The 72,089-nt window shown below is 27.5% G+C and overlaps 3 protein-coding genes and 2 pseudogenes across 8 annotated transcripts in view; 2 read left to right on the top strand and 3 right to left on the bottom strand.

Annotated features, from left to right (window-relative positions):
• LOC111292844 (structural maintenance of chromosomes protein 4-like) overlaps nt 1-3,406 on the bottom strand; it is a 7,250-nt pseudogene extending 3,844 nt beyond the window's left edge. Inside the window, exons 1-10 of the transcript XR_016345476.1 lie at nt 3,153-3,406; nt 2,737-2,913; nt 2,522-2,652; nt 2,154-2,232; nt 1,902-2,059; nt 1,740-1,815; nt 1,421-1,549; nt 1,209-1,353; nt 892-1,022; nt 64-216 (exon numbers count right to left, since the gene is read on the bottom strand). The product of XR_016345476.1 is annotated as a structural maintenance of chromosomes protein 4-like (transcript). The remainder of the gene's footprint in view (nt 1-63; nt 217-891; nt 1,023-1,208; nt 1,354-1,420; nt 1,550-1,739; nt 1,816-1,901; nt 2,060-2,153; nt 2,233-2,521; nt 2,653-2,736; nt 2,914-3,152) is intronic.
• Nucleotides 3,407-17,699: 14,293 nt separating this feature from the next.
• LOC111292393 (uncharacterized) lies at nt 17,700-20,675 on the top strand. Of its 4 annotated transcripts, XR_016345854.1 has the most exons (8): nt 17,700-17,925; nt 18,019-18,104; nt 18,317-18,618; nt 19,059-19,130; nt 19,237-19,313; nt 19,413-20,008; nt 20,126-20,203; nt 20,300-20,508. XR_016345854.1 is itself a non-coding variant. In XM_089766973.1 (4 exons), the coding sequence occupies exons 1-4, from the start codon at nt 18,460-18,462 to the stop codon at nt 19,606-19,608; spliced, it is 504 nt and encodes a 167-aa protein (XP_089623099.1). In that variant the 5' UTR covers nt 18,203-18,459; the 3' UTR covers nt 19,609-20,675. The 4 variants fall into 4 exon arrangements, 2 of the variants coding, with proteins under 2 accessions (XP_089623099.1, XP_089623101.1); XR_016345853.1 differs by lacking the exons at nt 17,700-17,925; nt 18,019-18,104 and having other exon boundaries at nt 18,251-18,618; nt 20,300-20,675; XM_089766973.1 differs by lacking the exons at nt 17,700-17,925; nt 18,019-18,104 and having other exon boundaries at nt 18,203-18,618; nt 19,413-20,675.
• Nucleotides 20,676-22,110: 1,435 nt separating this feature from the next.
• On the bottom strand, nt 22,111-23,240 carry LOC111292617 (gibberellin-regulated protein 4-like). Its single transcript, XM_022885074.2, has 4 exons — nt 23,044-23,240; nt 22,871-22,912; nt 22,720-22,753; nt 22,111-22,495 (listed from the first exon to the last, which is right to left on the bottom strand). Exons 1-4 carry the CDS (start codon nt 23,104-23,106, stop codon nt 22,314-22,316), a joined length of 321 nt encoding a protein of 106 aa, XP_022740809.2. The 5' UTR covers nt 23,107-23,240; the 3' UTR covers nt 22,111-22,313.
• A 25,717-nt stretch (nt 23,241-48,957) lies between these two features.
• LOC111292306 (zinc-finger homeodomain protein 8-like) lies at nt 48,958-50,453 on the top strand. The gene has a single exon (XM_022884603.2). The coding sequence runs from the start codon at nt 49,232-49,234 to the stop codon at nt 50,234-50,236; it is 1,005 nt and encodes a 334-aa protein (XP_022740338.2). The 5' UTR covers nt 48,958-49,231; the 3' UTR covers nt 50,237-50,453.
• Nucleotides 50,454-59,841: 9,388 nt separating this feature from the next.
• LOC111292097 (mini zinc finger protein 2 pseudogene) lies at nt 59,842-60,726 on the bottom strand (annotated as a pseudogene). The gene is made up of 2 exons (XR_016345855.1): nt 60,546-60,726; nt 59,842-60,446 (listed from the first exon to the last, which is right to left on the bottom strand). The product of XR_016345855.1 is annotated as a mini zinc finger protein 2 pseudogene (transcript).
• Nucleotides 60,727-72,089: the final 11,363 nt, after the last annotated feature.

Consider the following 72,089-nt stretch of genomic DNA (forward strand, 5'->3'; position numbering starts at 1 on the left):
GAAGAAGAAAATTAGCTTAAAAAAGAAGCCCTAAGATCAACCAATTATCATGGAAGCATGAACCTGTTCAAGTTTACGTGCTTCCAACGCTTCAAGCTTATTCTTTTCCAGATCACTTCGCTGATCTTCAATAGCTGCTGTTATTGTTTCCGTTTTCCCCAATATGTTGTCCATCTCCTTTTCAGCATCCTTAAAAGCTGTATGACCAGCTTCATGCTGAAAGAGTCAACACTCAAATTAAGCCAACTATTTTGTGTCTTCCTCTAAGAAAGATTACCACAATAAACTCCCTAAGAGCAATAGTCAAGAAATAAATGAAAATATAATGTGCCAAGAGTTGTTTAATTGCTAGCCCATTCATGAAAAATCAAGGTGTCCCAAATTATCCATCGTGGCTGACATCTGTCTTTGCAACAAACGAAATCAACCTGCAGTCTTTGGCAGTTCCGGGGTTGTATTAAAGAAAATTCTAAACAAAAAAAATTGTCATGATGGCTGCTTAGAAATATTCACTTTACTTCTACTGGTAATTGTGTGGCTTCAATTCACACCTACTGTGATAGCATTATATACTAGACAGGGATAAGTGAGAGAACTACGTCACCCTAACTTGCTGCTTTGGATTTCAAGTGATGCATGTTTGGGCACACTGATAAAACCCTTAACAAACAGCTGCCTAATGGTGCAAGCTTATTATGACTGATTCTTATGGAGGAAAACAGTTTGATGATATAAAAGAAGATACTAAATATGACTTCTGTTCCAACCTAATTGGGAGAAAAGAGAAAGAAAATTATATCAGTCACTTAAAATTAAGGGGACAAAGATAAGCTAGAAGCTGTCATAGCTTCATCAAGCTAATTAGAAAGCAAATGCAATATATAGCCACACCATTTGAGTTAGAAGGTTGCTTTCAGTGTGAGCAACTTCAAGTTTTCCCTTACGCACAATCAACTCTTTTTCCCAAGGTTCTAATTCAGCACGAACCTTTGAAAGCTCAGAGCGATATTTCTCAGCTTCAACTGCTCATTAAGCAATCAAAATAACAGTTAATCAGATAGCAAATGACCATGAAAGCAAAAGACACAAGTAAAACCTGATTTCTGGTTAAATAAGATTGCTTCATTTCAAAGAAGGCAGAATGTCCACTTTATTTACGCAGACAAATAAAAATTTTAAAAAATAAAAGTCCAAAGAGGTCATATTACCTTTAGAGTTCTCTTTCATTTCTTCTAGGACTTTCTCCTCATCCAGCAAAAGCTTTTGAAGCTTTGGAATGTTATCCTCAAGTTTTGGAATTAGATTTTTTGAGTTCTCACACTCCTTTGTCGTGTCCTCAATTTTTAATGTATCCTGGAATGTGAGACAAAGTGAGACGTATGCATGAGCTTAATTTAAGTACATCAGGTCTTTCAAATACCTTTTCAAGTTTATCTTCAAGTTTCTTCAGCTTCTGTTTCATATGCTTCAGATCTTCCCTGTATTTAACATCTTGCCTTTCAAACTCCTTAAAGTCTTCCTTACAGTTTCTCAAATCATTCTCAAGTTCCTAATTATATAAAATAAAAACTATTCAGCTCATTATTCCCAAAGAAACTTCAGAATGATAAAGCCAAACATAATGATCACATAGACTGCCTAACCCCTTTGTACTCAAAATACCATCTGATAAGCAAGAATATCTTAAAATATTTCCATAAGCATATCTCTGTGAGGCTCTACACCAATCAAATGCAAACCTCTTTTCTTCTCAGATGAGTGTTGTGCACAGACTCAAGCTCATTCAACCTTTTACTGCTTTCCTGAATGTTTTCCCTGAAATAGGACATCATAACCTTAAATCTTAATTATGTATTTAAGTATATGCATGAGAATTGAATGCATATGTTGACTAGAACAACCTTTTATTCTTCAAATTTTCTTCTAAGTTCGATACATTTTCTTGTAGTTCAACCATTTTCATGTTGGTATCTTCATAAGCCAGTTTTGCAGCTTTCCCTTGCCATTTCAAAAAAGAAAGCTCTTTCAGCATGTACGCTTCTGCCTCATTCTTAACATCCTATTGCACATAAAATATAACAGATTAAGTACACATAAACATAATAGAGATGACATCAATCTAAAAAAAGAGGGAAATAGCATCATAAACAAACCTCCAAGCTCTCTCTTTCTTTCTCCACTAATTTAACCATTTGCACGACACCTGATCGTTTGTCATTGAGAGTTTCAAGCCTAGCAGCACAAAAGAAAACAACATACAATGGTGGTAGACATATGACAATTCTAGAAAGACAGTAGACTACTAATATTTCATTCATTATGGTGGACAGTCTTGATAGCTAGGTATAAGATGATCAAACATCAGGTTAAAAGGTCTTAAATTCTAGTGTGAAAGACAGCAGACACATACTGAAAATAATGATTTCCTCATGCATACAGTTTCCAAGTTCGAATGGAATAAGGTGGAGGAGACAAAAAAAAAAGATAAATCTCGATTAAAGTTTGCAGGAAAAATACTCACTCCTTAGATGATTCATCAATCTTTTCAACATATTTGTTAGTTCCTATTATGTCCTCAAGATATTCGAGGAAACCTTCATCATGAGGCCCTTGTGCTTTTGGCTTCATCAGAGAAATTTGCTCAACCTCACCCTGATAACAACCAGTAAAAAATGAAGACAAGCAGAAAAAGAACTTGAAATTTCTAAATACAAGCACCTTGTGACTATATTGAACCTGAAGAATAAGAAATCGATTGTTGTCAAGATCAACTCCTTTCCCTTTCAATTTCTTTGCAACCTCAGTAAAGTTACTAGCACGGTTATTGATGTAATATTTGGAAGAGTTATCGCGAAATGCAACCCGGGAAATAACAAAATCACTTCCTGGAACAGCTTCATATGTACCATCATCCTGCATTCAGTAGAGAGTTAGTTCAAAAGTACCACCAACTCAAAATTTTTTAAAGCTCCATTTTGTTATTGAGAAATATAATGGTGAAATTCAATTAGCTAACACTTAAAGATTTTGCAATTAAAGAGCAGAGAAAATGCAGCATCGAGCTTCTCAAACCCTCTGTTATTATCTGTTCAGTCAGCTAAGTTAAAAACTTATAACCAAAATCAAGAAAAACTCAGATGCAAAAGACTCACCAGATCAATAATCTCTTGAAAATGAACAGAAACACCAGCACTGTCAAGATTCTGATGATTAGTGGAATGGTGAACAAGCTCTGAAACTTTATTAAGCCGCATTTGCACAATTCGATCAGCAAAATAAAGCAAGAACAAATAAAGAGAAAGAAACTCCCTCAAAAAGAACTATCTATCATATTGTTTGAAGTATTACTGTAACTACATAGAAGCAAAAAAGAAGATAGACACCCAAATGATAGAATAGTAAAATTGTGTTAAAAATTACCTGCTTTGCTCTCTTCCCAAATACAAAAAGCATGGCATCTATCACATTGCTCTTACCACTTCCATTTGGCCCAACCACCGCAGAAAAACTCTAAAATTTCATCCAAACAAGAGTTGAAACAAAAAGAAAAAGCAATAAGATTAGACTTTACAATCACTAAAATGTTTTAATTTCCTAAAAACGAAAAAGAAAATAATTGAGGAAATTTAAAAAAAAAAGAAACTTATCTTTTTTTTGCTTACTTAGTCGCTACAAAGTACACTACAAGGTACAAACTTAAGGAAAAAGACTAAGACACCAAACGCCAACACTAATTATTATAAAAAAAAAAAAAAAACTAATTTGTGTTAAATTTTAACTTAACATATCCATTTGCAACTTCCCACTCAATTTCCACCACCTTCTTGCCAACCAAAATAATAATAATAATAATAATAATAATAATAATAACAAAAAAAGAAAAAACTATCTCATGTTCAATGCCCGGAATTATCATATTAATTTGTGATTTTTTTCTCATTTTCCATTATTTTCTCGGCAACCAAACAGCAGTTAAACTAATAGTAAGAAAAAACATGAAAAGCTTTACTTTCTACATTAAAAAAACTATTCTAAATTTTTAAAATTATCATATCAATGTACAATTTTCCTTCTCAATTCCCAGTACTTTCTCGGCAACCAAACGTAAACAGATAAAATGATAACAAAAAGGAAAAAACTAATTCAAGTGAAATTCGCGCAATTTGGAATTTCCTTCTTAATTCTCCATTTTCTCAGAAACCAAACCCAAAACAATGAAATTAATCTTTAAAAAAAGCTAATTCAAGTTAAGCCGTGCAATTATCACTTCAATTATGCAATTTTCCTTCTCTATCTCTAACACTTTCTCGGAAACCAAACAGAAACTATGAAATCAATAATAAAAATTAAAAAAAAAAACTCTAACCTTGTGAAAAGGACCGACGTGTTGTTCACCAGCATAAGACTTGAAGTTTCTCATCACCATCTTGTCAATGACCAACCTCGGGCCTCGAGATCCCACACGAGCCTGGTCGGGCTCGCGAGTCGCAAACTCATCCGACGACTCCACCCCCATCCTGAAATGAATGGCTGCTGAGTCAACTCGCTGTACTTGACTCGGTTTGAATCGAAAGTTCTCACTTGTTAGAGAGAATTTGAAGAAATAAAAGGAAAAGAAGAAATGATTAAAAATATTTTTGCCAAATTTTAAAGGAGTGTTTTGGCGGGAACTTGAAATGAAAATCATAAATGGGCCTTAATATGGGCCATTAATGGGCTTCATATTTTTACACATATACTTTGCAAAACAGCCCTTTTCAGTTTTAATTTATTTTAATATTTAAATTTAATTATTGAAATTAAAAATTCATTACTCTTTCATTGATTTTAATTTCCTTTTTATCTTTAAATTAAAATATCAAATAAAAAAGATTCATACATTTTTAAATTGTCAAATGAAAAAAAAAAATTTGATGAGTATTTGACAATAATGATATTAAATTTAATGTTATATTACTTGTTATACTATAATCATTGTCTCAAAAGTAAATTTTGTTGACATAAATTTTAATTTCGAATCAAAACTTTTTTTTAACATTACATTCGTTCTAAATATCAAAAAAATTTATTTATATAAATAAAATTTATCTATATTTAAACCTTATATTATTGAGTTTGTGGTGTTTTGATTTTTATATAACTCGCTTCAATTATTAACGAAAATAGGATATAAATAAAATTTTAAAAGGTTATGCATAATTTAATCTAAAAAATTTACATATGAAATTGTAGGGAAAATGAATATTAAAGCAAGTTCTAACCAATCCTTGATAAACTTGAAATTTTCTATTAATGCAAGTTCTAACCAATCTTTCAAAAAACATAAGAAGAAAAAAAAGTAGCATGCATAGTTGCATATTAAATTACTATTATTATTAGCTAACTAGAAAAGGAGTTATATATAATATTACACAAAAAAAAAAAAAAAAAAAAACTCTAGATGGAGGCTACTCTCTCAAATTAAAGATCCAATTATTGCTCCTTCAAGGAAAGTTATTAATTAATTCATACTTTATATAAATAATTGTTTAAAAAAAATCTTCTTCATTGCTACAAAATAATAATAATTTTAATTTTTTTTATTTAAGGATGAGTATTGCACTTTCATCCAAATCTAAGTTAAATTATTCTATAAATTCTTAAACTTGTGAAAATGCAAATTTTATCTTCATATATTAATTTCATTATTAAAATACCTCAACTTGTCTAAATTTTGAATCTTAATATAATCATAAACGGTATTAAATTTTTCTGTTAAATTATATGACTTGGCAATTAGTTAAATGATGTGGCAAAATTTTTGGCTTGTATTTTGGTGACCTGGATTAAAAAACCCACGTCACAAATCAAACCCTGATTTTAATCTCCCGAATCACTCGAAAAGCGAAAACCCAAACCATGAATTTCAATCATTTTCCAATTAAAAAAAAATAATGTAAAAAAATTATTAGACTGAGTTTTGTCTCTGGGTTCTTTGAAAAGAAATAGGTGAAGAAGAATGTGGCCTGGCTTTTCATTTCTTTCCCTTTCTTGGTTAATATTTTTGTGTGGGGTAAAAGTAATTCTATTAGTAATATATATAAATGATTAAAAAACATTTTAAAATTTTAAAACATAGGCAGCGATCAATGCAACTCTGGGAGGGAAACTAATCTGATAAGTGGACGGAACGACAAGAGGTAGAGGAAGAGACTTTTGGTGATTTGGTCGGCGGCAAGAAGCTGCACCCACAGTGAAAAGTTTTGATTTTGGTTTTTAGAGGTAGGCTTTTCTAGACCTTTTATAGACAAAAGAATATGATTACTGGGAAGAGGAAGAGATGAAGAATAAGTAGGTGGTTTTGGAAGGATTTCGGCCTCATCTAGCGGTGGATACCCATGGAAGATGGTGGCTAGCAAGATGTTCCGCCATCGGAATCTGGGTTTAAGGTTGGCTGTGTTTGAATTTTATCAACAAAATGTTGAAAATATTGGCTGAAATCTTATAATAAATTTGTTTGAAATTCATCTCATATTATTTTATATGGATAAAAAGATTTGCAAAAAATAAATTATAAGAGAAAAAAAATTTAATGGATTATTAGTATATCTATAAAGATGTGAAATTTTCGTAAAATTAGATATAAAAATATATATATTAATTAAATGATTTTATTGGATAAATATTTTATAACATTAGAAGAAATTGAGAGAATTTTTATGTGTATGTTTGAATGGATTAAGATAATGTTTGGATAAATATTTATAAAAAAAAATGAAAATAAAGTTTTTTAAAGGAAATGAAAATATATATGTATTCTTTATTTTGATAATTAAAAATTAATAAAAGGAAAAAAAGAAAATAAATTTTAACACCTATTATTTAGATAAAAAGTGAAAAAAAAAAGATTCATTATAATAATTTTTTTTAATTATAATCTTTTATTATCTATAATTTTAGAATATTCATGATCATGATATATTTGTTATCTTATATGACTTCACAATTATTACTATATTAATAGTTTTTAATTAAGTAAAACACAAAAATATTTTACAAACATGTATTGATGAATTTTTTTACCATTGTTAAAATTTCAACACACTATTACTTTAGTAATGTATTCATATAAAAACTATTAAATTTAAAAAATACAATCACATAAAAATATTACATCTCATAAACCTAAAAAATATGTCTATTCATGTTCAATTTTTTATCAAAATCAAATAACCAAAAAGTTATAAAAAAATTTTATATTGGAAGAGAGATGTGAAACTTACTTAAAAAAGGAAATGGCTTTGAAAAATTATAATAATATTGTGATGTGATTAGTTTTTTTAGTGGATTTTTAATATTAATAAAAAGACAGATATAATAATCTTTTTATTAAAATAAAATTTTTTTAACTTTTCTTTATTTAGTTTTTTCTCCAAATTGGAGTATTAAAAAAATAAAGATTACAAAGAAAACCAAAGATTATTGAGTTTTCACCATTTTCTTTTTTTTAAATTAAAAGTTTATTCAAACAAAAGGAAAGTTTTTTTGTTTTCTTTACTTTACTTTATTTTCCTTTCATTTCCTTCCTTTCCCTACAATTCAAACATAGTGTTAAGGAAAATGAGAAGATCATGCACATGGATATATATAATTATTTATATTAAAAATACTTTATAAAATTAAAAAAAATGAGAGAGTTTATAGATATTAATTATAAATAAGATTGATTTGATGATGTTTTTACAATTCTTTATAAATAGTAGTTTTTTTTTTCATTTGTAAACATCAGTAGATTGAACTAAATCACATTAAATTATTATCTCATATATGATTAATTAATTATTTGATTTTGCTTTTGTTAATTGATTATTTAATTGGATTGAATCTTTTGTGTATAACAACTAATATCAAAACTATATGATCCTAACATATATATATATATATATATTGATTTTAGAGAGATAAATAATTTAAAAAAAAAAAAAGAAAATGAAGTGAAAAAAATATACTAATAATAATTTTAGATAAAACATTCTTTATAACGGTGGCAATCTCTGGTTCATGTGGATTAACATCATCAAAGTTTCACATAAATACTAATGATGCCACATGTACATGCCACAAAGAATTTAACAAAAAAATTCAACTCTATTATCAACTCTACTAAATTTCAAATCATGAAAATTAAAAACAGAGTCAGTATTAAAATCATTGTACGGGGTTAAATTCACATTTTGACTTAAATAAAAAGATAGATAATATAATTTGATTCCAAATTTATGATTAATGTTTGTTTAAATCTTTTTAATTTTTTATTTATTTTTATATTTAATTTTAAATTATTAAAAATCAACAATCAATTAAATAGTTAAGAAGATCTTTTCTCTATTTTTAAATTAGTTACTTAACTCAATTTGTTTAATAATCACTTTAAAAAATGATATTTAATAAGTATGAAATTCAAATTCCAATGCTAATGAGGTGTTTAGCTCAAAGGAATTCATGCATTTTTTCTTGAAATTTTACTGGCGGATATTTAATTCTAATATTTGATTCAAAGTAATTAAATTTTAGAAAAAAGAGACAGATTTCCAATGATACTTAAATTTTCAGAATCAAAAACACATGTCTTCCTGTGGTATTTTAAGATTCTGGAAAAAAAAAGTTACGTTATTTTCAAATTTGAACTAAATAAAAAATTATGAAATAATCATTACCGTTTTAAAAAATATGTCTAGAAGATACTGTAAGTCAATTGTAAGTTTCTGCTGCTAAAAATTTTTTTTATTATAATTAATGGCGTTTGATATGAAAAATACTTTAAATAATCTCTAATATTTTTTATTGATGATATTTTATAATTAAAAACAATAGTCAAATAAAATATTTATCTTCTTTTACTATTAAAAGCATCATTTTGTTGTTTGTGTATTTATTATTACTAAAAGCTAATAAAAAGTTGCCATCATATATATTAAAGAAATTATGATAATTATTCAAAAATTAATATATATCAATTATTTCAATCAAATGAGTGAATCTGAATACATGATACATTGAAAATGGAAGAAAACCCTGGTATTATACTTTTTTTATAATCACATTTTCTTCCTAAGTCCAAAATTTCGCAAACCAAACATTTCTTAATGATTTTTTTTTTTTACTTTTAAACTGCAACCTCTTTTATAAAAAAAATTATTATATATTTCAATGAATTACATTTACCAATTATTATTTCATATACAATTGGCAGAGGTTTTAGATTCTAAAAATGAAATTAAAATATTATCAAATACCTTTTTATTATATTAATTTTTAAAAATATATCCTAATAAAAATTTTCTGACCAATGTATTAAATAATTGCCCCTTATGTTTACATAAATACTTCAAGTAACAAATATATGTAAATGAAAGATTTTAAGTAGATAGGGAAAATTTGTAACTTGAATGAAGATATTCCACTTCTTCATGTTATAATGGTTTTGGGATCGTCAAACGTAAAGAATTTTAAAATTGAGAAAAAAATAAGAGAGCCGCCACCAATCTTTTTTAGGGTGTGATTGGTTACTCGAAAGATTATTTTTTTAATAAAACTATAAAGCGAGTTTAAAGTTTATCAAAAAGATAAATTTTAGTCTATGAAAATCAGGTTGGGTTCGGGAGTCGATGATGATGAAAAAGGATTAGCACCCCCACAATACTCATAAATTGGTACCAATTAATTATGCACTATTTTTAATGTTCGATGAAATAATTTTAGTTTGAAATTTAATAACAATCCCTTTCGTTTTAAAAAATAAAATTTTGATAAAACTCTTTTATTTAGGAATATTAAGAAAATCTTTAAGTTAAAGAATTATCTTAAAATTTTTCAACATCTAGGTAAAATTTAAAATAACTCTTTTCGCTTAAGATTTAACACAACAATCCTTAAAATGAAATAACACTCTTTATAAAATATAATTATTGATGACTCTCCAACATCTAGGCAGAGTATTAAGAATTATTTCTTTCAAAATGTTATTTTTGTTTTATTTTATAATATCATAATTTTTTAAAAAAAATGTATTGTCCCTTTTTTTAATGATAAACATTTTATCATCAAATAGTAAATAAAAATTAAAGACAGAAGAATGCAAACGATTGTCCATGATAATATGCTAATGTATGTATGCCAATGAATGTTATGTAAAATGAAATGCAATTTTAAAGTTGGGCTCTTAAGTATAATGATATCACCCCGACTCTCCAACAACTATATAGAGCTTAGGTACGACTGTTTGTATTTAAGATCCCATTTTATTATTATACCTTTTTATTTATTAATCACACTATTAATGTGAATTAGGGATTCGTATGAACAACTTAATGAAATAAAGCTTCATAAATATCCCATCATCTAAGTGGCATTCGAAAACAAATCATTTCATTTGAGATTTTCACACATATCCCTAAAGTTTCAAAATAGATTTAGGGTATAGGTTTAGGTTGAGGGTTTTAAGGCTTGCACACCTTATTCGAAGTTGCATACCAAATTTGAGATTTTAGGATTTAAACTTTAAGGTTTTGGATTTTAGGGTTTAGGATTTTTTATTTTAGGGTTATGGTTTCAAGTTTAGATTTTAAGGTTTAGTTTGTTGAATTTAGGCTCTGAGGTTTGGCGTTTTGTTTTTAGGATTTGAGGTTTGAGATTTTGGCTTTAGGGTTTAAAGGATTTAGGGTTTCAATTTAGGGTTTAAAAGTTCTAGGGTTTGGTTTTAAGGGTTTTGATCTTAGGGTTAGGCTTTTGATTTTTGAATTTTAAGAAAAAGCGAACATCTCTAAAAATCTCCAACATCTAGGCGGACTTTTGGAGCAAATTCGATTTTTATGATTTTCAAGAAAATAAATTTTTATTATGAAGAGTTAATATTAATTTTTTTAGTGTTAATCTTATTTAATATTTTTAATAATAATTTTCCAACATCTAGGTAAAATTATCATTAGTTAAAGCATGATTATATTCCTTCTAACATTCAGGCCGAAAATTTTTTTTTTTATATTATTCTATCATTTTATGCATATTTTATTATTTTTTATTTAATATTTGGATTATTAAAAAAACATTAAAAGGAATTAAAAGTTTTAAAAATTATTTGAATTTTTATTATTGTTATTGTCATTTATTATTATTATTGTTAATTATTATTATAAAACAAAAAGTATTTATTTTAATAAACTCTAAAAGTTTTAAAGCATGCATAAATAACAATAATAATAATGTTAAAAATGATATAAATAAATAATATATAAAAATTTAACAATTTAAAAAAAAAAATTTTTACCTAAATCGGACCGGTAAACAGTTGGTCTGGTCGGTTCCATTTGTGGAGGTTCAGACCAGCTCAAACTGATTCACTACGGTTCTTTCAGACTGGCTGAAGGCTGGCTAAGATGGGTTGATAGGTTGATTTGCTTGAATCTTGAGTCGAGTAATGGGCACACACGGATCCTTCTGCTTTACACGACGTCATTTTGTTTCTTTGTTTCCTTATAAAAAGCCCCCCGTTTTTTTAGCTCATTTCTTCCCCCCATCCGAAAAAAAAAGTCCTTAGCCTCTAAAAATCCTCTCGAACTTTGCCAAAAATCGGTGTCGTGCTGTCGCATCGGCTGTCACCTAAAGTCACCGTTCATGATCGTCGATGGTCATCGGTGAACGAAAAATGTTAGAAAACCTCTATAAATTCTCCTCGACATCCTTTTTTTTGAATCCGATCTCATTTTTACGGGAAACAGCTTCGATAGTAGCAAATCGAGCTTTGAGGTTTTTGGATTCTCTTTTTTCTTTTTTTCATTCTTTTTTTTTAAACTTGAACTAATGATCTCTTTTTCTTTATTGTAGGATGGTTTTGACATTGAGGTTCCTTCATACGAAGAGAATTATGTTGTTGGTTTTTTATTTATTTAAACTGTTCTGGTGTTTTTTGGGTTTTTTTTATTTTTTGGTGGATGGAGTGTTTAAGTTCCTTTATTACTGCTCTCAAGCTTTTTTCTCATTTTGCAAATCAAAGTTCCTATTTTGTTCTTTTCTTAGTTCAGCTTTTAGCTTTTCATTTTCTTTTTGGCACCTCGCTACCTTTTCAAAAGCTCCTGAAAGTTTTTCTTTCTATTCATATAGTTCTTTGATGAGTGCAAAGATCACTTTTTTGTTTTCTTGAGCTCTATTCTTCTAATACTCCACCATCTCTCTTAATTTTTCTATATCTTTCTTGGATCCCTTCAAAGATCTACTATCCAATCTTAATTTTTTATTTTCTTGATGCAGATTTTATAGATTTTCTTTTAATATCTTTCATTCTTTGGTCAACTTCTGTACTGCATCATCTTTTATCATCAAATCATATCTCAATTGGCTGACTTGATCCATCATAGCCATCTTTTTTTTCTCTAACTTTTTTCTTTCAATCTCAAACTCTTATTGAGTGATCTTAAAAGTCGACAATATCGATACTGAAATAAAAGTCGATAACTTTTTTGAAACATCGACTGGTAGATGCCTAATTTTATTAACCCTTTTCATTCTTCACGTAAGGTAACCTTCTGTAACATTATTTGTAAATCTAGCTAGGCTCATTCGATTAACCTACTTCCATGCTTTGATGATTTCACGGACCCTTTTCATATAATCGAGTGCCCCATAATCAAATTCGAATGAACTCAGTCTATGAGTCATAGGGATGAACTGTCGTGAGTCATATTGTCTTTGAACCATAGGAGGTGCATAACTCACTACCCCTCATATTTTTAACAAGGGTACCCATGACTTATCTTTACAACTATACAAGATGGCCATAGAAAGCATCTATGGTGCTCTTCATGTTATATCTTCACTAGTGAGTTCCAGAAAGAATGACATCCACTGACTTTTTATCTAATCTCTTCTCAATTCCTGGCAACAAACTCTTTTATGAAAACGAAATGAACGGAGAATGGCTGAAATGATATCTTTTCTTTTCTCTAAAATTGACTTCTAAGCCAAACAAAAAGTAACTAAGCACACCTTATAAATCACCCCTCACCCTTTTTTCAACAAAAATTAAGTGATCTAACAGTTTTTACTAAAAATAGTTGGTGAAGGGTTTATACCTTTATCCAATTGCTCAAAAAAGTTAACCATTGATACTTCTATATGTCCTAAAACCTTAGGGAATATCATCAATCTATAAACGGCCAAAGCAAACACATCCAACTCCTGATCAGTATCAATATGTTTTTTTATATACTCAAACAGAAAAATTGATGGAATAGTCTCAACCTTGTTTTTTTCTTTTTGTGCTTGTCCATCTCCTCAACTCCTACTTACATGATTTTGGCTAACTTCTTTTTATATCCAGTGATTTTTTGTTTCTTCTAATAGATCTTGTCTTGATTGACGACTCTATCTAAAGTAAAGATGAATATTCTTCAATTGTAAAGGCTAAATCTTCTTGGTTAAACACAAAGCATCGGTAAGATAGATCTCAAAATTGCACTGCTGCTCTAATCAGTTGTTCATCAATCTTTACCGACATGAGTAATGCCATATCCTCATAGTTCTTGGAAAAGAATTCCTTTCTTTTTGTTCCCTATTGTTTCCAAATAGCCTCCAATTTTGATGTTTCATTTTGATTGAGATCCACATGCACTATCTGCGGTAACGATGGATATGACCATCTACTAAACAATCTTCTTATTTCTCCTAAGTACTTTCTAATTAGCTTTTAACTTCTAAGTAGCTTTTACACATAGATGATACCTCTGTAGGCTTTATGAAAGTTTTTTTTACAGAATATTAACCCCAAACAATACCCTCTTAAGAAATATGATACCTATATGATGCATGCAGCAAAATTGAAGACAACAAAAGAATTAAACAAGTCAATAAGGTAAATAAAATAAATAAATAAATAAATGAGTAAATAAAAAAATAAGTATAATATATGACATAATAGAATACACATAGTGTCTTAATTTTAGGTAATTTTCTCATAAAATAGACAGTATGGCTCTATCCTAAGGTTGGGCCTTACGACTCACTATATGTCGATTTAAGATTTACGTGTATAAAGGTTTCCAGACATTTCTCACATCATCGTCCATCATAGACTAGTAAGGCTCCCCGATCTCACCCCTTATAGGCTACTAACAAAAAGGGTTCAATCTGAGTGGAAGTGTTTCACTAGCAAATATGAAGGTTATTACCTCACAAGAGCGTAGCTATTTCACTTCCTCCTAAAAGGAATAGAGCCCGAGTCTATAGCTCATGCATGCGAATGAATATACAAAATACGTGCAAAGTGATGTATTAATCAACATAACATAAATAAATCATAACACAAAACCCAAATAAAGTAATAACTAACATACAAATTATTTTATTCATTAACTTCTATGTTTTTGAAAAATAAAATAAAAGAATTAAATTAAATATCAAATAAAACCAATTAAATCTAACCATTTTCAATAGCGCATAATTAAAATTTTGGCCTAACTCTCAACTAATTTCCAGTAGAGTCGTCAAGCTATCGTAACAGTTTTAGGACCGTCAGACGTAAAGAATTTTAAAATTGAGAAAAAAAATGAGGGAGTCGCTACCAATCTTTTTTAAGGTGTGATTGGTAAAGATTATCTTTTTAATAAAACTATAAAATGGGTTTAAAGTTTATCAAAAAGATAAATTTCAGTCTATGAAAATTAGGTTGGGTCCAGCAGTCGGTTACACGTGAGGAATGATTAGCACTCACATAACGTCCATAAATTGGTACCAATTAATTATGCGCTATTTTTAATTTGGGTGAAATAGCTTTATTTTGAAATTTAATAACAATCCCTTTCGTCTTAAAAAATAAAATTTTGATAAAACTCTTTATTTAGGAATATTGAAAAAATCTTTAAGTTAAAGAATTATCTTAAAATTCTCCAATATCTAGGCAAAATTTAAAATAACTCTTTTCGCTTAAGATTTATCACAACAATCCTTAAAATGAAATAACACTTTTTATAGAATATAATTATTGATGACTCTCTAACATCTAAGCAAAGTACTAAGAATTATTTCCTTCGGAATGTTATTTTTGTTTTATTTTATAATATCACGAAAAAAAAAAATTTTAAATGCATTGTCCCTTTTTTATGATAAACATTTTATCATCAAATAGTAAATGAAAATTGAAGACAAAAGAATGCAAACAATTGCCAACAATAACATGCTAATGTATATATGCTAATGAATGTTATGTAAGATGAAATGCAATTTTAAAGTTAGGCTCTTAAGTATAATGAGACAATCTTGACTCTTCAACATCTAGACAGAGTTTAAGTGTGACTGTTTATATTTAAAATTCTATTTTATTGTTATACCTTTTTATTTATTAATCCCACTATTAATGTGAATTAGGGACTCGTATGAACAACTTAATGAAATAAAGTTTTCTAAATACCCCATCATCTAAGCGACATTCAAAAACAAATCAATTCATGTGAGATTTTCACACGTATCCCTAAAGTTTTGAAATAGATCTAGAGTATAGTTTTAGGTTGAGGTTTTAAGGCTTGCATGATTTTTAGGTGGTGATTCGGAGTTGCGTACCAAATTTAGGATTTTTGGATTTGAACTTTTAAGTTTTGAATTTTAGGGTTAGGGTTTCGAGTTTAGATTTTAGAGTTTAATTTGTTGAATTTAGGCTTTGAGGTTTGGCGTTTTGTTTTTAGGATTTGAGGTTTAGGATTTTGGCTTTAGGGTTTAGAGGATTTAGGGTTTCAATGTAGGGCTTAAAACTTTTAGGGTTTGGTTTTAGGCATTTTGATCTTAAGGTTAGGGTTTTGATTTTTAAATTTTAAGAAAAAGCAAACATCTCTAAAAATCTCCAACATCTGACGGACTTTCGGAGGAAGTTCGATTTTTATGATTTTCAAGAAAATAAATTTTTATTATGAAGAGTTAATATTAATTTGTTTAGTTTTAATATTATTTAATATTTTTAATAATAATTTTTTAATATTTAGGCAGAATTATCATTATTTAAAGCACGATTGTATTCCCTTCGATATCTAGGCAGTGAAAACTTTTTTTTTATATTATTCTATCATTTTATGCATATTTTATTATTTTTTATTTAATATTTGGATTATTAAAAAAAACATTAAAAGGAATTAAAAGTTTTAAAAATTATTTGAATTTTTATTATTGTTATTGTCATTTAATTATTATTATTATTGTTAATTATTATTATTATAAAACAAAAAGTATTTATTTAATAAACTTTAAAAGTTTTAAAGCATGCATAAATAATAATAATAATAATAATGTTAAAAATTATATAAATAAATAATATATAAAAATAAAAAAAATTTTGAAAAAAAATTTTTTTTACCTGAACCAGATCGGTCAACAGTCTGGTCAACGGCCAGTCTGGTCGATTCTATTTGCAAGGGTTCAAACCCCTTCAAATTGGTTCACTGTGATTCGTCCAAACCAGCTGAAGGTTCGCTGAGGTGGGTTGGTGGGTCAGTTTACGCAAATCTCGAGTCAAGTAATGGGCACGCACAGATCCTCCATGCTCTATACAACGTCGTTTTGCTTCTTTGTTTTCTTATAAATGGCCTCTTTTTTTAGCTCATTTCTTCCACCCTTCAAAAAAAAAAAAAAAGTCCTTAGCCTTTAAAAATCCTCTCAGGCTTTGCTAGAAATTAAAGTTGTGTCGTCGTGTCAGTCGTCGTTTAAAGTGGCCACCAGTGATCGTCGGTGGTCTCCGTGATCGAAAAATGTCAAAAAACCTCTAAAAATTCTCCTCGATGTCTTTTTTCCAAATCCGATCTCCTTTTTGTCATAAACAGCTTCGATAGTAGCAAATCGGGCTTTGAGGTTTCTAGATTCTCTTTTTTCTTTTTTTCTTTCTTTTTTTTTTTGAAACTTAAACTAATGGTTTCTCTTTTTTTGTTGCAGGATGGCTTTGGCACTGAGGTTTCTCCTTACAAGGAAAACTGTGTTGTTGGTTTTTTGTTTGTTTGGACTGTTCTGGTGTTTTTTGGTTTTTTTTATTTTCTGGTGGATGGAGTGTTTAGGTTCCTGGGAAAGGTTTTAGGCTTCTGGGTGTGGGAGTTTGGCGTTTTAGGGTAGCTGGAAATGTGTTCGAGAGAGATGAAAGGAGGAGAGGTTGAGTGCTTTATAGGGCTGGGCAGTGGTGCAAGGTGGAATAGGTGGTGGCTGTAAGGTAGGCTATAGGTTGGTTGGTGAGAGGCGGCTGATCTGACAGAACTGGGTAGGGATGGCTAGATCTGATGGGATTAGGCAAAGGGCTAGATAGAGGCGACAACGGCGCTATACACTAGCCCTCTGTTTTCTTTCTCTTTTTTTATTATTAATTGTATTTTTTGTTTAATTAATAAATATTAAAGTAAAAAAATAAAATAAAATAAAATAAAATATGAATATGTTTTGAGCTTAAAGAATGAGATGGGCTTCGGGCTTGATTGAATCAAGTTGGGCTTGGAGCCCAGTTGAGCTAAAATTGGGCTTGAGGCTTAATCAAATCGAAATCAAGCCTGGACCTGAAAACTCAATACACATGACGAACTTTAGAACAAGACTTGACTAAAAATTGAACAAATTTGATGTCTACACTTCATAACCGCCATTAGTAAGAACAAGAACGTAAGAAAACAAGAATCCATAAACAGGGCAGTAACGTGGTAGAAACTGCCTTATTACGGTTCCAAATCTCACAAAAAGCTTCATGTTTTTTTTAATCTACTTTCCATTGACGAATGGTGTAACTCATGTTTCGTGCTGCCACTGCCCTCTCAAGCAATGGGTTTTGGCATGCCTAGCTTGCTAGGACTTTTAATTTTCTTTGATGATCAGTCTATATTTCAAGCCAATCAAAGAACAAAATACAGATTGAAGAAGAGGAAGAAGAAAGTTTAGGTATACTATATCATACATGTGATTTTATTTCTGTTTGTAATTTTTTGACCTTTTTATACTGACATTTTGTGTCATTTTTTGGTGCCTTGATAGGTTGGTTGATCGTGAAATTGTTTATTCATTTTCATGATTATGTGAAACATGGATGTTATTCTTTCCATGGGGAGAGTTTATATATAGTAAGAAGTACAGCTACTTGTAGGGTTATCATTAATTTCTGGCCTTTCTGATTGAATTTTTTGATTGATAGGTGAAAAAAATAGGTAATATTGAACGTGAACCCCAAAAAGGCAAAAGAAAAAGAAGTTTGATGATATGAACCTCTGGGTGTTTTATAATCTTTGACATTGTTCTGCTGTTTGTTTACTAAGAAAATTTGGATTGGAAACAGCTGTAGGTTGAAAGAATGAGTGGAAAACTTGTGCTGGTGACATCTTTAGATCCAGCTTTATTAGGATCCAGGCAAGGGCCATACATTGGAGAGCTATATAGTGGTGGTGAAGGCTCGTCGATGCCGACCAAGCACCTAACAGGATGCCCTGGTTTCGGGCGAGTAATAGTTGGAACAAGGATGAATTTGAGTTCTTTGACGAAGAAGAAGAATTTGGTGGGAAAACCCAATGCCGGATTTGCCATGATTTGGACTTCATCACTAAGTTGGAAGCTCCTTGTGCTTGCAAAGGAACTATCAAGGTAATTTAATTATATATAGCCTACATTTTCATATTCCTTACATCAAACCCGAAGTTTGGCATTCCTGATCATTTTAATACGATCAAGTTATATGATTATCGATATTATAATCATATAATATCTTGCCTTAAATGGTTAGGATAAGATTTTCAATTAAATGTTTGCACATCTCAAAAACCAGCCGTTTCTTTATATTGCATATTACGTTCTGCAAGGGGATTGTGAAGAGACCAAAGTTAGAGATACTTGACAACATAAAAACGCTTCAAATTTGTTAAATGACAGAGTCTTTTTTCTTGTATTGAAGGAACAAATTACAAAAATGTTTTCCAAGTGTTCATATAACTCCAAAGTCACATTGATCTTGTTCAGGTTACAGTTTTGATCATACTCAAACATTCTTTACCTTTCTGTTTTCTGTTTTTCTTCACCTCCCCCAGTTTGCCCATAGAAAATGCATTCAGATATGGTGCAATGAGAAAGGAAACAAAGTTTGTGAAATCTGCCATCAGGTGCTTTTTAACACTTCCCTATTGACTTCCAATTTAGTTGTTTCTTTGATTCAATAATTAGCTATATATATGAATGAGCTGTATATACATATCTTATTTTGAGCAGAGGTATGAACCTGGTTACACAGTTCCTCTCATCTTAACCGAACCGTGCCACACAGGAAATATCCTGGGTAACTTAAGGCATGTTCTATAGTTCTATAATCTTTTTTACTATAATTTTTCAATCTAATGAGATTTCATGGTTTCTTTTAACACCATCTTTGGAATTTCCTTTTATAGTGAGGGCTTGACAGTTCCAGGTATTCCAAGAGAACTTCAATCAACTGAGCTTACTTCAGAAGAAGTAGAGCACCTTTTGGAGGCTGAATTTGATGAATGCAACAATGAAACTCATGATGAGAATGAGAATGAGAATGCGAATGGAGCAACCACATGGGGAAAATCAATTTTAATTGTAAGTTTTTTATGGTCATAATTCAACTTACAACAAAACTATCAGAACTAAAACTGGCTACTACAACTGCTAATGGTACCAGCATCAACATTATAGAAAATGCATCTATATTTGCAAACTGAATAGTAAAATTGAAAAGAAATTGATCAAGCTACATTCAGCTTCTTGATTAATTACTCTTTACTTCCAAGGCATGAGGTGATCTTGTTCTGCTGTAATTCAATGGTATGTATTCTTCTACTATCAGCAAATGTGTATGGGTATGATCAAGTACATTGAACTCAGCTATTTTGGAATATGCAAGATCAACATTACATATTTACTTCCTGGCATGCAGTTCTTAACACTTCTCCTCTTAAAGCATCTCACATTCTTTACTGATCTGCCTGGTGACAGTGACGAATCTTCCGAAAACTTATACGTAAGACAGAAATTCAGATTTGCTTCTCTGAATATACATTTTAAGGGCTTCATGTTTATTTTCTAAATTAATTTTATCCAATTATACTAACTTAGCCACATTTTGAGGACTCAACAGCTCATCTTGGGACTGCTGCTACCTTGTTATATCACATCTTTTGCTGTCAGTTACTGGAACAGCCGCAAGCAGACCTATGTTGGTTCATCTCTCATGACAGCAAATCCTTTACATTCACCAGAATTTGTTTCCTTGATATGGTTTTTGACTTCTATAAATAATTATGTGAATTAGGAAACTGGAGGGCTAGCCAGGGCAGAGATAGCAATTGGGATAAACTCGGGAAAATACCAGGAATAGTCATCAGCTTGATGCAGCATCCACACCTCAAAATATGACTCAACAGTTCTAAAATATTACACTATTATAAGCTGCCGGATTTGGCGGTAGACAAGCTGTTATTGAATCTTAATGTATCTGCTATGACAATTTTACTTCTTATCTTATCTAGCATTGTCCTAATTGCTCGTAGAGTGTAGACTTTGAAAAAACTGTCTTTGCTCCAATGGATGTTTATATCTAGATAAATATAGTGTTGCAGCAATCAATGCTGCTGGACCTGTTTAAACTTTAAAGGATTCATAATAACTTGTGCACGAGCACCTAGCCACCTTCATTTTAATACCCCTCCCCCCCCCCCCCCCCTTTTTTTCTTATTTTGAAATAAATGCTATTGGCTAACTTTTTTTTTTGTTTTTTTTTTTTTTGGGGGGGGGGGGGGTGGTTATAGAGGATGCTGTATCTTGAGAATAGAAGAGGGAATCGTAATTATTAAGATTTAAATTCTAAATTTGCTTAATGTCACTTTTAAAAATGATAACGAAGAACTGACTAAACTCCAACCTCGAATATTGGCTAGCTAAGTACGCAACTGTTAGACCAAAGAATCAAGGACTCCAAATTAATTGTAGTTTTCTTTCAAAAAGCAGGGTGCTACAGGCAAGATCTAGAAATGAATGAGAACATTGAATTTTATACCTATAGGCTTCAGCTTTTCTCACTCTCTAGAGACAAAGATATATAATCACCGAATCAAAAGACTTTGGGGGTCTTTTAATGAATGGTGTTTTGCTAAAAAAAAAAATCCAGGGCTGATAAGTTGCTCCAACCCTTTGGCCAAGAAGCAAAGGTTCAATTTTCCTACATGTCCACAAAAGGGCTTATATTCCGGATGCTTGCTTATACTCAATATCTCTTACTAACAAAGTGAATCAATCAACGCAGGCTCGCAAATTAATGGGTAAGTAACATGGAAAAACAAATATCTACATTTGCATTTTAGCATAGCTTAAGCCCATGTAGGAACGAAGAACGTCAAGGGGAATTTCACAAAGAGATGGAGCGTTTCTGTTCCAAACGGTAAAAAAGTTGAAAAACCATGAGCCCCACAAATGGAGAAATAATCATACATTGTAGCTTTAGAAAGCTACATCATGCGAGTGCTTTGTTAAAAAAAGCAATTCAACAGTTGAAGTGTGGGACTATGGACTCATAGACAAGCTCTAATGTGGCGATTAGACCTGGGTTGTTTGACTTGTTGCAAGGGGCCCCCCTTTCAGTCCTTTGAATTGCCTTTTCTTAAGAATTTGTATGATGTGAACAAGTGAAGGAAAACTTAGATCCAGATCTCAAATGCTCTACATCCATGGAAACAATTACTACTCAAATGCTCCGAGAGGCAAACATAAATGATAGCACAATGACGTGAATGCCTCTGCCTTTAATTCTGGGAAAACGTTGGGCAGAGAATTCAGAAACCTTTTGCATTTTGTCTATCAAAGCTGTAAATTTTTTCTTTTTTTTTTTTGGTCTTAATTCAAAGATGTAAAATGGCACAGCATGGAAAGCCTGCAACACCAGTTACCCCCACCAATCCTGGGTCAGTTGAAATGGGTTTGCAGGTTTTTTTTTTTTTTTTTCACATAATTTGCTTCAGTCCCTTGACCATGACTGCCCTTTTTGTGTATGTTGTTTGTACCTCGATAAATTCACAAGTAATCCAATCTTCAAATTTACTTCGAAAGAAAGAAAGAAAAAATCTTAGATTAGTCAAATAACACCTTCATTGATAAACGGAACAAAGATTAGCCACTCTCATTTGCAGGATGGGTAAATCCAGCACATTTCCAAAACGCGTATATTAGTAACAACATAAATATATAGTTAGCAGTAGTGCAATGTACTGCTTAATTATGATTAAGGAACTTGATTTTAAGTAGGAAAGAGGGATATAAGGGATTCTTCAAGTTTAAGGGCACTTGGGTCCTCCTTCCTTGGTCTTCCAGTTGTTGTAGCAAGGGCACACAGCTTTGTTCCCATAATACCCTGGAGGCACACACAGACATTTCTTGCAGCATTTCTGACAGAAGAACATGCATGCTTTATGGTATTGGGTCTTGCTGCACCTCCTCGTGCACTGTGATGGACATTCTGGTAATTTCATTCAACCAAAAACAAGTTAAAAGTTCTGGTAACTTGTCAAATTCGAGAAAGGATAAAGAGATATTTATGTAAGTTGAAAAAAAGTATTTGTAGTTCCAAAGAGTTTGACCATGGTTTCATCTGGTTTTTGACAATATTCAGATTCCATGTTCAGATCTTTCAGCTAGGTAAGAAAAACAAATGGAAAATGTGAGAGTCAAGAGTTTGCTTACGATAGCTTTTCAGGCTTCCAGGGCCATAATGTTTCTGCAGATCATAGAAATTAACCAGAAAAAAATCAGAATGTGAGAATTAACTTCTTGTCAAAAGCTAAAAAAAAAAATAAATAAAGGCTTTAATAAGAGATAAATGATGTAGCATTACTTGATCATAGTGGTGACCTCCATGTCCATGTGATGCCATCACCTAAAATGAAGAAAAACCAAAGGAAAAATATGTCAGTTCCTGGAAATTGCAATTTACTGCTGTTTTTTTGCTCCTTTTCTAGCAATTTTGCTTTCAATATTTCCATGTAATGAGAGAGAAAAGATACCCACCATAGTTTGAAGCATGGAAATGGCAATGAGAGCCAAGAAGAAGGCAGCAACAAGTTTAGCCATGACCCTTTGCTAAAAACTAAACCCCTCCTAAATTGTAAAAAAAAAAAAAATGGAAAATAAAGAGTGAAAGAGAAATGTGAAGTAAAGAAGGAAGAGGGGTTTGGTTGGAGAAGCTGGTTTTTGGTGTGGGGTATAAATAGATAATTTGATGAGAAGAAAAGTTTAGGACTTGGATTGGGAAGGGAAGTTTCACATGTACCTACTCATACAGATTACAAATATGTTCTGTGCCATGATTTGGATGACACCTATCCATAAAGGTTAAATTGTAGTGATTCTCAATCAAGAACAATGTTTCTTTTTATTCTCAAATCTAAAATCTCCTTCTCTAGCAGTCCCGTTGCAGACTTGCAGTTGAGAATAATGTAATTGGTGAATTCCATATAAAAATTTCACAAATTAATCTACATTTTGACATATGCATATACAAATACTAATTGAATAATAGAATTATTATATTTTTGTATGCGCAATTCAATTGAGTTTGGGTTATACCAAGATAAGTAACTCCCTCTTGTCCTATAAGCTCCAATTTTTTTCAAATTTCAAGATCCAATATGATAATTTTATTTAAAATTTTATGTTCTGATTGCTGAGATGTAAAAAAAAAAGCTAATGTGTATTTTTTTAAAATCATAATGTATACAATAATAATAACTTCACTAATAATAATGTGAATCGTATTTGTGTAATTTTTTTGAAAAAAAAAAAGAAAGAAAATATAAATGATTCAGGAAAAAAGTTTTTTGGTAAAATTGGTCGAAATTTTTTTTATACAAATAAGATTGTAATTTGGAGATAAAAAAATTAATTGTAAATATTAAGATTTAAATTTATACCTATTGAATATATTTTTAAAAAATAAATACATTAAATCAACAAATAAACTCCGAATTTTAAAAAAAAATCAAAGTTTTCAAGGCATTATTGTCAATTTCATACAATTAAGTACCGGAAATTTCTCAGGTATATTTATGGATCTAATTGCAAAAAAAAAAAATTCCCTTCTTTTATAGTACAAGAAAGGATCTCTTTATGTCTAATTTCATGTGAAAAAAGGTTTATTCCCTATCTATTTTGAAGTAGGATGAGGATGAGTGGGGACAAAATAGATTTCCTTTTATCAACGATCTACTAAAATTATAGGGTTATATTCATGAATATGGAGACTAAAAGGCAACTGTATCATCCATTTGTGTGGTGAAATTTTTTCTTTGTCATGATTTATTTTGCTTTGGAGTCAAATGCAATGGAGGGAATGGGAGCCAGTTCATGAATTAGTGTCATTTCTTTCCTCACACCTTTCTAATTACTCACTCTCATTTCTCATGAAAAATATGCTGTTGCTTTTTCTAGTTTTGTATATTGCATAAGAAAAAAAAAAAAAAAAAAGATATTTTGATTCCACAAGTGACTGATTATTAGATGCATTATTATTCAATTACTCTTAAAGTTTTCAATTTGATTAAAGGAAAGAAGAGTTCATGTCATGAACTTGATATTCGATTTAAATGATTCATCTACCTTTTTTTTTTTTGGTTTCAAAGGAAACAAAATCCTACAACAAGAGAAAGGGGAAGGTTGGGATCAAACCCAACCTTTGATGTCTTCTTAAAGCTTACTTGATCACTAAATCAAAAAGTTGAAGATAATTCATCTACCTTAAGATATAGATTCTTGTAAAATTAAGATTTTATCCCAAAACTTAAAAATTTCTCCCTCCAATTTCTCTTAAACCTTGACTTTTTTTATAAAAAAAAAAATTCAAATCATTTTCTTTGAATAGAAAAAGCATGTATTAATCGTTAAATCAAATAGTCAATGATTATGCGATACTACTAATGAGACAAAAATACTTTGATGAAATGTAAATTTCTTTTCTCAAACTTCTCATAATTTTTCATAGATCTTGACTTTTTTTATAAAAAATTTAAATCATGTTCTTTGAATAAAAAAATGTATTAGTCACTAAATCAAAATATTCAGATTCTAATCACTCTTGAAGATATAACTTTGCTACTACAACAAATGAGACCAAAAAAAAAAAAAACTTGGATGAAATAGCAATACTTGCAATGGTTACATTGCATTAAGAATTTACAACTACAGAGTAATTTTTATTAATGGTTGTGAAATAATAGAGACATAAAATAAATGCAAGTTAGAACTTAAATTTGTGGTTGAGAAAAAGTTGAATCTTCAATTGCTAGTAAAATCTCTCATATCTAATGTCTAGCCTGAAATTAAAAAAAAAAAAAAGAAAAGAAAATAAGAGATCTTAAGTCACAAAATTTCATTCTTAATTATTAAAAACTTAGTTTGATCCATAAATAATATGAGTGAAAAGAAAATTAAAACTTACTCATCTTGGACTAATGATAACAAATTAAGAATGGTAATCAATTCCTTTTTTTTCTTATTTTATTTGAAAGTTTTTCATCAAAATTTTCATGAATTGAACACAAATTAAGAAAAATATTTTAGGTATTTTATTAAAAGAATATTAATTCTAATTATTATATGAAAATAATCATAAATTGAAGCAATAAAATTGGCACCAAAGAGTAATTGAATTTAGAGCTAAAACCTGAAAAAAATCAAATTTTAATTCAATTTATTCATATAATATTTTTAATTTATTGAATTCAATAAATTTAGATTTAAATGTAACGATTTCTTATTATTAAACAGTTAAATTGCACTTTTTTTATTAAAAAAATTTTAAAATTTAGTTTAATAATTTTTTTTATAAGAACGGTGGATTGCATTGATGAGCAAGGGCTGAGTTTGTTAAGTAGTTGTGGATAAAGGGACCCACTTTTGACAGGGAAGTAAAGAAAAGTAGAACTGTCCAGAAATAAAAAAATATATAATTTTTTAAAAATGGATTGATAATTATTCATTAAAGTTTAAAAAAAAAAAATTTTGCCCCTTTGCATGTGTTGAGACTGAGCAAACCACGTGACCCAAAGCTGCGCGGCCTGGACAAAAGTGAGCACCATGTGCTGTATACCATCTTTTCTTCCCAATTCATTTTTATTTTATTGATAAAATTATAAAATTAAAAACACGAAAATACATCATCATTTGTTGATTTGAACGATAAAAAATTTAAATTTATTAAAAATAAAATCTTAATTTTAAATTTTATAAATAAAAATTTAAATTTAAAAAAATTATTTTTTTTTATAAAATCTGATCTAATTCAATTTTGAATTAATAAAAATATAAAATAATTATCAAAGATAAAAAAATTCTCAAAAAAAAAGAAAAACACGAAAATGCCGACATTGCAAACTTGCAATGTTTCACCGACATGTACAGTTTTCTCGCACGGTTTTGGTCATTTCAATCATAATATGGGCCAACTAAAAACTGAAACATTGATAACACCGTAGATTTGTAACGTAGAAACTATTTTTTAACAACAAAATAGTTTGTATACGGGACTTAAATAGATTTTATGTGTTTATATTTTATTTATATCATATAAAATATAAATGTTATGATATTAAATTTGTATTAATATATTAATTATAAAAATATATTTTTAAAAATATTTATCACAATTTTATATGTTTTTGTTAAAAATTTTAAATTATATTATTTCATATTTTTATTTATGTTCGATTTTATATAATATTTTTTTATCATATTTAAAATTAATATATCTAAATTTAAGATTTATTCTACTTAATTTTCACTTCACCCTTATTTATTGTAGGTTTCAATCAGTCAATATCCTCAAGTTACATCTACGATAGATAACACGTTTTGGCTCTCAAGTCGATATCATTTTTAATGGTTCCAACTTTTTGGCACCAAACTTCCGCTGCTCATATCACGATCTCAACCTCTCTATGTTTCCCAACCCTATATTCCAAATCTTATTTTAGTTTAAACCTTTTAAAATTGACAAGAATGAATAATTAGGAAATGTATTGAATTTAAAATTTAATTTAATTGATTTATATAATTATTTTTAAAAAAATTATGTTTATTAGATTTAATATTTAAATATCAATATTTATAATTTTTTAAAATTATAATTTCTTTGCACTGAAAAAACTAGAGCCTGTATCATTCATTAATTTGCATCTAACTCTTGCACAACATTACTTTAAAGACTTCAAATTGGAATCACAAACGGAGCACATCAAACATATATAAAATTAATTGTTTACATTTCAAATTACTAGTGGTAACAAATTTTTTTGTACGAATATAGATTTACATTGTAAGTTATTGATAAAATCGTAGTAATTGTTATATAAATTGATTTTTAAGAATTGTGGATAGTACTAAAAATTAAATAATTTTCATGAAGAATTTTATATATACACAAAGTATTGTAAAAAAAAAAATGAAGATAAGTATAATTTTAAATTTTTATCAGACAAATAATATAATACTCGTTTTATATCTTTATTCTATATATATATATATTTATATATATTTGATAAATAAATTTTTTTATTAAATAATATAAATTATTATTTTAAATTAATTAGAATTAATATATTTTTTATTAAAAATATATTAGTATATATTTATAAAAATTATTTAAATACACAAAATAAAATAAAAAAGTTAAAAAATAAAATTTTTTATTTATTTTTATAAAAAAATTACAAGTATGAAAATTATTCATACTAATAAAAAAATTATGAAAATAAAAATATAAATAAATTTAAAATATCTATTAAATATTAATATAAAATATAATATAAAAATTAAAAAAAAAATTTATCCTCCATGTACCCACATTCCCAAACAGAACTAGACTCAAATTCCAAAATTCATATGCAAGATTTTACCTGATCCAAATCAAATATGCTGATAGACAGCTAGTCCAGTTGATGGATAGGTCTATTTGCTATCCCTTCAATTTTCACTTTTTTTTTTAAACTGTAAAATAAAATAAAAATAAAAAAACAACTGTTTTTAACTGCCTTTCCCACTTGACAAATATACTGGTAATCACAAGTCAAAGCAAATGGAGCCTCTCGCTTTATTCTCCATCCTGTCCTTCGGATAAATTGGAGATAGACTGATAGACCCTTTTAATTTTTAATAAAAAAAAAAGCTATGGATCGGTGTGAAAAAATATATATATCAAACAGACGGGGAAGGTGCAAAGTCATAAAGAGGGCACCTATTTTAGTAATTTAATTATCAAACAAGAGATGCTTGCCATTAATAGTTACAACAATCTTGATCATTGTCTATCTTTAATTTCCATTATCCAAATGAACATCTATGTGTAATTCTGTGTTTTACAAATTTACAATATTATAATAAAATATTTTTTTAATTTTTTAACTATTTAATATTATACAATCTAATGATTGATATGATATTAATTTTTGTAGATTTGAAATTTAAAATTTAAAAATAACATTTTTTATTCTCATATTACTATTTATTTTTATAAAAAACAATTACAGTTAATTAAAAATTCAGCTTAGAAATTAAAACAAAATAGAGGTTTAATTTAAAAATAATTAATGTTATAAATGTCCTCTAAATTATAATAAAATTTATTTTGATATTTAAATTTTAAAAAATTTAAAATTATTAATTAATATAATATTTAAAGAATTATTTATACATAATATATCATCATTTGAAACAATTAAATTAAAAATAAATATTACATTAATTAATAAATTCATGATTTAAATATTATATTAAAATTTTTTAAAATTTAAATATTATATTATAATTTAAAATCATTTATAATGCTAATCCATTTAAAAATGAAACCATAAATGAGGGCATGGCTTCCACGGTACAGCACGGAAAGGACGATGGGTACTCTCTCACGTTCTTGAATGTGGGCACATAGGGGAAATTTAATTTTATATATACGTCATTGAGGATCTTGATTCATGCCCAAAAATACTCCATAATTAAGATTAATGCCCTGTTTCCTTATTGCATTTCCTGTTTTATTTTTAATTTTTCTCTATTTTTGAAAAGGAACAGTTGCTATATATAAAAAGTTAGACCACATGTAATGTTACTAAATAATTACTACATAAAATTTAATTTTTAATTTATATATAAATAAGCAGTTAATATAAAATAATTTATTATTTGAAATAAAGATTTATTTAAACACAAATAAAATAATAAAATTTTATTTAGGTATAATAAAAATATAAAAATTTATTTAAAAAATGGAAATAATTCAGGAGCTTTTTAATAGTTTAACCTTAATTTTTTTAATAAAAACCCTTAGAATCCTAGCAAACAAAAAACAAAATGTTCAATTCAAGCCTTTCATGGTTTCATTTGTAAAGATATAGCTTAATAAACCTTGGGTAGAAAGCTCACATTTTAAAGTTGTTTTTTTTTAATTAAAAATTTAATTCAATTGATTCATAAAATCACTATTAAAAGATGTCATTCAATAAATTTGAGATCAAATCTCAACACTTTTAACCTCTTTTATTATCTGTAAATTACTGCCCTTTTTGTTGTTCCTTTTTTTTTTCTTTGATCGATAGTTTATTCACAAAAGAAATTGTGAATTGCAGTGAAATACGGGAAAATTGGAGCCAGCTCGGCCCAAATAAACGGGAAACCATATTGGACAAAGCAATCTTTCAAGTAGGTCCGTGCAATTTTGTATTGGGCTGAACAGAATGTTTTACTTTTACTTGAAGGCTTTGGATCAGTCCAGAAGGTCAAGGGTTTGATTTTTTACACATTTTTAAATGAGTCCATAGCTTTTTCTCAAAGGCTAAACCCCTTGTGGATATTTTGATTTGATGTCATGAAAATAACCATGGTTTTTAACCAAAATTTATTATCAGTTTCTCCTTTTCTTTTTCTTTCTTTAATTTTTTTTTTTACATATGAAGTAGCTTAAAGAGGGAAAAAAAGATTTCGAACAATAGGCAATCATTAAAACTGAAATTGAATTGTTTATGCAGTTTTATTATTACAATCAGAAAAATTATCCTAGTAAAATTTTTAAATTCATTGAGAGTCGGATAATCTATGGATAAAGTATTATATTTTTAATTTTAATAATCAAAATTTAATTCTTGACAATTGAAAATATATATAAAAAAAACCTCCACAAATGAGTTTAAAGAGTTGACATATGTCTATTAGTTATGTTCATGAAATTAATAAACTCTTACAATAATCAAATGGGTAAGTAACAATAATTTCTATTCTCAAATATAAAAATTTATAATTTTATGTATAGAATAATAATATTTATGGTTTTACCCATAACAAATAAATGAGATGCATTATGATTTATTGCAAGCAAAAACATCTTAATGTTATTGAATAAAGCAAGTGTCAGAAACTCATTATTATTTCTGATGAAATGGGGATAGGACTGTTATACAAGCTAAAAAAGGAGGATGATGTTATTGGCATTTAGCAGTTTGAAGCTTCAAGAAATGGTGTTTTCAGACTTTTCTTTCTATTCAATTTTATGCTGTAGGATTGTAGGACAACTTATAATCATAATTTCAAAACCCTTCCCCTCTGTTACTACCTTAGGCCAAAACCATGGAGTCTCCACCATTAAGCATTATGGACAGCTGTATTGAGAGTTTTATTGACAAAAACTGAAAAAAAAAAATTTAAAGAAAGGAAGATAAATAATGGTGGAATTGATGATTTTGCAGCTTACTATGCTTTGATTATTTATTCATTCATCATTCTAGTTTGTTCTGTTAACCTTTCCAAAAATAATAATAAAACTCAGGTTAGGTTCCCACCACATGGGCACATAGCCCTACAACAGTTAATTATTTAGGTGGTTAAGCCACAACAAAAAAATCAGATTGATGGTTTCTTGAAATCAAACACTGCTCCCTCATAGAAATCATCGGTGCAAGTTTGCTAGCTGTTACTAATGACATTTCATTTTCTTTGAACTTAAGTCCCTTTTCAATTGGATTTTTTTTTCTAAAAGAACATTTTAATTAACAGAATTTAACTAACAGGTGTTTATAAACATTAATTATGTATGAATAAAATATTATATAAAACAAGCTACTTTAATAAATTCAAAGATTAATATCCTCATAACTTTTCAATTATAATGAAATGTGTAATATATTAATTATAAATATCATCAGAACCAATTTCAATAGGTATTTAATAAAATATTTCACCATATATTCAATGAAAAATAATACTAATATTTATTACTTATAGATATTCTATAAATACCAATTTCACTGGTATCAATAAGCATTGAATAATAATTTTTAAAAAAGAAAAATTTACTAATATTTGGGTTTTAATTTTGAAAAATACTACATTAATTTAATGCAATGGGCAAAGGGAGCAAGTAGGGCCATTTGCAAATGTTAAGTAGCTATTCCCCTCACAAAACCTCATAATTTGGGTTCTCTCCCAAAAATTTATTAACCGTACAAAAAATAGAGGACTGTTGGTGGATTTGTCAGAATGCCATTATTAAGGCTTATGAGATTACTTATTGAATATTCATGTTTTCGCATTCGTTTTTCTTGAAAATTTTAGGGTTTCCTTTAGACCTTCATGACCTCTTTCTCCTTCACAATATTAGACCAGCTGCAGTTTTATATGGTTATTTAGGTTCATCCCAATCCCCACTTTCCAACCTTTCTATTTTTATTGTTGTGTTTGATGTGATTTATACCATATTTTACCATGTTGGTGTTGTGAAAACAAATAAGATTGAAATACATTTTTAAAAAATTACCCATAAAACAAAGAAATAAAAACTTTTTTTTGAAAATATTCACAAATTTCAACTTTTTTTTGTCTATTTAAAATTAATATTAATTTTATTAACCTTATCTATTAAGCATTAACTTTCCATTACTTTTTTTAATTTCAATTTAGAGTTTCAACTTCTAATCCTCAACAATTCATTTTCAATAGTTAGAGTTTGGTTTATTATATTTGAATTGCACAATAGAAGTTAATAATTTTTTAACATGCTTGGATCTTTTACTCAAGATTTTAAGATAATACTTTTAAAATTGAAAATTTTAAAGTTTTTATTGAAACTTACAATCTATCCTGATTCTAAAATGAGATAAACTTCATTGAACTAAACTTTTTTCAACAAAAAAAATTAAAAATTTCAGGTTTCAAAAATTAGGATGTTGTAACGATAACACCTTTTACCTATTTTAACAATGAATAAGGTCATGAAGGAATTATATTTGCTAAGCAAGATTTTTTGTTTTTTTAAAACATTAAAAATGCCCATGTTCCTTTGTCAGAGGTAGGAGTTATAGCTTGATTGTGAATACTTCTTGTCATTATCATGGCGAGCCTGAGCCAAATTGCCACTTGCAAAGTGCACAAAAGCTAGCTGGGGGGACCTAAGGTACAATTTTAGGCCGAAAACTCTTGGTTGTGAATTCTCAGATCTCTTGGGGCCGGGGCCCAGGCCCAGGCTGGCATAATTGGAGGCCCTACCCTTGATTTTGATTTCTAATTAATTAGACAAATGAAACTCCCTAAAAATATAAAAAACCATCTAGATTGTTGATGATCACATGATTTATTTATTAATAGAGTATTGAATTTTTAGTTTCAATAATTATAATTTAATTTTTAAAAATCTCAAATATAAAATGCAAATTTATCTAAATTACGAATTAAAAACGTGAGGAAATTTTTTAAAAGCAATATGATAACATAATTAAAACCCATTATGTTCATAAAAAAATATGAAATAATTAAAAAAATCTAATATGTCTACTCTAAATTTACATGGAGGTCCATCGTATAGAACAATACATGTGAACTGAATCGTGTCATACTCAATTTTAAGCTAAGAAATAAAATTTCTTTTCTACCTTGTTGAATGGTGATGTTGTTTTGTTTGATACATGTGGAAGAATAGACCTGACCTGACGCATAATCCTTTGGAAAAGCAATCCCCAAAAAATGCTCGATGAAAATAAAAATTGTGTGGGGTTTTTGAACTTTCTAATCAGTCTTGTCTGCGTCAATCCCATATACATATAATTGAAGATCAGCTCCTCTAATCAAGTAACTGTTAACCCTACCATATCTTTCTTTTTAGCTTTTAGGTGAGAAGAGAAGAATATTTTGAGAGAGGGAAAAAACAAAAATTCATGGGTAGTAAGATTAGTATTGATAAAATTAAAAATAATAATAATTATTATAATTATAATTAAAAAATTATTGTAATTATAATTTAAAAAAATTAATGTGAAATTTATGTTAAATAAATTTTATTAAAATTAACATTTAAATTTAATTGATGGTATAATAAATTTAATTACATTGTATAAAAAATGTGATATAATCCAAATCTAAATATATTTTTGTGTTGAAATTTTAATTTTAACTATCATAATTCAATTTTTTTTTTATAATTTCAAATAAAATTTTTAAAGCTGGAAATTTGCTTTCCAAGGACAAAGTAGTAGTCAAAAGAATTGCCATTAACTATGTCCTCCACCAAGGCTTGTCTTATTAGTGAAAATTATATCTCAACACAATTAATTCACAAACAATTTTGTCATTAATGTTTTCCAATTTACAGGTAAGTCTGCCACCACAGCTGTTTTTTTCTTACTTAATTTACAAGCAACTGTTTCCTCTTGTTGACTGCTACTTTAAAATTTTCTAGTCCTAATTAGTTAATCTATCACTGCTTTGGCATAGAAAATTCTTTTAGTTTACTTCTTGTATTATTGGAATTTTTTTTAAAACTCTATTATTTGTTCAATAACTTTTCATTTTTTTATACTTCAAATTATCATAATTTAAATCTTAACTATTAAAATTAAATACTAAATATTTTATCAATAAATCATGCAACTATTGTCTACAACTTTTAAGATTTTATCAGATAAGGTAACTAACACCTTCGAATTGATTTTTTTTTTTTTTAAGTTTCATTTTTTCTCAAATGGAGGAGACAAATTAATTGAGAAAATGGCTTCCAGTTAGGTGCCTTTATTAAATCTTCACATTAATAAAGAAGTAAAAAAAAAGGGAAAACAATATCTTTTGGTGATTTTAGTTAAAGAAGATTTATGAAGATGAACTAGAGAACCTTATCTGCCCTTTCTGGGACTCTCTTTCTCTCTCACTGGGCCCCTTATCATGCCTGCATTATGAGATTAAAGCACTCTTTTCCACTAAAATGATCACCACAAAACCATAACCATTTGGCCTATTTGGATCTTCATTTAGCCCTTTGTATTGTAGCTCATTACACCTTGAAGAAAAAAAAAATGCAATTATTGCACTAAAGCTGTGCTGGTGGTTGCCTTTACCGTACGTATCTATTTTTAATTTTTTTTTAATCATGCAATCAGAGATTTTTAGATTTGGATAAATTTTTTTTTCACATTAATTCAAACATATTTATTATATTAATAGAAAATTATATCTCAACAATTTTTCTAACAATTTAAATTTAAACAATAAAAAAAAAAAAAGCAAACTCTTTTACTACTTAAGTCAACATGCGTAGAAAGCCTCACTTATCTCTCATATTATTTCAATTTAAAGAAACAAAAGTTTATGATAAGTGTGTGTGTATATATATATTATTATTATTATTATTATTATTATTATTACAACATACAAAGATACATGATTAAAATTGTTTATGTAAATGCTTAGATGGATAATCTCTTTTAATGACATATAGGATAATATTTATATTATTTTATTTATCGAATAAAAATTTTTAAAATTTATTTAAATTGAATATTTTAGATAATTATTTAAATTGAAATCAAAATCTATTTAAGATTGAAATTTTTACATAAGATTTAAATTTAAATATATTAAATCATAACTTATCTTTTTTTAAAAAAAAATTTAATAACAGTTTCAATTATATATACTTAAAAAAATTTTATTTTCTATCAAATAATTCTATTTAATAAATTATTTAAATTTAATATTTTTAGATAATTATTTAAATTCAAATCAAAATCTATCAAAAATTAAAAATTATTTAATATATTATTTAAATTTAATACTTTTAGATAAGTTAATAAATTATTGACTAGAAAGCATATATTTTTAAAGTAATAAAAGCTTACATCTTTATACAAAAATATGAGACATTTGAATGTTAATAAAAAAGTTAGATAAAAATATAATTTTACTTTGAAAACAAATATAATGTTTTATATATGTTCTAATTCAAATATTTTTATATTATATATTTGGTTAATTTATTCTTTTCTCTTTAGTCCATGACTTTTTTTAATTTTGCTTAGATTAATTATAATTAACTTTTTGTATTATATATTTTTTTGTTTTATTCATTTCTTCAATGTTTTTATTTTCTATTAATTTATTAACATATTTGCTTTTATTATAGTATATATTTAATCTTGACAAATTAATATATAAATTTATATTCTCTATTTCTTTTTGGTATACTTTTTATTATTGAATTTCTTTATCTACAATGAATGATATGAGAAGAATGATGATCACTACCATATCTAACTCATAAAAAATTCTATCAATTATGTCAAAAATGATTAAAAATAAAAAAATATTTTAAAAAAAGTTTTTAAGCATAACATAAAGAATTATTGTTTCCCTTTTATCTAAAAAATAACTTTATTTATTGACATATATAGAAATAATTGTTAGTCCAATATATATGTGTAATAATTACTTGAAGTATGTTAAAAATAAGAATTAATAAAAAGCAAATGATTATAACAAAATTAACAATTGTAATTTGTTGTTCAATCAAATATATATATATATATATATATATATATATATATATACACACACACCACCTAATCATCATTATGATAAAAAAAAATTATTAATCTTAACTATTTAAATATTGATTCTTGATTTTTTATTAAACAAGAAAAGAGTGGTATCAAAATTTTTAATATTTAGCAAACAAATTGAAGAAAATATTTTTCAATGAAAAAAAGGATTTTTTACAGAAGTTTAAACTTTTTTAAATGAATAATATCATTTATAATATATTATATATAAATTATCATTTAATTGTAACTTAATATTTATAAATATATGATTATATATTAAATAAATAATTAAAAAATGAATTTAAAATTATGAAAAATTTAATAAAAAATCCTGTACAATAAAAAAAGCTAGTAAACTAATATTATAACTAAAAAACAACCTTTCAATGATTTTTTTTTAAAAAAAAATTATGACTCCAAATTTTTTGGACTATCAAAGAGAATTAGTTCAACATCAAGGGTTTATGTTTTGTATAGATAAAATGATTTTTCTTTAATGAGAATTAGTTCAACATGTGATAATTGGAATTGATAAAATTACTTGTTAAATTATATAAATGATTTCTGTACTTATACGAAATTTGAAATTTAGTTATTATACTTACACAAATTTAAAATTTAATCTTCAAAATTTTGTGTAAAATTTAAAATTTTTCCCTTCTAATACAAAAAAATCTTTTGAATTTTAAAAAAATTTTCTAGTTTTTTTAAATATTAAATTTTAAAAATTCTAACAATATTATCTTGTAATATTCTGGCATAATCTTGAAAATTTTATCACCATATTTTATCACAATTTTCACATATTGTCACTAAATTTATTACAATTTTTTGTCACCTATATGAAATATTGTTACTAGCTCTATCATTATTTTTTGTTACATTTTGTCATAAAATATAAATCCGTTACTAATTTTGACACGTTTTTTTGTTATAATTGTAGTATATTGCCAACCTATTAAAAATTTTATATAAATTTATTAAAAATCTTTCACAAATTTGTCAATATATAATACAAATTTGTTACTATCTAATTTTAATAAAACTATTATTTTTTAATTAATTTATTAAATGAATTAAAATTATAATTACATCCCAGGGTAGAATTATCTATCAAATAATGTTTCTATTCCTTTAAATTAAACTCTATTTAAATGAGTTTTTATAATCAAATCTAAGTACAAGATTCTAAATATCTTAAAATAATTTATTAAACTTAATGTGTATTAGTTTTAAAATTAATCTTATTATTTAATTTAACATAATTATTTACATATGGTTTCTTTTATTTTATTTTATTTTATTTTTTTGAAGACCAAAAAGTTGAAAGTTCTAATTATGGTACACGAAATTAATATTTCAGTTTATTAAATATATTGTTTCCTTCTTTTGTTTTATTAGGATTCAAAGTTTATCTTTTGAATAGATAGGAGATCATTCTCGAAAAAATCTAAGTTTGAATCTCTTATTTTATTTGGTTGGATATAATAGTTATTTCATTCATGGAATATTTTGGATTTATTACAAATGCAACTCTATTTAATAGTTTGGTTTATTATAAAATTTTTTATATGATATATTTAAACTAATTAAAATAATATTAATTTTGATATATTAACTTAAATTATTAATATTATAATTGATTAATATAAATGATAATAATAATAATAATAATATTATTATTATTACTACGATATTATTAATAATTAATTATATATAATAAAAACTAATATGTTTCAAAAAATATTTTTATATTAGATTAACTAAAATATTTTTAAATTTTAATATTTTAAAAAACTAATAAAATTCTAAAAAATTTAAAATATTTTTATATTAGAGGGAGAAATTTCAATTTTTGTGTAAGTATACAGATTAAATTTTAAATTTCATGATAGTACATAGATTAAATTTCAAATTTTATGTGAGTATAAAGACAATTTATATAATTTAACAATTAATTTAATTCATTCAAGTTGTCACGATAGCAAAGTCAATGCCTATATTATCAAGTTAATGGCCACTTTAGCATTTTTAAGAGTAAAAAATTAACAGAATTAGTGATTGAATTAAAATTATCAAATAAAAATAATACAAAAACAAAATTTATATAAATTATAATATAAAAATTAAAATTAAAATTTTACAAAATTTAAGAATCTCTGATGTAATTTGACCTATATTATTTATTACAAAGAGAACAGAAAGAGATTTTTTTTTTCATCTTCTATCTTTATCAAGAACATAATTGCAATTAATCATGGGTAAGCTACTCAGCTACCTATTGATGTTTATCCATTTTCCAACAGATTATTTCATGGAATCCATTAAAATTTTCAATTGAAGGCCACATCCAAAAGTAATAAAGCCATTGCATTACTAATTAATTAGTTTATCATTATCAATATATGGTTAACGCATCGATTAAGAAGCCTTTTCCTCTTCCAAAAAAGTGTAGAATGAGATATAACTAAAATATATTTAAGAACTCAAAATTTAGTTTAATTGATTCATATAATTAATTTTAAAATGTATCATTTAATAGATTTGAGATTCAAATCTCATCATATGTAATTCTTTCTCATATAAAAAATTACAATTTTTTTATACAAAATATATATATATATAAATAATTAATTAATATATGAGTTTGATTAGGTTGAGTTTCTTTTTATTATTCATCAGTTGTTGGGAGATATAACTATTTTTCTTTAAGATTAATGAAATCAAAAAAGAAAAAGCAGAGAACTTTCATTCTCCTTCACTTAATTTTAATGAAGTAGATATTCTGTTTAATTTCCACCATATTCATTTCTACCATAAAAAAAATTACACTTATATAAAGAAATATTTTTTGGGTGGAAAGAAAGAAGCGGATTGCCTAGTGTTGATGTACCAAAGGAATCTTGAATAGAGGATAAAAATGACTAAATTTGTAGAAGCATCTGCATTCTATAGTGACATCTTTGCAGTGGCTAGATCTATAGAATTTCCTACTTCAACATTCCAATCCCATATAAAATCCACCACCAAATGTAGCTTACTAGCTTAGGTTATATGAAGAGAATACAAATCAACTTGTAACAACGATAATAATCGAGCAAAGAACATGATTCCCAGGAAACAACCAAAGAACCATCTGTTTAACTAAAGTGGCAAGGATAAGATAGGGTTTGGGTTCCCATATGGTCGCTTTGACTTAACCAAAGTGGCAAGGATACGTTAAGGTTTGTGTTTCTAAACTTGAATTAATGTTGTATTATCGTTACAATTTTATATGGAAGTTACGTGTTTAAATAATTAAAAATGAAAGGGTGAAATAGAAATTCATTCCCCTTAACACGTGTTAATCTTTTAAGTTTGCTTATAAAATAAAATATATTCCACTCCTATTATCATGGAAAAAGTGCACTATGGGGTACACTTTTTTTGTTGGTCATCAACCAAAACGATCGAATTGTACAACATGGGAATTACTTCACATCAATAACTTAATCAAATACAGTTTTAAAGATGCTTAATCTAATGATTAGACTGATTAATATATTGTTTCAAATTGGGAATGAAATGATATAACATTTTATTCCAAAAGGTGGAAGTGACCAATTTGATAATGGTGCCAATCAAGGACTAGAGTGCAATGTGGAGTCAAATATATATTTTCCTTCCAAAAGGTCTCTACTATGCTATTTTAAACTCTTGCTTTTCTCAGATGACATTAGCTTTCCCTTTGTCACAGCTCTAACAAAATCATAGCATTATGTTTTTGGATAGGTTCCATCTCTTTCCATGAGAGCTTTGACAGGAACAATTCTATTGTTCTGATAATCTACTAATTCTCTTTTGAAAAACAGTAAAAGGGTCGAAAAAAAAGTATTCAAATAAAAATTTATAATCATTTTAATTTTTGATATTTTATTATAATTAATTAAGTTCTAATTTTTTTTTTATTTCGATTAGTTGAATTTTTAAATATATACTTTTACTCAATTAAACCCTTAAAAATTTATTTTTATCCTAATTAAAATTTATTTTTACCCTAATTAAACCTTCAATTAGACAAAAATAGAGTGTTGATGGTTTATTAATTTTATTTTAATATGGGTTCAATTAGTAAAAATAAATATTTAAGAATTGAATTGATTGCGATAAAATGATAAAGTTTGAACGATTATTAATTTTTTGTTCTAGAACTTTTTTATATTTTAAAAAAAGTGTTAAAATTGTCAATTACAACCACGTCACCTATGTAGCACCTATATATATATACATATATATATATATATATGAGTAATTTTGACTTAACCCAAATGATAAAGATGGGATATAATTTAAATAGCTAATATAGATTTTAGTAATTGTGTTTATTTTTTCTGCACATGCAAAAAAATTATAAAAAAATAATTGTTATTGCTATGTTTTTCTGAATATTATTAATGGATAATTGTATGGTTTTGAGCTTTATGATTAGAGATGTGTATCAATTCAACATATATATATTTGTTTTGGTTTTAATTCAAGATAAAAATTTTCATCTTTAAATTTTGAAGCCAATATTGTCCCTTTGGGTTCCTCTCCCCACTACATGAAAATGAAATTTTAATAGCTATTTTTTAGTGACGTTTTTAAATAAATGCCATAAAATTCTGTGTTTTTATATGGTTAATGGCTTTTTTTTATAAAACAACACTAAATTCTTATATAGCAGTGTTAGGATTTAAAAACGCTGCTAAAAATATATTTTTGTGGCATTTGTTGACCTAAATGCCGCTATATACTTTGACCTTTATAAATTTTGCGGCATTTACGTAAACGCTGCTAAATACAAATCTACAAACTTAAAAAACTTAGGGGGCATTTGATTCGGGGGACTCCAAATATTTTTTCTAGGAATCTTACTATTGGATATTTGATTCCAACATTTAGTTCAAGATAATCTGATTCTTAAAAAAATTGATAGATTTTTAATAGTACCTAAAGTCTCAGAATAAAAAACCTACCTCTCATGATGGTATTTTAGGATTTTGAGAAGAAAAGTAGCGTTATTTTCAAATTTAACTTGACTAAAAAATTGTGAAATAGCCGTTACTATTTTAAAAAGCATATCTAGAAATGAATGCAACTTAATTGTAGGTTTCTACTGGTAAAAAATTTGGTTTATATATGGCATTTGGCATGAAAAATACCTTCAATAATCCCTTACAAAAAATTAAATGGAGTTATTGAAGGCGTTTTTAGCTAAAAACACCTTCAATAATCCCCTCTAATTTTTTAAGAGATTATTTAAGGAATTTTTGTCTAGAAACGTCTCTAACAAAAATTGAAGGGGATTATTTAAGACATTTTTACCCAAAAAATACATTGAATAATCTCTTACAAAAAATTGAATAGGGTTATTCAAGGCATTTTTTACCAAAAACACCTTGAATAATCCCCTTCAATTTTTGTGAGAAATTTTTTAATGCATTTTTTGCTAGAAAACATCTTGAATTATCCCTTACAAAAAATTGAAGTTGGTTTTTCAAGGCGTTTCTGGCAAAAAATGCCTTCAATAAACCCCTCAAATTTTTTCGGGTATTATTCAAGGCATTTTTGCTTAGAAATACCTTTAATAAAAATTGAAAGAAATTATTCAAGACATTTTTGGATAGAAAATGCTTTGAATAATCTTTTACAAAAAATTGATGGGGTTATTCAAATTGTTTTTTGATAAAGAAACGACTTGAATAATCCCTAAAAAAATGGGAGAGAATTATTGAAGGCGTTTCTATAATAAAACACTACTAAATTTCCCTTAAATTTCAAACTTGCGAGACTCCCTTTTTGTTTTTCTTTCCCCTATTCATTTCTTCCATTTCTACTCATTTTAGGTCATTTTTTTTCTCATTTTTTGCCTAAGTTTCAGTCATTTGTGGTCAATTTTCATCGTCTTTCCTTTCGTTTTTACAAATTTCAAGTTAGCTTTCTTACATTTTAAGTCAAATCCTTAAACTTTTTGTCTGATTTGTTAAGTCAAATCTCTAAACTTTGTGTCTGATTTATTATTTTTCTGCCGCCGTTCAAGCTTCATTGGTAAGCTCAATTTCAACATTGACAATTTTCTGTGTTTGACCATTCTTTTTTTTTTTTTTATCAATTTATTTCATTATTACAGTTCTGAGTTTGGTTTTGTTTAGTTGATAAGAAAAAATCAAGATAGAATAGAAAATGAAAGAAATATGATTTTTCTCTAAAAAACTTGAAATTGAATGTTGAATTTAGTTACAAATATGAATGAAATTTTAAGTTTTTTTTTTTCAATAGAATATTTTTAAAATTACTAAAAAATTGTTATTTATTAACATTAATTTATTGATTCATTCAAGATATCTTTAAGAAACTATTCTGAAATAGTCTATTATATTTTAAATGTAATTTGAGTATTAAATAGGTTTTTGTGGGACATTTTTTTGGATCCGTATCACTTTCTTATAAATTACAATGTGCAAGTATTTTTAACTTGTAAATTACAGTGTACAATTCAACATATATATATTTGTTTTGGTTTTAATTCAAGATAGAAGTTTTCATCTTCAATTTTTGAAGCCAATATTGTCGCTCTGGGTTTCCTCTCCCACGAATCACCCCAAGTTCCTAACAAATAATCAAGGGCATTGATACTCCAAAGTAGTTATGAGCAAATAACCAACATTACCTCACTCTTGAACAAGTTGGGGAATAAAGCATTGAAATTTAAGTTCGTTGATACTTTGAGGACGGTAGTGTATCCTTAATTCATGGTCCAGACTCCTCATGGGGTCATGGTGCCCTACAGTTCTTCCTACTCAAAGACCCTTTTTTTTTTTTTTTTCTGTTTTTGTCAAGTTGCCTCTGCCCAACCTTTGGAGAGCCTTCAATAGCTAGGTTCCATATACAATAAGAAAAGCTACATACTACAGTATAATAATTTAAGTACTTTTTATGAGTCAAACTTCAAATCCAAGTTCTAACATAAAGCTATGCTCCTTTACGTACATATTATTGTTTGTACGCTATCATCATGCATTTAAGCAATTGTAGTAGTTGTGATTTTTTTTTTTTTTATAAAAGATACTACATTTTAAAAATAAAAGAGTTACATGTATTAAAATTTGTAATTTAAATTTATTAAATATTATCTTTTAAAAATGATCACATAAATTAAATAAATTAATTTTTAAATTTGTATTTATATATATATATATATATATGAAAAAAGTGAAGGAAGCAAATGTTATGATCATAAAAACCTCAATTGTCAAACTACAACATTGAAGAATAACACAATTACTCTGGTCATTTTGAAAGAAAAAGCAAAACAGTATAAAAAAGTAAGAAGACAAAATACTGTTGCTTAAGGTAATTGCAAAAGCAATCTTGACTGACATGACATGACATGATATAAATACAAGGAACAAAACATTATCTGCCTCAATATATATAGACTTTCGTCTCAATTATTTATCCTGTTTGAAGCGGTAAAAATTTCTAATCTAACTTTAAAGCAGTAATTATATATTTGAGTTTTAAAAACAAACTCATGAATAGAAGAAGATCGACTTCAATTTTCTTTTTTACATGTAAAAACTCATTAAGCTATTCTAAAAAAATGCAGGTAGCTTTCTTTATCTTGTAATCCCTTGTCCTTTCTTCAGGATTTAATCATAAGACTTCTAAGTTGAAATTTTAAATTTTAATCGACGGAGACTTCATTATTGAGTTCTAAAATCATAGGGGGACAAAGAAGAATGGAATTAGGCAGGCCACAAAATGTTGACGGAAAAAAAAAAAAAAAGAGAGGTTGTGGGCTAGGGGGGGTGTGGGAGGCAGCCGTGTACGTGAAGGAAGATTTATATCAGCTGGCAGGGGACTATGGTTAGACTTATTTCTCCAAAAGAATCCAATTACCCACACCCAACAAGAAACAAATGAAAAGAATTAGATCATGAAGAAGAACAGCAAGTAAATGTCAAATTAACCAATCCCAATAATTCATGTGACTTTTGTCCCTAAGAATGTGCTACCTAGGTCTTTAATTAGGTGTGTATGGTGTTCTGTCCTTGTTTCACCACCACCTGACGACATGCACTTTACCAAGAGCCTCGATCTACTTGTTTAATTCTTAGAACTTGATACTCTGACATTGAGATTTCATGTTATCTTTTAAGATTAAATATAAAAAATATTCTTTTATTATATTTTTTTTTGTTAATTTAAATTTTTAAAAAATAAAAATTAATTTTTATTTCATCATCCACTTGAATATTTAAAATTAATATCGTCAATTAACTTATTAATATAATATCAACATTCAATAAGATAATAATACATATAAAAAAATTTTAATTAACTTTATATTATCAATTATTACATAAACATTAAAAAAATTCAAAAATGCATTTTCATTTTCTTCATTTTCTTAGAAATGTTTTGTCTTTGCCAATCAAATCATGAAATATTCCAACAAACAACCCATGTATATATTCAGATATTGGTAAAAGGTCGTTATCCGAAGAACTGTTTCTCAAAATGTTCGAAGGCTTCAAGGAAAACCTATGCTATGTGCTTGTCAATTTCATCAATTATACTGATTGAAATGGTCGACAACGTATTTTGAATAATGATACGATTTTAATTGGCTTAAAAGAGTATAATGCTGTCAAAAATAATAATTTAATAATTTTAAATTTTAAAAAATATAAAACTATTTCTCGAATCTTTTTTTTTAAATTATTTTAATCAATTCAATTGATAACGGTCATTTACATGTAAGTTTACATATAGCAACTTATGAATTTGAAAACAAAGTTGGAGTAGATTGTATTTAAGAAATTTAAAATTTAAAAATTAAAATTTATAATATTTTTTATTAGCTCAAAGTTGCTATTACGGTTGACGTTTTTAATCCCAAAAATATGTCTATTAGGTGGAGAAAAATCCACGACATATTGCATACGTCTGTCCTAATTATTGAAAATCTATTTTTACCCGTAAAAGTTAAACTTGCATAAAGGACAAAATTTCATAGAATCCAAAAACATTAGATTACAATTTACATGGTATTGACATAAAGGGTGGATATGATTTTAATTAACCACAGTAATAAGCACCCCAAATGTTCAGTCAAAACATGTGGAAGGTACTTTCACCTTCAAAAAGGTCAAAAGTTAGGAATATAAAAAAAATAAATTAACAGTAAAAGAAAATAGTAAAAAAACATTTTTTGTAGTTTCCTTCGACAGCCTTTTCTACTAAGAAATTCAGAATCTCACATTTGAATGCAACGGTTGGTTTTACACAGCCTTGGATGATCAAACCTCAGCTTCGACATGATTGGTTTGCTTACGTCACTTCAATCCTCTGTGTAGAAACCTCATTGGCTATCTTCTTTTTATTTACTGATCTCAAAACCATTAATTTACTCCACAATCAGTGCTTCTAAGCCTTAAACCCTTTTTTAATCTGTCAAAATTTTAGTTTCCGAGTATTTTTCCTAAAAATTAAATTTTGATTGACCAAAAAAAAAATTTCTATTTATTAGTTAGATCAATCTATGTTTTATTAATAAATAAAAAGTATAATAATTTATTTTGAAATGATAATTTTAAAATTTTATAACTGCATTTATAAATTTTTTTAATCTTAATCATGAAATAAAAATATATAAATCCATTTAAAACCTTACACTCCCACGAAAAAAATAGTTTTTCTAACTCTCAATGTTTATTCCAATTGATAAATAAAATATTTATATATTTTTATCATTCAAGTTCAAATTTTACGAGAACACATTAGAGCAAAATTTTGAATACATTGAATTAATATGAGACAATACATTTTTTAAATCTTCCATGAAAAATGATTAAGCGTATTTTGAAGATATTCTTAACTTTTTTAATAAAAAAAATGCTTTTTAAGTGATGGAAATTAAAATTAAAATTAATATATTTATATTGTATATATTTCATATCAAACATATATAAATATACAAAATATTATATTAAAATTCGCATTAACTTAACTAACACTAATATGTTTTTTTTAATAAATCTATATAATATTTTTTTCAATTTTCATATTATTATTTTATGTTTAAAATTATCATATTTAATTGATATTAAATATTTATCAAACTCAATTTTAAATTTTTTATATTGTATTATAGTTTTATGTTTAAAATTAATAAATTTAATTGAAATTAAATGTTTATCGAACTTAATTTTAAATTTTTTATAACATATTATTATTTTGAGCCTAGAATTATATAATTTAATTGATATTAGATGTTTATGGAATTCAATTCTAAACTATTTATTTTTAATTTATTTTTACAAGTAAGACGTGTTTGGGCAGGTAAGTCAATAGGAATAAATCTCTATGTACTAATTTCTTTCCCTTACCGTTCTCTGTTGTTTAATTTAAGGCTGACACTATCAACAATAAAATTTTGACCAATTTTTTAAATGAAAATTTTGACTTTAATTTTCATCCGTCAAAAGGAGTACTTATTATTTTACTGTACCACGTGGCAACCTGAAGATGTAAAGTTTGTGCCAACGTGTCACAAGTGTCAGAATAATTAACACGTGTCACCCAATCATGGAGTTCTTTTCGAGTTTAGGGTATTATTGCTGGTGTTTATGGTTTTTTATTAACTTTTCGAGAATATTTTTGTGCCAAAATAAAAAATAAAAAGGTTTTTAAGTGATGTTTAATATGAGATTATTATTAAAAAATCATGAATTTACTTATGTGATAGTTATTATATTTGATAAGTATTAGATAATTTTAAATTATTGTGATTAATTAAATCATTATTTTAATTATATTATTGTCTTGAAATGTAATATAACTTTTATTCAAAAAAAAAAATTATCTTTAAAGTGAAATGATATGTAAAATTAATAATAATAATATTATCTATTTAATATGTAAATTAAAAATTTATTTTTTAAAAAATTATATTATTTTATATTATATATATTTACATTTTCAAACTAATATTTATGATAGGAAATTTAAATATAATTTTTGTATTTTTATTTTTTAATCTTTCATATATAATTTGGGTCCTTTTGTTTTCTTTTATTATAAATTTAATAAATTAGTTTTATTTTCCAATTAATTTTTTGCATAATTTATATTATAAAAATTAAATTATCTATCAATAAATATATTTATTAATATAATGATTTAATTATAAAATATATAAAATATTACTAATATTTTACAAATTATTATTTTCAAACAATATTAAAATCATTAACTTATATATTGATTATAATATACATGATTATTTTTATATTTTTAAATAAAATAATATTTAATTTTTAATAATATTAAATACAATTATCTTTAATTTTTTAAAATTAATAATTATTAATTAAATAAAAAATTTAAATTAAGAATAATAAAATTATCTTGACAATAAAATTATTATAATGATATTATAAAAGATAAGAAACAATACCTTAAATTATGATACGGTTTCAGGACGCTGGAGGTGTTAGGAGTGTAATAACGATGTCGTTGACAGTTTTTGGACGGAAGAATTGAGGGAGTTTTAAGACAAACAACGTTCAAACGTCCGAAAAATTCTGCCAAGCCGACAAAGATACCTTTATTTTTTAGGGCAATATAGTGACCTATAAAACACCTTGGCTGTCAATCTAACGTCCATAAAGACAATTTTACCACTACCCATACCTTTGAAATGAGGATAATTATGTCATTTCAAAAATTATACTACCCCTACTAGTTAAATTAAAGAAAAAAAAGTAAAGGGTTGCCAAAAGAATAAAAATTGAAAGGGGTAGGTTACTGTTAAAGGAGGTCCAGGCCATCCTGCCACTTGACAAATTTAAGATGGGTTACAGTCAATGTCTCAGAAATCAGAATTGCAGGTTTCCCCTTCTCTTTCTCTCCTCTCCTCTCCCGCCTTGGCTTATTGTCATCAGCTCAGTCATAAATTTTGCCCAAACCTAACAACTTGGTTTTTACTTGCTTCATTGCTTCGTTTACAATCAAATTAGCTTACTTTAATCCCCTATGTTCTAAATCTTTCATATTATTTTGCACAATGAAGACTTTTTTTTACTTTAAATGGAAAAAATTAATACTATTGCAAAACAGGAATGATCCGTCAGCAGCCTCATGATTATTTTAAGTAATTAGGATTTTGATAATTTCAAGTATTCAACAATACTTATGATTTTTGATGCAGACAATTTACTATTATAATATTTATAGAGTATATGATTCATGTAATCATAATCATACTAAATTTGAATTTTAAATATTAATTTTTTAAGAATTAATAATAATAATAATAATAATAATGTGAATCATTAATAAAATATTGAAAATTTAATTTTAATGATAAGAATTCAATATTAAATGATCTCAAAGTAAAAAAAATCTATAGTTAAGATAAGTATGAATGTTAAATAATTTTATGATATATCTCATTCCATTGGTGTAGGTTTTGAGTGAAAAAATGTATAATAATTTTCCAAGTTGGTGTAAGGATTTAATTTAACAGTTACATTCCAGAATGTTGTAGCTGCAAAATTCATTAGTAAAGGATAAAAAGGAAAGAAAGAGATGTGAAGAAAATTACAAATTGCTTGTATTTTTTGTGGCTAGGGGAGTCAAATAATTATTTTTATTTAATTTAAATATATATTTTTTATTTTATTAATAATATCTATAAATTTTTACAAATTTAATAATACCTATATTATATATTATATATTATTATTTTTTATAATAATTAGTTCAATAGATTAATTTTTTAAAAATATTTATTTGAATAAAATAATTATAAATACTAAAATTTTAAAATAATATATGTTAAAATAATTTAATTTTTTTTTTAAAACTTAAAAAATTTTCATCCCAAATGCAGCGTAAGATATATATATATATATATATATAAATATATATATATATTTATTACATAAACATATCTAACCCCAAGTGGGGTCAACAACTTAACCATGGATTAGAACTTGGGTTAAAAAAATCAAGTGGTTAAGAAAGACAACCACAAAAACGCAGATGTTCTATTATCAACAGTCATCACTGCTTTCTCCTTCCTCCGCCCTATCCTTTTCTTCCTTCATCCCTTGAGAAACAAAAAAAAAAAAACCAATATCCCCATACAAACTAAGAAAAAAGAACCTATCTTTCTTCCTTTTTCCTCCTTTTTTCCATTTCCAAACCTTCTTAATATCTCCCATGGTATTACAATTTTCATAAAACCCATATTGCAAACCTTTTTTTAAATTTATTTTCAGCTTTTTCTTTTTTCTTTTTTGTTAAATCTTGATGTTAGAGCCATGGAAATAGCCCCCACAAGCACCTACCCACTAAGTACTACACCGAAATCACCAGAGCCAGAGAGTGAAACTCCAACCCGGATCCAACCCGCCAAGCCCATATCTTTCACCAACGGTGTTCTCAAGCGTCACCAGCCTCACCACCACCATCACCACCTTCTCGTGCCAGCCATCGTCATAACCTACAAAGAATGTCTCAAGAACCATGCAGCCACTTTGGGTGGCCATGCTCTAGATGGATGCGGTGAATTCATGCCATCCCCAACAGCTACTTCAACTGACCCAACTTCCCTCAAATGCGCTGCTTGTGGCTGCCACCGCAACTTCCACCGCCGGGAACCTGAAGACCCACTTCCCACAACAGCCACCGCTACAATAGAATACCAGCCTCATCACCGCCACCATCCACCACCACCGGCAAGTCAGCCGCATCGTAGTCCTAACTCAGCTTCTCCGCCACCGATCTCATCATCTTACTACCCTTCAGCTCCGCACATGCTTTTAGCTCTTTCAGGAGGTCTCACAGGTGCATTAGACAATGCTCACAATAACTCTCATTTACCAGCTGGTGCTGCAACTCTTGGCCCAAACACTACGAATCATGGTTCGAACTCGAAGAAAAGATTCAGAACAAAGTTCACCCAGTTGCAGAAAGATAAGATGCTGGAGTTTGCGGAGAGAGTTAGGTGGAAGATGCAGAAAAGAGATGAAGAACTCATTCAAGAGTTTTGTAATGAAGTTGGGGTTGATAGAGGGGTGTTAAAAGTTTGGATGCATAACAATAAGAACACTTGTGGGAAGAAAGATCAAGCCAATGGAGGAGGAAGTGGGAATAATGGGAGTGAGAATAACAATAATACTGATAGTGGACTCAACCATGAAGACAACAATGAGAGTTATGGGAATAACAACAAAAACAACAACAATGGTCAGAATCTGAAACATCACTTTGAAACTGATAGTGTTGCTCATGTTGGATCTAATGGTTCTTCTGATTCCTCTTGATGATGATGATCGGCTTCATCTTTTCTTTCTGATGGGGAAATAATAAGCTGTTAGATATAGAGAGTAAGGACTTGTTTATTAGCTGTTTTTTTCCTTTTCTTTTTCTCAATTTCTCCTTTTCCTGATCATTTTGTTGCTAATTAGTTTAATTAGTGATCATCACTTTGTTGAGGATATAACATGGGAAGAGCTTTGATCCAAAAGGGAATTTATTTTCTTTTCTAGTACTAGTAGTATTTTTCTCTTTCCTTCACCATTTCTTTCAAATTCTGGTTTTTTGGGATCATAAACTACCATGGTTTCTGTTTTCCAGGCAGTGACAAAAAAAATCTTAAACCTTTGAATTTGTAATGTTCCCTTAGACAGAGATAAGAGAGAGAAACAGAGGGAAAGAGAGAGAAATCGCTTCCATATCCCATTATCTTCTGCCTGAGAGGAAGAAGGCAGAAGGTGTTAATAAAACTTGTATCAGATTATTTTAACGTATCCCATTAGCTTAATACTAACACTTTATGTTTAAATTTATGTACACAATAGCCTTATATCGGAAGATGTTTAATAATTTTTATTTTTCTGTCGAGCAAGATTCTTATAGTTGATTGCCTAGAGGGAGCATATCATTTTAATATCTTCTCAATCATCAGCTTTACTTTAATTTTTTCTTATCAACCCAAACAAGGGGTGGGGTGGTCTTTACCTCATAATTTAAGATGATTTTTCAGAATAATTAGCTCCCTCTGGAATCCGGACATTTGTTTGTTCATAATTGCAATATTTTTGTGGCTGAGATATCCTGATAAAACTTATTTTTTATAAAAAAAAATTTTGTTTAGTTATTTTTTTTTAAATCCTAATTTGAAAATAAAAAAAAGCGAGGTAATGTAATTTGAATTTTAAGTTTACTAATTTTCACATCGTAATAAAGCTAAATTTAAAATTCTTAGGATTATTTACAACTTTAATTTATTCTTCTTAAAGTACAAAAAGAATGCTTAATTCTTATAGCTTTCTTCTTGCTTTAGCTTTTTTTTTTTTATTATTATTATAGTTTTAAGATAATACAGGATTTTTCTAAGCTTTGATGGGCCATATTTAGGGTATAAAATATTATCTAATCTCTTGGCATTATGTAAAACTAAGGATAATCTAATCTTTGCTTTATGCAATTTTTTATTTCACTTTCCTTTTAAGGAAAAGAAGAAGAATTTGAAGTATCCATTCTTTCTACTATTATCAGTCTTCTTATTGTATGGTATTATTATTAAAGTTAGTATTAAAATGGGAGATTATGACAAAAGAAGTAAAACATAAATGTTTTATGTTTTGGGTGTCTTGTCTATAACAACAAACCTTTCTGGGTTTGTTTTGATGAAGTCATGTAATCTTGGTGGATGGGGGTACATATTCTTAAGACCAGGGAGATTCACTAGTTCCACTCGAATTTTGAGCTTTGGCCTGTTTCCAACATTAATTTTTAATTTAATTTAATTTAATGTTATTACCTTCTTTTTTTTTTTATAATATCAAGAATAGCTATTAAATTATAATAAAATATTTAAAATACTATTTCAATTTAAAATTTTTTTAATATAATATTTAAATTATAAATCTATTAATTAATGTGATATTAAAAATAATATTTGTTTGTCATATATTATTATTTGAAATTAATTATATTAAAAGTAAATATTACATTAATTAATAGATTAATAATTTTAATATCATTTTTTAAAAAATTTTAAAATTTAAATATTTTATTATAATTGAAAGATCATTCTTGACATTAATTTTTTTTTCTAACATTGACGGCTAAGTAGATGGTTTGATTGAGAATTTTGTTTTTGAAGGTTAGAGATTTTGAGGAAGTTGAAGTTTTTAACCATGGTCGGATTCTTTCAAATTGAAGTTTGAAGGTTTAAAATTATTTTTTTTTTTAACTTTTCTGTTGGGTTTAAAATTTGGGTGTATAAGATGTTCTGTCATTATTGTTCAAGTTGGGAAAAGAAAAAATAAATATAAAAGTGAGATGGAATAGGTTTATCATTTGTTAATTTTGTTTAGTGTGATTATAAGTTTGTGTTAGCTTTAATTATAATATTGAAATGAATTATGATTAATATAATATTTAAAAGGTTAAACTATCAATCTGAGTGCCCATTTCTGTTCATGAAAGAAATTGTTTGGTGTAATAAACTGACATTACATCAATAATATTTTTTTAGGTTAATGACTACATCAGCAATAGTTTTTTTTTTTTTTTTTTGCCATTTTCTTCCTCGGTTTAATCTTTACACGTAGTGCTGGGAAAGGCTACGTCTAATTCACCGCATCTAGTCATAATGAAGAAATTGGGATTTTTCATTTAATTTAATCTTACTTAAGACATTTTACTTTTTATTTCATTTTTACGAGCAATTGAGATTTTGTCTTTCACACAATAGTTGAATTAATATGATCAAATTTAATCAATTTAAATCGATTAAATCAATTAAAATCAAGTCTTTTTTATTGTTAACCTCGGCTTATATCTTTAGTTTTAGGTTTTTACTTTTATTTATTATTGTTATTATTATTTATTAATTAGAAAACATTCAAATTTTAATTCTTTTGTTTTTAATAAAAAATATAAATATCGAAATGTCAATTGTGTGATATTTATATTTAAATGTTTAATTTAATGATAAATAAACGTATTTTTATTTAGGAATGAAAAGAAAAAACTTTGCGTGGTATCTACGCATGATGATGGCACAGGCTGTACATACAAATATTTCAGATTGAGCTGTTTTTTTGGACTGTTTCTTCAAAATATTTTAACTATAAAAATAAATATGGACCAATAGCTAGAAGCCCAAGCAAAAGTAACGTGAGGTTTCAATTGCAAGCATGGTCTTTCCTTATTGTAAAATATAGCAAAATTTAAATTTAAATTTAATTGATTTTTAAATATTTATTTGTTAAAAAATATATATTTAAAAATTTAAAAATTTTATATTTGCATATATTTTATTTTTAAATTATAATTTTTTTTTAAAAAAAAGTTACCGTTGTTAAAAGTTGAAATTTAAATTTATTATGAACTCCTCTGTATTAAATAAAAAAATATAATAATTTGTTGAGATAAATAATTTAAAAATCATTCATGCAAAGTTTATGATATTTCATTGTAATTTTCATTTGGTTTTTACAATTAAAACTACGAGAAAGAAAGTTATTGAATCATTTCATGTTACTATTTTACGCTTTGAATAGAAAAATGGAATATGTGCATGCATAGATAATAACAGAAACCAAATTATTTTTCTTGATTGATATTTATATTTTGGTAACTATTTTTGCTCAATTATGATCTCATAAGAGAATAGAATAGAATACGAAGAATCTAAGAGCATGATTCCTTTCTTTGAATACAAATTGTAGATTGATGTTTGAGTAGCAACTACTCAAATAAAACTTTTGACTGTTTGAGAAACTGGGGCAGAGAAAAAACCCAAAGCATTTTCTAGGCTATACACAAGAAGCCTTCAAGCAAACAAGTACCATACTATTTCTTTTGAGTCGGCGAAGGGCGAACTTTTCTAATCCCGATTGTCAAATAAAAAATTATGCAACATTAATTGAGTTGAATATTTAGAATTTGAAGTGGATGAAGACCAAATTTTCCAAAATTTGATTTTTAAGCAATAAATTATATCAATTATTGAGTTAAATGTTCAATAATACAATTATGAGACGGTGAATTTAGTTTATAGTTTGGTGTAATGATGCAGAAGCTGAAATTAGGGTCCATTTGGAATTTAAAATAGGGTAAATTAGGCTATTCCTTTGTTGTTGGAGATTTCTTCAAAGGTAGGCTTGCTAATGAGCCCTCTAATTAACCTTGGTTATTTAGGTCCAAGACAGAATTCAACCCAACAACCTTGGCTATCAGCTAGCCTATTATTTAATCATGTGGAAATTGCCGACAACGTAAGCTTCATATCCACCATGCTACACATTAATGGGAAGGCCTAAGGATTCAAAAGATAATAGCTAGCTACTTATTTAACTCTTTAATTTTTTGCATTTAATTATTGTGTGCCAATGCAAATATCGTTATGAACTTTACGTGTAAGATTAACATTGTATTATACAAAATTAAGATTCATCAATCGTAACAGTTACCATAAGTTTTAAAAAAATTGAAAGTGATTTCAAGTTTAAATTATGTTGCTTCATTTTCACAATGAATTATAACACATGGACATGATAAAAGCTAAACAAATTAAGGCATACATTTGAAGGGGTTCGTGTCGTACTGAGTTTGGATGGAGTTTGCAACTTGGGAAATTTAGAGAAAAACAACATTTCTGAATTTATTACTCTTATTTTCAAAGGGTGGTTTCTTGGCCATGTCCAACTTTCAACCCCACGACTCCCCATCTTTCATGAACGTGGCTATGACACGATACTATTTCTGGTAAATTACAAAATTATTACATAATTCATTTTAGAACTTGCAACTTTAGGCATGGTTAATTAATTTTTTTTAATAAAAAAGATTGTAATCTAAAAATAACAAAAGGAGCTTACAAATATTAAAATTTGAGTTATAAATTTATTGGATATTAACTCATAAAGATAATTGTATGATTAATTGAGTTACAAATTTGTTGAATATTAATTCGACTTGACATAATTAAAGGTGATTGTATGATTAATTGGACGAGTCTTAGGTTCAATGAATTTTCACTCTTTTTTTTTTCCATTTTACAAAAGAGTAGTAAGAGGAAGAAAAGAAAGCATGTAGATGGAAGATGCTCATTCATTAGGTTATAAAAGCACTGAAAGACTAAACCTAAGGCTTATACTTTAAATCCCTTTCCCATATGCTTGCTCAAGGAAAAGAAAGGGAAGGGCACGTAAGACATGTTTGCTAAAATCAGTTATTTCAAGTCAATTAGAGGACCACAACAATTAATTGCAGCATAATTTTTATTTGCACTTTATTTTGTGGTCCAACTATTCTCAAGTCATATGTCCCTAATAATCTCCATGTTTGATTTTGCCACTTGCTTTATGAAATGCTTCAAACAATGACTTTTGTTAACGTTTGTTGATTTAGATTTAGATTACAATTAATGAACTATATATTAATTGGAATGAGATCAGTCAAATAAACGAATTTCATATAATTCAAAAAATTTATTTCTTCTTTATTAATTAAGAATTTAAAATACCTACGGCTTTACATATTAATCAAATTTATTTTCAAATGAATTGAATTGAATTTTCGTTACGTTCCAAAACACATTGATGTTAATAGAAGTTGAAACTTAATCTAATGTTTAGCCAAATGGTTGTCTCAATCCAAAGCTCATTTTCTTGATGGCTCACAAAATCTAGAGGAATATAATCTTTGAATTTTGAAAGATCAAAGCCATGAAAGCAAGTTGGAATGGTCTTTAGCTCCTATCCCACCAAGTTTTGGACTTTTAAACCTTGTGAAATCAAAGTGGAAAGAGCCCAAATTGTCTGACCCAAAATTTAGGAGACCAAGTGGCCATTTTCCTTTCCCATTCATATCGATTTTGTGGCTAATTTTGAGTCAGAATGTTAGCAAACTTGACTTGTTTCGAATCTGCAATCTTTATCTAAATTTTCGTCCTTTATCAACCTAATCAAAGACACATAATAACATAATAATTAGTGAGGAAATTCATGCTCGTTAGACCTTGAACTTAGGATAATTTTGATTGGCAGTTTGGACATGAGTTCAGACAAAGTAGCTAAGAAAAATAAATTTCGTTGGGTTTTCATTGCACCTAAAATTTTTATGTTGTCTAGCCCAATAACAAGGCAGCCCATTGGTGATCAATACCCATTAATGATGGGTCACTTTCGACTGTCGAAAGAATTGATGGAGTCATCTTCATAATACCAACGTTCAAGGGAACTTTCCCAAGTAGGACAGTTATCAATTTCTAATTAAAACTGATCTAACTCTATTTATATATTTTTCTTTTCTCTCTGTTATCCCTTGTCTAGTCCTAAAGCTTCTCCTTAATTTGTTTTTCCATCCCTTCATGCACAAATTTTTTTTTTGTTACGTGCATGAATCCTTATTTTATTTATTTTTAAATAATAAGTATATGTTGAATATTTAATTATATATTATAGAAATATTTAAAATTAATACCATAACAAAAAACATATTTGAAATTAATAAAATGCATATATATTAACATGTAAAATTTGGCTTATGTGCAAAATATATTAGATTAACATAATATTTATTACTTTCAATTTTAATGTAAATTAAAACTTTAACTCAGTTTTATTAATCAAATAAATGTATTTAATGAAAGCAATTAAGTGGAGGTAGAGTTCTTATTTTTAAATTGAATAAATCTTATTAATATTTATAATTAAAAATTTTAATATGAAAATTTAGAAAATATTTATAATGTATATTTATTGTCATCAATTCAAAATATTCTTCACATCCATAAATATATATATATATATATTAATATTATAGTTATAGATTATTTAGTCACCAAGAAGAAATTTTTTTTTGGGGGTAGTTTAATATTTATATTGAAGTAATAAAAAAGTTTGGGTTGAAAAAGTGTTATTAAATTGTGTGGTTAAAAATTTTAATTGTTTTGTATTGTAGTGAAAAAGAATGATAAGTAATTGAAATGTCTAAAAAGATATATATATATATAAAATAATAAAATATTAAAAATATAGGATAATATAATAATTTTTTATTTCAAAAAATTTTTTTCACCGCAAAAGCACTTCTTGAGTAATTTTTTAATTTGTTTGGGTTGCAAGATAAAACTTTTAAACTGAAAAATAATTTTGTTTTTGTTGTTTAACATTGAGGTTGAGTCAAAAACATTTTTTGAACGCAAAAACTAAATTCAAAACTAGTTCTTAGTACGACATCTAATCCATTCAATAAAAAAAAAATTAATAATTAAATAAATCAACCAATACGAACAAAGAAAAAAATGGACTAAACTTACAATGAAAAATTAATAACGTAATGTTTAAGTAAATCGAAGATTAAGCATCTTCACAAAAGAAAAGAAAAGAGAAACTAATCCATCATCCAAATGTTTCTTTCACTTTAATTATAAAAAAAAATTTTCTTTTCATCTTTCTAAGGAAGGCTGTTGTATGCCTCATTCCAAATCAATTAATGAAACTAAAAGATTTTATATATGTGCTTAAATTTCATTAGTGCTCAGCTGAAATTTTATGAGGACAGAAAGTTTTGACTTTTTTTTTTTTTTTTTGCGCCAATTAGAATTCAATCAAAGGAAACATAGAGAAAGATCTTGTTCTCAATTATGAAAACATAAAAGATATTGTTGAACTCAAATAATTGAGGAAAATAAGTTGCACTCAATCTACAAAATGAACAAAAATACAAGCTAGGTCTTAAAGGAAAAGCTTTCCATCCCTAGAAAAAAAAAAAAAGACTAATTGATAACCTAACTTATGCACTACTTCTTGTAACTCTTTTTTTGCATTATTATTATTTTCTTTTGAGAGGTAAGATATTCTTAAACTTTGTCTAATACATTTTTCTTTGGATCGGTCCAAATAGATTTATTTACATCGAATTTAATGAATTCATTAATAATTATTTTCTCACACTCTTTCAACAAATTCGAACTTGAGACAATAAAAATAAAAAGAATAAACTCTATTATCACTTGAGCCAACATCATATATTTTTCTTTGCAATATTGCTTTAAGAATATATATCATAAGATCAAATTATGCATAGATTTGGGATATTTTCAAAATCGACATCTACCTGATTGAGCTCTACGTATACCTGAAGGATTGTTCCCTCTATACTCAATACCTAACTTGAAGAAAGAAAAATCTGCTCCTAACTTGAAGAAAGAAAAATCTGCTTACTCACCTCACATGGCAAATATCTAACCTTTTGATGATCACGAGTCTAGCCTCATTTCCCTTTATGAAGAGAAAGTTTGGAAATATTGAACCATTCTTGAATTTCTAATAGTACATATCTAGCTGGATATTTGCAAATAAATTGGAAAAACAAAGTTTGAAGTTTTTGTTTTGACCTCTAAATACGACTGTTCAACATAAAAGTATATATTTACTTTAAAGTGAACTATAGTTAAATAATAATATGCTAAAAACTTAAAATTAACTAAGTTGATTCATACAATCATTTTTAATAAGTAACAGCAGATCTGAGATTCGAATCTGAATACAATAACCCCTTCTTTGTTCTTGAGACATGATTTTTTTTTTCTAAAAAATATAATATTACCAACGAAAAGAAGTTATATAAAGCCTTTAAAGCTAAAAGTTGTCTAATATTCTATCATCTTTAACAACCTTTTCTTTTAGTGTTAAGATCAATGAACACTATTGAACAACAGTAACGAAATCATAATTTTAATTACATTTTTTTAAAAAAATATTATGGTATACAAGAAAACAGGGATGTTACCGTTCGAAGATTTTTACTCTAAGGCCAACCTTTATTTCAACCCCAAGTGGTTAGTTTAAGCTTTACAATTGGATTTTAAGTACATCACTAAGACAATTTCCCATCATAACAACCAGCAGATTAGAACACTTTAGGAAATATTCCATTAGTGATTAGATATGTGGGCCTGTGAACTTAAATACAAAGTGATCTAATTACCATACAGATTAGACTTCCACATTTAGGAAATATTCCTTGGATTTTTGCCCTGATCATCACAAGATAATGTTGCTTGTAAAAATTTCATAGATTATTGTTTAATCAGACGTATGTTCTTCCTTTGAGTTGTGGCATCTTAATCGACTCTTTTTGGTTTTCTTTTGGTATGGCCTAATGGCTTATTGTTTGCTATTCTAAGTTGTTGTTGTTGTATCCTCTTTTTTATTTATTAATTTTTAAAAACTTGCCTACTTTTTTGTTTTAAAGAAAGAAGATAATGTTGCTAATGGTTTGGTGAAAAAGCTTACTGGCATCAATATATATCATCTAAGAGATGCGTGATAACCCCTTATGCAGGTTTCAATCATGATATATACACAACTCAAACAAGTGAAAGCACCATGAAAATTTGGAATTTAATTCCAAAGGAGATGAAGCAAATTTACAACTCAAAAACAAATTACAAAGCTACAATTTCAATTATACAAATTCAGAGCTAGCAGCTAGTATATAATTTACTTTTACAAATTTGTTACCACTGGTTGATGGTGCTGTTCATAAATCATGCTTAAGTGAAAGAAGAATGTTTCCTTAATTGCTTTCTAATTACCATATACTAATTTGAACAAGAATCATAAATTTAATCATCCAAAAGGCATGCAAAGTCACATAACACCTCATACAACTACAATCATTTTAAGCAGATCATGGAACTGCAGAAACAGCAGCAAAGTTAATTGCTAAACATATATATTCCTAATGGAGTTAGTCAAAATCATCACCTTTTTCCCACCTTTAAGCAAATTTTATTCTCCCTATCAAGGAATCAAGCTAGAGAAACTGAAATTGCCAAGCTAGGTCAACCATGGGCCATCACTCCATTATGGTGTAATCAACAGAAAAAAAAAACCATTAATTCCTTCATCAACAACATGACACAAATTCTTTTGATCTCTTCATAATATAGAAAACAAGCTAAGAAAAAAACCATACCTTCAAGAAACACAACACAAATTATTGATAGGGGATAGGTTTTTCCATGACTGATGATCATGTCTCCGCAAAAACTCAAAACAGTTACCAACATATCAAAGCAAACACATACATGATTACATAATTGAAACCTTCCATTTATATAAACATGAGCAGTAATTAATTTAATAAAACTATATATTTAAGCTCCGTTGGAAGAAGGAGGTGAAGAGCACTCGCAAACTACCTCAGTTTCAACTTCCCTTCTGTGGAAATTCCTGTGGCAGCCACAAGCAGCGCATGTAAGGGCTGCAGTTGTTCCTTCTTCTCCACTGGCCATGAATTCCCTGCACCCATCAACAGCATAACCTCCAACGGAGGCGGCATGATTCTTTTGGCACTCCCCATATCTCACACTTCTAATTGTCAATGATGAATTGGTGGTGTTTCTTGTTGGCTCCTCCCTTCTCACAACTACCTGTCGCTTCCTCATTTCGCGAACCCCAAATTGTTCTCTAAAACCTTCTTCACCACTAAACCCTTGTAAAACTGAACCACAATTTTCAAATTTGATCAATGACCAAGAATAAAAAACTGGCATAAAAAAAGCAAAAAAAAAAAAAAGGATTGAGAGAAATTCAATAGTACTAATATATAGAAAGAGAGGCAGAGCTTTTAGTCTGAGCTCAGGACCAAGCCCTAACCCTAGTGTATATATTTATAGCACCAAAGCCTTGTTACATCCCCTTACTATATTGTTATTTTAATTCTTTACTTGTGAGAATTGGGTTTTTTTTTTCCACTAGTAAACCCTACTTGTGAGAAATGATTGTCCAACTGCCTTAGCAACTCATCAGAGTTTAGTGTTATATAATAATAAAACTATTACCATTAAGCTAAGGCAAATCCTAAAATGATGATAAAACCTTTTTTTTTAGGGTTTATATTTAATACACTATCAGTGTATAAATTATATACACTGTTAGTAAATAAGATGATGTCATCTTATTAATGAAGTAAATCAGATGATATAATCTCATTAATGAGTAAGTTTTTCAAAAAAAATTATTTTTGTATATTTATTTTAAGGGTTGACATTTGCTTATTAATGAGGTAGCATCAGATTTATTAATAGTGTATAAAATCTATATACTGATAGTGTATTAAATATAAACTCTTTATTTTATTCAAAACTGTGATTGATTTAAAATGGAATGAACAGCTAAGCTTTAGCTTTTTTTTTTTTTTTTTAATACTGCTTGGCCCCTAAACTGATGTTAAAAGGCATTGCCTTAGTGCTTTGATACGATGCCAACATCAATTGTCTCTACCTTGACCTAAAAACGTGACTCATCTGAAGCTTACTAGCATGCCTGCCAAACCTGTACAGGAAAACAACATCTTGTTTATTTAATTTGCACATAGCAGATTTTGAACATATTATGCCACATGAGACACAAAAACACTGTATGACCCTTTCTTTTGCTGAACTCAAATTCATTGAAAATTATCGATTAACTTAGTTTTATTAACTCTTTCCAGCATTAATATGTTTCTTTGTATGAAAATACCAAAGAATTTTACATTTCAAATCTGTTGGAGTACAAAATGATGCTACTGTGAATTCATGCATGGAGACTGTCGATTGAAGTACTGAATCTTCTACTTCTATTCTCACATTAAATTGGAGTCACAAATGTTGAATTTTTTAGTGCAGTTTTTGAAGTATATATATGAGATTAACCTACTAATTTACATCTTTAATCAAGTTTGTTCATATATACATGGATTTGATAAAATCGAATTGGCTGAGCAAAAAAAAAAAAAAAGTTCATTTATACAGTACAAGGTCCGTACATAGATTTGAAATATATTAGGTTTCTGCTGCCATATCATATGGATGAAATCGGTAATGTACAAAGGTTCTTTCATAGACTAATTTTTGAAGGTGGAAACACATGGATTTGATGCTAACATTACATGTGCTCTAATGTTATTTACCAAACTTTATTACTTTTCAGTATTTTAATGAGGCTTCAAGATATTTTCTTTGTTGTTAGGTAATTTCTACTTGGAAAATGGTGAGACAAAGAATTTTTGCTCCATCCATGTAGTTTTTGTTATAGAGAAAATGACACAGCTCTTTAGTTCTTTTTATCATTACATTTGAAGAAAATTCGAGAAGTTTTGATTAAACCCATAAGTGAAAAAAATAAATTCAAGCCCCATATCATAAAATTATGTTAGTAACAATAACAAATATATATGCTTTGCCTTTTGGCAACAGAATTGGAAAAGCTATTATCTCCTCCACCAACCCCAACTCAATGCCCTTAAACGTTCTATTGCTGTTTTTCTCTCCCTCTCAAACCTTCTTTGAATGGCAAAGATAGACTAAAAAGCAAAGAAAAGCATAAAAAAAAGTCCACACATCCTATGGCCCTCTTAAGGGTATCACTGAGAATATTTGGGAACACAAAGTTTAATAGCTTTAATTTTTTTATTTGGGCCCATTTCAAGCAATAAGAACTGGCAAAAAATATATGAGATAACCCCTCTCCCAAAATAGAAGAAATGAGATTAGAATTTCCAAGTTTGATGAGTCAGAGAATGAAATTTTAAATAAAAAAATCGATTTAGAAGTGCTTTTTGGGTATGTGATACAGAATTAATGGATCATTATAAAAATCCAATGAATTCCAATGTTACTTTGTCTGGTTTTTTCAAATCAGTTTCAAGTAATTTTGTTCCAATTATTAGCAAATTAAGTTCCCAATGTTTTCGTGATATATAATCAATCGACATTTGGTTAGGTAATGTTGGTAAGGGATATTGATGGGAGAGCATGCAATGTTGCAATAAGCTGCTAAGTTTTTCCATTTTTGATCATCAGGTGGAAGATATATATATTTTTTCTAGAGCTGCCTTAAAGGAAATTATGTGCAACGATGAACTTATTTGGGATAGTGCCAGCATATTCATTGTCCTTTTGAGAACACATGATGAACTGATTAGCTAATATTTGGGAAAAAAAAAGTGGTTTCTTTTCTTTTATTGTTTGTGAGAGAGATGGTGCTAGAGGTATTCATCTTAGTTGGTACGACTAATAGGGTATATACGTGAAGGGCATGTTTGTTTTACTGAATCATAAAGACAATCAAATAAGATAAGACAAAAATATTATGAAAAACCCTAAATAATAACTACATCATGAGTTGTCCAATGAGCCTCAGAAAATAAGCAGGCATGGTGGTTAAATTCTGAAGTTTGTTTGTTTGAGATTAAATGTAAATTAAAAATTAAAAAATAACTATATCATGAGTTTGTTTCAAAAGACAATGAAATGGGTTTAAATAAATTGATAAGTCGATTAATGGTATGTTCACATTAAATGATTTAATTATAAAATAAGAATAAAAATGATCCAATTGAGGATATAAATTGCATTTTGGGTGGGGAAATGTTTGATAATTGCTCAAAATTGAATTGTATTCCTTCTCCATTAATGTTGATATGTAGGTACCATTTTTTTAGGAATTTATCAAATCAACTAACACAAATAAGATGTGAGCTGTAATAAGAGTACCTAGAAAAGATCAAAAGGGAAGAAAGACATTTATTAAGGACAGATTTGTGGATTGACAGAGACTTAAGTGCATGATTGTGTTTTGAGAAGATGTTGAAATGATGAGACCTCTTTGCCACTCACCAACCCAACCCATCCCAACCCAATTAGTGATGCCCACTGTAAAAAGCTTATTGATTTTGGCTTTTTAGGTCATCAATTAGTGATGCCCACTGTAAAAAGCCTATTGATTTTGGCTTTTTAGGTCATCAATTAAGCATCTTAGGCTTCTAAATCACATAATTTTCCATTTTTCAAAAAAAATTGTGATATCCCAAAGTGACATTAGAACTCACAAAAAAAAAGTCAGTCTTGATCAAGATAACCCAATAATGTAGATTAAAATGGAAATCTTGATACAAAAATGGAAAGTCGGTGTTGATTGATGCAACATTACAAGAAGGACTCTTATCCTCTCTGAAACTATATTACTGCTATTGTATTGCCTGCCTCTCCTGCATGCAAAAAAGCATCTACCTTGTGCAAATGAAACTCTTTTGGACCACAAAATGACCAGTTGTTGATATATTATTAATTTCCAACATGTTTACCATATAGTAATATTTGATGAGAGTTTCATCTCCAAAGTCCAAATTCATTGCATATATAATTAAAAGAGTAGAATATTAAATGCAAATGCTCTTTTTTTCCCAAGTTGAGCAAACTCACTTTGGCATATCCTCCTATTTGATATCCTCATTTGGATTTGAGACTGATCTTACAAATTAATAATCAAAGCTTGCAAGGTGGAATTTTGGATAGCTGCTAATCTCATTCAATTTGATAACTTTTTACCATTTTGATTAAAAGTGTTGGCATCACCAAGATTGTGGAAGATATATGTGGTTCCCACTCTTTCAAGCTTGCCTGTCTGTAGATCACTTTATTTGCTATTAGTTGATGGATACGTTTTCACCAAATTGAAATAATGAAGGTAAACCTAAATCTTACTGAAGATTTTGTTTTTTACGAACCATGATTAGGATGATAATTTTTTATTTCAATATTTACTCGTTTAATACTTATAGTTAATATTTGAAAGTAAAAAGTGGAATGATAATTCAAAATAAAAATTATTAAAAATCATGTGATATATTGATAAAATTAATGTTGAAATTTTAAATCTATTGATTAGAAAATGATATACAAGTTATAAATCTCATAAAATAAGTATAATTACTTGAAATAGACATGTTATTATCTTATATATATATATATATGTATATACTCACTTAGATTTTTAGTGAATTCGATTCATGACATTATATTTGAATGGATGTTATCGTTGAATTAATCAAGCTGGATCTATAAAACGCGAATCGCATTTTTAACCAGAAAAAACATGAATTAACTGTAGGAATTAAGGGTCAACAAGTTTAGTAGGACACTCAATCTGTGACGACCTAATTGGATCCATTGTTTATCTATAATATTGGCTTTTTGAAAATTCCAGATTTGGAAAATAGTTTTAAGTATCCTACTCAATATTGCCATCTCCAGTCTGGTGAAACAATTTATTGAACTTAATAAAAAAATTAAAACGGCATCAATTATATTTTTGCTCTTAATCCGATGCCTATTAGAGTAGTACAACATACATAATCATGTAGTAACATCATTAAGGCTAAAATATTAATAAATGTTATTGTGCTTTAATTTTAAAATTCTCAGATAAACTCCTATTCTTCTGTGCATTCAATTAAATCTTTGAAATAACATTTTTCTTTAACTAAACCCTTAAATTACTATTTTTATTTAATTAAATTCTTAAAGTATTATTTTTATTTAATTAAACCCTTAATTTTTTCATGAATTTATGTTATTTTCATGCAAAATTAGGGTTTAGTTAAAAAAATATAATGTATGAGTTTAATTAAATACAATAGAAGATTAAGGGTTTAATTGAAAATTTTAAAAAAGCATAAGGACATTTTTTAATAATTTTTACCACCATTTAGAGAAGTAATTTGATTGTACAATAATAAAGGAAAATGCTAAGGAGCACCTTCATTAATAGAAATATATTTGTTACAATGTTGAATATAAAATGATTTTTTATGTTTCATACCTGTATACACTTCATTTTATTCCAAATCTTTTAAATTTTTTTTGAATTTTTATACCATTAGTCAAAATTTGGGCTTTTAAAATTTTTTGGACTTGAATTATGTTATTGAGCCATGGGCTTGATTTGGATTATAAATTTACTATTGATTTGGTTTCATGTAGTTATTTATTTATTTTACTTTTATTTCTTTTCACTTTTTAAAAGTAAAAAAAAAAAAAATCGGAAGAAATTTTAGATGATGTTGCTTTTAGAGATAAAGTTTTAGATTTAATCTGGAAATTAAATTTTAAAATATAGAGTAAATCTTTTTGGAACCAAGACTTTGTTTTGATTTTAAACTTTATTTCAATTGAGATTCTTTTTTATTTAAACAATTTCTACAAACATTGGGAGCTAGCAACTTCTTCCATTACAAGAAATTTGACATATACTGATACTAAAAAAATCATTAATAAAACAAAAAAATCTATTAGTATAGCATAATAAACTTTATACTAACAACCAAAATATGTATTTCGATGAATTTTTAACTATCAGTATATCTCTTTTCGGTATAAATCTATACTGATGATTTTTTAGGCGTCAGAATAACTCGTAGAGATATACCTACGGTTTAAGACTGTTAATAAATGTATATCTATTGGTATAGCATTTATTATGTGTTTCATTGTTATATTTTTTACCAACAGTTAACACCTATTAGTATAGACTTGTATGTTTTAATTTTTCTTGCTTATACTGATGGTTAATACTCGTTAGTATAGACTTATAATTTTTGTTTACCTATATTAACGCTTAAAGCTTGTCAGTATAGATTTGTATATTTTAATTTTCTTATCTATACCGATAGCTAGCATCTATTAGTATAGACTTACATGTTTTAATTTTTCTTACTTATATTGATGATTAATGCCTGTCAATATAGACTTATAATTTTTCTTACCTATACTGATGCTTAGCATCCGTTAATATAAACTTGTATTTTTTAATTTTCTTACATATACCAATGGTTAGAAATTGTCCATATAAAATTGTATGCTTTAATTTTCTTACTTATACTGACGGTACAAGATTATCAGTATAGACGTATATGTTTTCATTTTTTTATGATATTTTATTGACAATTGGTGATTGTTAGTATCACTTGAAATATTCCAATGATCAAGTGTGATAGTATAAATGCTAAGACATTGGTAAAATTTTTTAAAAATTATATTTCAATTATTAATAGTAATTTATTTATAATCATAATAAGATATGTTTTCATATAAACAAAAAAAAAAACACAATAAAGTAAAAGATATTTAATAATATTAAAATTACAAGTAAATTATTTATAATCCGCAAACGTAGTATAAATGAAAAACTAAAGTCATTGTATCAAGTCTGATAAAATGAACATAAATAAAGAGTTACACTACTTCACCTTAAAAACATAATCATAAATTTGCACCACCAGATACCTAAAAATCTTTTGATTACTTTAAAACTTCAATAGAACTCTGAACAAGATAATCTTAAAAAATCTAAAAATGAATAAACAATTACAAAACCACCTTAATAAGAAAAAATATACATGTACCTATTATAAGCCCTTTCCAAAACCAAAATATTTTACACAACAAAAAATTTTTCATATACTGATGCTTAGTTATACTAACGGTGAAATTGCATCAGTAAAAGAGACTTTTACTGACAGATTTTTAATACCGTTAGAATATACATACTTATACCAATACTTTATTTAACCATCAGTATAAATAAATCTTTTTTGATGGTATATAACTATCCGTCAGTATAAATATATTATGTATTGATAGTTATTAATGTAACTGTTGTAACGGTTTTGTGTTCGTACAACGAATTTGAAAATGAAATAAAAACAAAACGGAGTTGCCACCAATCTTTTTTGGTAAGGTGCGATTGGTCACCTATTAAAATATATCATTTTAATGAAATCTTAAAATTTATTAAAATTTATTAAAAAGATAATTTTATGGTCTACGCAACAGTCTAGATTTGGGAGTCGGTTACGTGTGGGGGAGGATTAACACCCCTACAGCACATGTTTAAAACGGTACCAATTAACTACGTGTTATCCTTTGATTTTGATAAAAAATAGTCTTATTTTCGATTTTTGAAAAATAATTTTCTTGATTTTTTTATTTTTTATTTATTGTTTTTATATTCAAATATTATTCAAGAAAAATAAATTAGAGCCTTTTATTGAAATAATTCTTAAAATGTTCTAATACGTTGGTAACATTAGAAGAACTCTTTCTCACATAGAAATTTCTTAAGTATCGCTTCTCAGAATACTTTAGAATATCATCTTTGGAGGTCTGAATTTACTCTTTGTAAAAAAATTATGTCATGTATGCAATGCAAATAATAACATGTTGATGCACACATTTTATTCTCTTTTTTTAAAAATTTTATTAATTGTTTTATTTTTAATTTTGAAGAAAAAAAAGAATTTTTATTGTATTGAAGTTTTTTTTTATAAATATTTCAATACACTGGTAATATTTTAAAAAAATCTTTTCACTTAGAGATTTCGTAAAACATCACTACTCAGAATACTTTTAGAATTCCATCATTGGATAAAATTTTCTTGTTTCCTTATTTATATTATTTTTTTAATATATTAATTAATTTTTTGTTATTTTGTAAGAAAATTTTTTTTTATTGTATTGAAAAGTTTTTTATAAATACTCTAATACACTGGTAGTATTAAAAAAAAATCTTCTTACCTAGAGATTTCATAGGTATCACTATTCGGAATACCTTTGAATCTTATCGTCGAATAAAAATTTCTTTTTTCTTATTTTTTAATATATTAATTAATATTATAAAAAATATAAATTTATTTTGGTAAATTTAAACATTTTTTCATGCATAAATATTAATAATAATAATTAAAATAACAAAAATAATATATAAAAAACTAAAAATAATTAAAATTTTTTTTTTTACCTGAACCGGTCCGGTCAACGCGAGGTTGGATCGGTTCGATCAGTTCGGCACTGGTCTGGTTCAGCGGTTCAGAGCTGTCCGATTCAATCTGGTCTAGTTCAGATGGACCAGTCAAGGGTTGAAGGAGAAATGGGTCATCAGGTTGGGGGAGCGAATCTCGGGTCGGATTTGGGTAAACGTGCGGACCCTCCTAAGTCTAATACGACGTCGTTTTGGCCTTTAGGCCTCTATCTATAACTCAAAAATTTTTTTTCTTCATTCTTTTTCTGTTTAAGAAAAAAAAAAGGAAGAGCTCTAGGGAGAGCTCCAGAGCTCTCGCCGTCCGATCACTGTTGGTGGTTTTTGGTCATCGAAAAACGTCAAAATTTTCCTGGAAGTTCTTTTCAACATCCTCTTTCCAGGTCTAACTTTCTTTTCGCCAGAAACAGTTTCGATCGTCGTAGATTGGGGCTTAAAGTTTTTTGAGTTTTCTATTTTTTTTTTTGAAAACCCGCACTGACCGCTCTCTTTTTTTGTTGTAGGAAAGCTCTAGGCATTGGGTTTCATCCCTACGGGGATGACTGTTTATTTTTGTTTTTTATGATTTTTTATTTTTTGGCAGAATGATTTTTTTTCCTTTTTTTGGGGCTTTCTCAGTTGTTTTTTTTTTAATTGATCCCCCATTCTTTTGTTTGTAGATTACAAGCCCTATTTATAAAGCTTGCTGGGATTCAAATCTCAGATTTTCTGGGATTCGAATCCCATTTTTCAATAAAAAATTCAAGCTTGCCACATGTGTTAGGTGGCTTGTCGATCGCCGCTGGCAGCTAGCGACGGTGATTTTGGACTTTAGAGATTGTGCATTTAATGCACTAGATTTGAACCGGATAAGAAAGAAAAAGAAGGAAAAAGAAAGAAAGAAAGAAAGAAAATAAAAGAAAAAAGAAAAAAATAGAAGAAAAATAAATAATAATAATAATAATAATAATAATAATAATAACAATTCAAAAAATGGTGTTTACAGCTATCTCTCTTTGCCTATTTCTGAGAATCAGGAATAAAGTAAAGACAAACAAATAATCATTTTGTTCTTGAAAGAAAAAAACATTGAGCATATAAATTTTTTTTTTTAAGGCTTAAAAAGTTCAGTAACATTTTTGAAAATTTAAAAGGCTCCTCTGAACAAAGGCTTAACAACTTTAAAATTCTCTTGAAAAAGCTCATCTTAGCAGAGGCTTGACAACTTTAAAAATTCTTATCTTGAAAAGGGCTCCTCTCAGTAGAGACTCAAGAACTTTAAAATTTCATTTGAAAAAAGCTCCTCTAAGCAGAGGCTCAATAACTTTAAAATTTCATCTGTAAAAAGCTCCTCTTAGTAGAGGCTCGACAACTTTAAAAATCTCATTTGAAAAAGCTCCTTTCAGCAGAGGCTCGATAACTTTAAAAATTCTTATCTTGAAAAAAGCTCTCAGCAGAGGTTCAACAACTTTAAAAATTCTCATCTTGAAAAAGGCTCATCTCAGCAGAGGCTCAATAACTTTAAAATTTCATCTATAAAAAGCTCCTCTTCGAGTTTTTTTTTTTGAACAAGTAAATTTCTCTCTTTTGAAATCTTTTGTTTGATCTTGTTTTTCATTAGAAAATAGAAAGTCTTTGTCCTTATTAAAACTGCTCATGGATGCATGTACTGAGTGTTCTAAATGTAATGCATATAATGTAATCAAAATTATTCATTGTAGTAAAAAGGTTCTTGAAATCTCTCACTTTTTGGCTTCTTTTATCAGAATTCTCATATGACCAATATGTTCTTAACATCTGACCACAATATTTTTCTTCTTCAAAAGTCTGCAACATCAATGTCTTATCATGCTTTTCTCATCCTTTTTCATCTGTCTTTGTCAACTTTTTTTTTTTAACTAAAACTAATTTTTTAAAAAAGTAATGTTGAGATCTTTTGTGTTTTTGTTTCTTTCCATCATTTTAAGTTCAAGACAAACAAAATGCAATCACACATCTCTCTTATTTGTACGGTGAACGAAAATATCAAATGAGAATAGAGGAATGGATAGGCATTATTTTCAAAGGAAAGATAACATATTTCATTGGACTGATAATAAATGCATGGCAACAAAAGTGTTTAAGTTGAGACAAAGATGCCTAAGTAATGATCATAAGATAATCATGAGCAAAATATTCTCAGATTTTTTTCTAAAACTAAATCAGATGATTTTTTTGATTCTTCAGAGTTTGTCAAATTACACTTGTCCTGGTGTTGTGGGATATTCTTTTGATGATGCTTTTCCTTCATATCCAAGTCACCTTTTTTAGGTTTTCAGCTTAGATAAGTTATCATTTTTCTTTTTTTTTTAAGCAAAATATTTTTTTACAGCATCTGAATTTATTAGAGTAGGCAAATCATTTTCATCCATCTTTGCCAAAATCAATGCCCCACTAGAAAAGGCATTTTTCACCACATACGGGCCTTCCCAATTTGGTGTCCATTTTCCTCGATTATCATGTTAATTTGGAAGGATTCTTTTTAGCACTAAGTCTCTTTCCTTAAAGTAATGGGGATGAATTTTCTTGTCATGTACTCTCATCATTCTTTTTTGATATAATTGACCAGATAAAGTGCTGTAAGTCTTTTCTCTTCAATGAGCTTTAACTGCTCATAGCGATTTCGAACCCATTTTGCTTCCTCTAACTCTACCTCCATCAGGACTCTCAGTGAGAGAATTTTCACTTCAACCGATAACACAGCTTCCATTCCATATACCAAAGAGAACGAAGTGGCTCAGTAGATGTTCGAATTAACGTTCTATAAGCATGCAAAGCAAAAGGTAACTTCTCATGTCAATCTTTGTAAGTATCAGTCATTTTCTCCAAGATTTTTTTGATATTCTTGTTTGTGGACGATATGGTGCCAAATTACGGTGACGAATCTTGAACTGAGTGCATACTTTATTCATCATTTTGTTGTTTAAGATTTTGGTATTATCAGAAATAATTATCTCTGGAAGCCCATATTTGCATATTATCTCTTTCTTCATGAATTTGCATACCATGGATCGAGTCACACTAGCATACGATGCAGTTTCTACCTATTTGGTGAAGTAATCAATCATCACAAAGATGAATCTATGCCCATTTGAAGCTTTTGGAGTAATGGGATCGATGACATCCATGCCTCACATTAAGAATGGCCATAGAGGAGCCAGAACGTGTAATGTTAATGGTGGAGCATGAATCTTGTTAGCATAAATCTAACATTTATGACATCTCCTAACATAATCAATACAGTCAACCTCTATTGTCAACCAATAATAGCTAGCCCTCATAATTTGTCTAGCCACCATATGACCATTTGCTTGTGCCCCACAAATTCCATCATGCACTTCTTTAATAATCTTCTTTGCTTCAACTGCATTTACACATCTTAAAAGTACTTGATCTTGACCTCTTTTGTAAAGGATATTTTCATCAAAGAAAAAACTCATAGCCAATCTTCTGGTAGTATTCTTATCATTTTCTGTTGCATGTTCTT

Source organism: Durio zibethinus, chromosome 10, assembly GCF_047325235.1.
Source record: "Durio zibethinus cultivar Kanyao isolate XHJ-2024 chromosome 10, ASM4732523v1, whole genome shotgun sequence".
Taxonomy (NCBI): domain Eukaryota; kingdom Viridiplantae; phylum Streptophyta; class Magnoliopsida; order Malvales; family Malvaceae; genus Durio; species Durio zibethinus.

What these genes read in the sequence shown, in the direction of transcription:
- LOC111292393 (XM_089766973.1), top strand. Translation starts at nt 18,460, where the DNA reads ATGCCCTGGTTTCGGGCGAGTAATAGTTGGAACAAGGATGAATTTGAG. An exon ending in CTTGCAAAGGAACTATCAAG is followed by an intron (nt 18,619 to 19,058) that starts GTAATTTAATTA and finishes CACCTCCCCCAG; the next exon opens with TTTGCCCATAGAAAATGCAT. An exon ending in AATATCCTGGGTAACTTAAG is followed by an intron (nt 19,314 to 19,412) that starts GCATGTTCTATA and finishes TTCCTTTTATAG; the next exon opens with TGAGGGCTTGACAGTTCCAG.
- LOC111292617 (XM_022885074.2), bottom strand. Translation starts at nt 23,106, where the DNA reads ATGGCTAAACTTGTTGCTGCCTTCTTCTTGGCTCTCATTGCCATTTCC. An exon ending in TTTCCATGCTTCAAACTATG is followed by an intron (nt 22,913 to 23,043) that starts GTGGGTATCTTT and finishes TCTTCATTTTAG; the next exon opens with GTGATGGCATCACATGGACA. An exon ending in GAGGTCACCACTATGATCAA is followed by an intron (nt 22,754 to 22,870) that starts GTAATGCTACAT and finishes TATGATCTGCAG; the next exon opens with AAACATTATGGCCCTGGAAG.
- LOC111292306 (XM_022884603.2), top strand. Translation starts at nt 49,232, where the DNA reads ATGGAAATAGCCCCCACAAGCACCTACCCACTAAGTACTACACCGAAA.